Source organism: Akebia trifoliata, chromosome 8 (assembly GCF_017979445.1).
Source record: "Akebia trifoliata isolate Shusen 1 chromosome 8, ASM1797944v1, whole genome shotgun sequence".
Taxonomy (NCBI): domain Eukaryota; kingdom Viridiplantae; phylum Streptophyta; class Magnoliopsida; order Ranunculales; family Lardizabalaceae; genus Akebia; species Akebia trifoliata.
This window is the reverse complement of record NC_141382.1, coordinates 31698307-31765129: the sequence shown is the minus strand read 5'-3', so window position 1 is coordinate 31765129 and position 66823 is coordinate 31698307. Positions and strand designations below refer to the sequence as shown.

At 34.9% G+C, this 66823-nt stretch overlaps 2 protein-coding genes across 3 annotated transcripts; one reads left to right on the top strand and one right to left on the bottom strand.

The window, feature by feature from the left end:
* The first annotated feature begins 16558 nt into the window (after positions 1-16558).
* LOC147396522 (TPR repeat-containing protein ZIP4-like) lies at positions 16559-23672 on the top strand. Of its 2 annotated transcripts, XM_086451235.1 has the most exons (5): positions 16559-17902; positions 21181-21370; positions 21862-21894; positions 22155-22775; positions 22877-23668. In XM_086451235.1, exons 1-5 carry the CDS (start codon positions 16593-16595, stop codon positions 23531-23533), a joined length of 2811 nt encoding a protein of 936 aa, XP_086307361.1. In that variant the 5' UTR covers positions 16559-16592; the 3' UTR covers positions 23534-23668. The 2 variants fall into 2 exon arrangements, with proteins under 2 accessions (XP_086307361.1, XP_086307362.1); XM_086451236.1 differs by lacking the exon at positions 21862-21894 and having other exon boundaries at positions 22877-23672.
* Positions 23673-23893: 221 nt separating this feature from the next.
* Positions 23894-35060, bottom strand: LOC147396521 (FRIGIDA-like protein 3). Its single transcript, XM_086451237.1, has 4 exons — positions 34927-35060; positions 25061-26123; positions 24667-24839; positions 23894-24502 (listed from the first exon to the last, which is right to left on the bottom strand). The coding sequence occupies exons 2-4, from the start codon at positions 26109-26111 to the stop codon at positions 24089-24091; spliced, it is 1638 nt and encodes a 545-aa protein (XP_086307363.1). The 5' UTR covers positions 26112-26123; positions 34927-35060; the 3' UTR covers positions 23894-24088.
* Positions 35061-66823: the final 31763 nt, after the last annotated feature.

Below are 66823 nucleotides of genomic sequence, written 5' to 3'. Positions count from 1 at the left end.
TTTGAGCCTGGGCTAGAATATCTCAACCCGATTTCAATTCGGGTTGAGGGTACAAGCAATCCGAAACTGATGCTATTTATATATATACATATAAGGGTGGCGTTTGGAGGCCCTAAAGAGAGCCAAACGCTGTACCAAACATTTTTTCAATGTATGGATTAGAAGTTTCAAGCTGGGCTCATTTTTGTGAGGATGATCTCTATGATGAGGAGATCATCCTCACCAAAAATCAGCCCATTCTAAAACTTCTAACCCTATCAAAAGTGACTTACAAAAATCGGACGATTCATAATTCTTCAACTTGTAAAGTAGGGTTAGAAGTTTCTGAATAAGCTGATTTTTGGTGAGGATGATCTCTTCGTCATAGAGATCACACTCACAAAAAACCAGCCCATTCCAAAACTTCTAACCTATGTTTTGAAAAATGTTTAGCACAATGGTTAGCTCTCTTTAGGGCTTCCGAATGCTTCCCTATACATAAATATTTTTATATTAATTATAGATTTTTTATTTAACTTTTTATTCTATCTTATTTTTATGACTTGTGGACAGTTGGTTATTATTAATGTGAACTTTGGTTAAGTATGGTTTGTCTAAATATTCTCTTAATGATGGATTTGAAGGTTAAATTTGATTTTATTTACTAGTAATTTTATTTTTAATATTGTATATCTTTTTTAAAAATATAAAATTTATCTGTTAATCAAAATGAAATTAGGACTATTCAACAAGCCCAACCAAATCATACCACCCAAAATTAGCTTACTCGGGCTAACCCAAACTCAACCCAATTTTAAAAGATCAAGTTCAGGTTGAGCTTGGGTTAGTGATCTTAGGTCCGATGGACAGGTTGAATTGAGCTTGGGTTGGGGATTCTACTACTTGGGTTGAGCTTAGGTTTACCCTCCAACCCACCCAAGTTGCAGTCCTACTTGAAAATATAACGTGAGAACAACAGTACACGTCATAGCAACTTAACTAACTCTACACTTCAATCCAACCTCTCTAGATTGATGTCATCATGGTACAAAGATGAATGGACAAAATCATTTTAATAATTTTAATATTTATTATCTGATTAAAAGATGATGATCTTGTGACATACCATCTTCTACTCCAAACATTATTTCATATAGAAATTGTCATTATTTGAATCAAAATATATATTTAACTAATAAACCTAAATAAATTATCTAAATCGAGTTAAACAAGTTACGTCATCCTAGACGAGACACCTCAAAAAAGTCAACATGGTATGTTGTAAAAAATTTACGATCAAAGAAGTAGGGGCTTCTTCATCATTTTCAGAAAGAGTCACTGCACTTGTATCCACCATTTATACTCTATGCATCCAATCTCTACACACTAACTTCTTTTTAGTTAATTTTTCAGCACCACCCCAAGTGAACCTCATTTGGTGGTCTTCTTATCATCTTCTTCTTCTTCTTCTCTCCTCTTTTTTTTTTCTTCTTTCCTTCTATGAAGATCTCATGATACAAGAAGCAACATCTTAAAACTTGCAATGTAGGTTACAAATAACCATTGAAACCTCAGCTCTTGGTCTACAGGTTGCTAGAAAATCTCAACAAGCAGAAAAAAAAAAAATGAAGCTTCGTTCAACATGTCCATGTTGAAATTTCCAATAGAGGTCCAATAGGATTTTACCAAAATTACTTAAAACTGTTAGAAATAATCTAGGTTTGCTAATAATTAATTCGATTCAAGCAAAACTAAACAATAACAATTAACTAATATAGAAACTAGATAACTGACCTGGATATATAATGAATGAGTAAAACATAACCAACGCAGCAGTTATAGCAGCACGAGTAGAACACCGTAGTAGTGGAGCACAACAACAACGTTGAGTGAGATCTGTGAAGGAACAACAAAAGCAATCTAAGAAGCCCGACCCAACTCAAACCGGCTCAGCATGGCGTGGCGTGGCGTGGCGTGGTTTGTGTGTGTGAGCGCTCACGTGTGACAATATGGGGAAACCTTTGAGAGCTTATTGTTAGAATTTAGAGGGTTGAATTTGAAAACCCTTTAATATTCAATTAGTTTTAGCCATATGGTAAATCAATCTATTAACCATAGGGTATTTCAATCCCATGTTTGCTTTATGTTTTATGCTTTATGTTTTTTTACTTTATTGCTTTAAGTTTAGTTGATAGTTTTATTTTTGCCTTGAGTAATTTTAGTCCCACATCGACTATGAGAAGAATTGATTTGCAATTCTTAAATAGTTGTATTTCTAATAGTTTTAAAGTGGATATAAGTAATGGGCGGGCTCACACGCGCACATGGGGGTCCAAGAGAAAAATCCAATGTTCCAATTGGAATTTGGATCCACCGGTTCGAAAACCTTAATGTGTGTGCGTACAGGGTGGGTGCGCAAACTTTATTCTACGTTGTGAGAGAAACATCATCAAGTTCGAAGTTACATTCCAATTGGATACGTGGGTTGTTGAATCCTGCAGAACGAACGCGTACAGACTGTGGTACCGTAGCAGGGGTGAATTTCGATTTAGGACAGTGCTTTGTGCACGCCTCAACCATTTCTTTTTTAGGTAATATTTTTCTATTACATTGAATTTTAAAAATCAAGATTTGTTCTAACTTCTTCCCTCTCTGCTATAAGAAATTAGTATTCAGTAACAACACTTATAACTACGAAAGAGAACAAGATAACTTATAAGATGGTTTCCACTTCTTTTCCTAATGGATGTGGGACTGAAGAAAATACCACAACAAAGTTGCTTTCAAAAAGATAAAGCAAAAAAAAAAGGTACACCCAAAATATACTTTTTAAAAAAGCAAAAGAAGATACACTAAAAAAAAAAAAAGGACAAAAAGCACACTAAAAAAATGTGATGAGTTCAAACCTTACCATTTACATTTTTCATTCAAAAACAAAATAAAATAAAAGAATTTGTTTGTATTTTCAAATAAAAATCCTCCACATGAATGAAATATAAAAGAATTAGTTACTGGAGTACACCAGAATAGATGTGAAAAGTAACGATTTATTTTGGACTTGAACCTAGTGAACTATAGTCTTGAACTCTAAAACTTTAATGTAAACCAAGATAATGAATTACACATACACCTCTTCCTAACCATCGTAGAGTTTTTTGGTGTGCCTTTTTTCCAGCCATGAGCAATCCCAAGGTTTTTCATGTGCGTTCTAGAGAATTAACCAACAATTTCATAAGAAGTGGCCCCACTTTCACGCTCATATAGGTGTTTCTATTGAGAAGCACCTGTATCAATACACAATACATGTGTACTACTGGGTTATAAGGATGAATAATGTAGTACCACAAATTACTCAACAACTTGTTTTCCCATTGAACCTAGTTCTCGGGATATTTAATTACTTAGGTTGGGTTCCTATTGTTGGTAATTTAATTTCCACTAAGCTTTAAACTCATCTCCTTCAACGTTTTATGGATTAACTCTCTAGCAAATCCTTTAGTTAAAAGATTTGATAAATTTTCTTTTGATTTCACGTGATCAATAGCTATGATCCCATCTCTTAACAACTGTCACACAACATTATACCTACGATGAATGTGTCTAGACTTTCCATTATATGACTTATTTTGAACTCTTAATATAGTCGTTTGGTTATCATAATGAATGGAAATTGCAGTAACAAGTTTAGGCCACAATGGAATATCCATTAAGAAATGACTTTGCCATTTTGCTTCCTCTCCAACTTTATCTAAAGCTATAAACTCTGATTCCATAGTTGATTGGGTTATTTCCAAGATATTACACCTCCTCCTAGAGTAAACACATATCCACTTGTAGATTTAAATTCGTTAGAATTTGAAATCCAATTTGCATCACTATATCCTTCTAATATAGCTGGATACTTACCATAAGTAATCTCATAATATAAGGTATATTTAAGATACCACAAAATTCTAATTAGAGACCGTCCAAAGATGTTTACCCAAATTACTCCTAAACCTACTTAACCTTCCAACTACATAAGGAATGTCAAGTCTAATGCAGTTCATAATGTACATGAGACTACCTATTACTTTAGAGTAATCTAACTGAGCTAAGCTTGCACCAGTATTTTTCCTTAAATTACAATTAGGATTTAAAGGAGTCCTAATAGGTTCACAGTTGAATTGATCAAATCTTTTCAATACTTTCTCAATATAATGAGACTGGGATAAGGTTATCTTTTTTTGGGTCTCTTTTAATTCTTTTCCCTAGGATAACATCTACATTGCCCAAGTCATTCATTTAAAAAAAAAAAAACCTCTTAGTGCGTTTTATCACATCTAAATTAGTTCCAAAAAGTATCATGTCATCTACGCATAAAAAAATAATTACTTCTGATTCATTATTAAATTTGTTATAAATAAACTTATCTACTTCATTTATTTTATAACCATTTCAGGTCAACACTTTATCAAATTTATCATACCACTATTTGGGAGCTTGCTTAAGACCATAAAGGGACTTTTTAAGCATACAAACCTTTTTTTGCAAACCCTGAACTACAAAACTTTCGAGTTGATCCATATATATTTCTTCTTCAAGTTCTCTATTTAGGAAAGTAATTTTTTACATCTATTTGATATATCTCAAGATTATAAATAACAGTGATTGCTACTAGTAATCTTATAGATGTTATCCTTGTTATTGGGGAATAGGTATCAAAAAAGTCAATACCCTCTTTTTGTCTGTAACTTTTACCTATTAACCTAGCTTTGAACTTTTCTATCGTACCATCAGATTTTAGCTTTTAAAAAAAAAAATCCACTTACATCCAATGGGTTTACAACCAAGGGGTAGATTTATTAACTCCCAAGTTTCATTACTCATAGTTGATTCAACTATGCTATTAACAGCCTCTATCCAAAAATAGGCATCAGAAGAAGTCATAATCTCACTAAAAAATTAGGGATCTTCTTCTACTAAATAAGTCATGAAGTCTGGACCAAAGCTAGATGCTATCTTAGATCATTTACTTCTTTTAGGTTCAAACATTAATTCTTTTGAAGAATATGTATGCCCTTTAGGTAGAGCCTTAAGATCTTCTTTCACTACAGATTTTTCCTGAAAAGGAAAAGTGTTTTCAAATAATTCTGCATCTTTAGACTCAAGAATGTTGTTATTCTCTATCATGTTATTTTCAGATTTAATAACTAAAAATTGATACGCACTGCTATTAAGAGCGTAGCTTATGAAAACACAATCATTGTTTTAGGTCCTAATTTAATCCTCTTAGGGTAGGAATTAACACCTTAGTTAAGCATCCCCACACTCAAGATATTTGAAAGAAGGTGTTCTCCTTTTCCACAACTCATAAGGAGTTTTATCTGAATCCTTAAAAGGGATTTTATTTAAGATAAAGAACGTTGATAATCGTGCCTCCACCCACACGCTCATGGGTAGCCCAGAACTTAATAATAGGGTGTTGACCATATTTTTTAATGTTCTAGTTTTTCCTTTCCACTATGCCATTAGATTGAGGTGAGTAGAGAGCCATTACTTGATGAATTATCCCATTCTCTTGATAAAATATTTCAAAAGGTCTATAATCATATTCTCCACCCCTATCTAATCTCAGCATTTTTATTTTCTTTTCTAATTGATTTTCTACTTCTTATTTAAAAATTATAAACTTATCTAAGGCCTCATCTTTACTTTTTTTAAAGATACACTGCAAAACCTAGAGAAATCATTGATAAATGTTATATAGTATTTGTTTACTCCTCTAATTTCAAAATCTTTTAGATCACCTAAGTCACTATGAATTAATTCTAAAAGCTCAAAATTTCTTTCTATATTCTTAAAAGGTTTGTTGGCATATTTGGATTTGACACATATTTCACATTTATGATCTTTAAAGCAAGTGTCTTTGAAATTAGTCCTAAGCTCATAAGTTTACTTATTGAAAACTTACCTACGTGACCTAATCTACCATGCTAAATATTGTAAGAATTAATAAAATAAGAAAAATAAGTATAAGCTTTATTAAAATTATCAATAAGTACATTTAGCTTAAACAATCGATCATTCAGATATGCTTTCCCAACAAATGACCCCCCTTGGACAAAACAAACTTATCCGCCTCAAAAGCTAATTTGAAGTCTTTCTTACCAAGGAAATATCCTAAAGCAAGGTTTTTTTTTTATGTCCGGAATATGTAATACGTCCTTGAGCATGAGCAGATTCCCAAATGTGAACTTTAATGCCACAGACCCTTTTTTGCTACCTTAGAAGCTGACGAGTTGCCCATGTACAATTGTTCACCTTCTCATACAATCGCGTAGATAAACTATTTATGTTTACACAGATATGCTTAATAGCTCTTGTGTCTACCCACCAATCTCTCATGTCATTGATAACATTTATCTCAGTCTCAACAACAGAAAAAATTTCGTCTTCATCCACCTAAGCTTGAGCTTGAGGCAGTTTTTTCTTTGTTTATTGTCTTGTCCTTTTCTCTTCCAATAAAAACGAGCTAAATGTCCAAGTTTTCCACAGACAAAACAATTACCTTTTGACTTCTTAGAAAAAGCCTTGGTTTTCTTGAATTTAACTAAAGATTTCTTATTGAAATCATTTTTGGGTTTCTGGAATTTTCAGTTTTACCTTCGATGAAATTTGCCTTTGATTATATTAAGAGGTTTTATCCTTCAACTCGTTGATCTTGTTGTCTTCTTCAATACAAAGTTTGACAACTAGATCCTCTAGTATCATTTCTTTCTTCTTGTGTTTCAGGCTAGGTTTAAAAACTTTTCAAGAAGGAAATAATTTTCAATTATTGAAGCAACTTGGAAACCGTCACAAATTTTGTAACCTTCCACTAGGATTTCATGGTTAATCAATTGTATTTCCTCACCTCAAGACAATTGATTTCCCACCTTTCATTTTGAAGTCTAAAAATCTCCCTACAACAAATTTCTTCGATCTAACATCCTCGATTATATATTTTCTCAAGCATTTCTCATAACTCCTTAGCAGTTTTACAGTGAACATACACATCATAGAGAGAGGGAATTAAACTATTCAGAATATAATTTATGCACAAATAATTACTATGCTTCCATCTACCAATTAATTCTGACCTAGCAAATTCTTTCTCATTTTCAAGGACAAGGATATTCTCAGATTGTAGTAGATCGACAAGTTGTTAAGTAGTGAGGTAGAAAAACATCTTAGATTGCCATTTCTTTATTTTTGTACCATCAAAGAATTCAAGTTTCTCTGGTGGTTAATTGTGGGCATTGTTGATTAAATCGAATTAATAGTTACTAGAATAAATTTCTTTAGATTATTAGAAATAACCCAGGTTTGATAATAATTAGTTCGATTCAAATAGTACTAAGCAATAACAATTAATCAATTTAGAAATTAAATAATTAACTCAAATATATAATGAATGAGCAAAATAAAATTAGTGTAGCAATTGCAACAGCACGAGTAGAGCACAACAACAACGTTAAGTGAGATTTGTGAAAGAACAACAAAAATAATTCAAGAAGCCCAAGGCACTTGCAGTGCATGTTGTCCTAAAGGAATTTACCATCTGAAAATGTGTTTTAGGTGGAATGCGATATTTCTCTCAAGATTCAACGGGATAACCTCTTTTACAAGCACAATAAAAGAGAATTCAGAATTCTCAGATATTCTTATGACAAAAAAAGAAGTTTTTAAAAAATAATAGTAAAATGATTCTTTCATCTGTATAAAACACTTCATTGTCCCTATTTAAATAGAGTACTTGATTATAGAACTACTACTAATGATCAAGGCTTAGAAAGTCATTTCTAAGGTCCTACTTACAGAGACTTTAAGGCTTAATCACATAGTAAATCTCCTAAATAGACATAATAAATTAATAGTACATGTTTATTATCGTCTTCAAATAAATTATGACTTTTTGGCCTAATTTCGATTATTTATTTGTATGGGTTAAAGTCACAAAATCCAAAAGGATGAACCAAGATGATCAAATAAGTACGTTGCAATCCAATACCCAAGACAAGACTACGGACCACTATCCAAACCCATTGGGCCCACACTAATTACGGTGTTGAGATCCTCTAGGACGGCATTGTAATGTCGACAAGTATTACCTCAGGATTTGTACAACTTTATGATAGCTTGATTTATAACTTAATGAATTAAGATTTATATTTTTTGTAAAACATGAAAGTGTTCTAAATCTTAGAAATCATAATCTGGTCTCTATATATAAAAGACCAGACTAGAGCCATATCTTATCTCTTCTGAGGTCATCCTCTCATATCTTCTTCTTCTACCTCTTTTGTTTTATTTTTTAGTTTTTAGATGTTTAGATTTTTACTTTCAATTCAAAAATTTTAATTGGGAGGAGATAATATAAATTTCAGATTACGATCAATAAAAGAAGATTATTTCTCCCTATTCTCATCTCTAATAACTTATTTTCTTTTATTTTTGATTTTATGTTTCTTCCAATAATTTGTGGTTAAACCTCTATTAAAGAGGTCAATGAAATCATGAGCAAGTTCATCATAATCAAGTTATTAATTTATATATATATATATATATATATATATAATATATATATATATATATATATATATATTGGATGGCGTTATTACGACTCATATTGCGACACACCGTTTGTCTTATATGGGAAAAAATGTTAGGAATGGTCTGATTTTTTGTAAGGATGATTTCTGTGATGAGGGGATCATCCTGGCAAAAAATCATCCCATTCCAAAGCTTTTAACCCCATCAAAATTGATTTACAAAAATTAGACGGTCTAAAATTTTTCAACTTGTAAACATGGGGCTAGAAGTTTCATAATGAGTTGATTTTTGGCAAGGATGATCTCCTCACCATAGAGATCATCCTCACAAAAAATCAGCCCATTCCAAACATTTTTTCCCATATAAGACAAAATGGTGTGTCGCAATGTGAGTCATAATAGGGGTATATGGAACCCGACCCATATATATATATATGTTTCAATGTTTATATGTGATAATGATTTATTAAGTAGGGATCATCAGATTTGATTTGTTATTCATGATTTGATGGTTTAAACTTAGATAAATTCAAGATAAATCATGTTAATTAGAATATCATATTAATCTTTTGATTTTATTTTATTAACTTTGTTGGTTGGATTGAGAAAAAAATAAACATTGGTAAATTGATGAGATTATTTGCTTGTGGCGGATTTGACGGATCTAATCATTATATTGTGATATTATTTCATCTTCTTTTATTATTTTTTGTTTAGTTTGAAATTCACTTTAAATCAATTTTAAATTGGTTACCTTATTTTTGATCGTTTTAAGTTAGAAGTTGTAGATCAACGTTGTCTCTGTAAATCGACCCTTGCTTGCCAATATTTTTAGTATTTTATTTTCTTTTATTTTGCATGATAATATGCGATGAACAAATTGGCACTATTGACAAGGTTTTCGACGAATTTGAGTTTTATAATTCAAAAAAATTTAAATATTTATTATTTTAATTCTTAATATGTTAGGAGAAATAAAAAAAATTGAATCTCACAAAATTTTACCATGGCGCCTTGATTTCTTTGGGTAGCGTGATAAAACCTCTAGATTCCTACTTATTTACTATTTAGAAAACTCCCACAATGATTAAGAATCGAATAAAATATTTCATTTTAAATATTATGACTTTGGATTTGTTTCTTGTTTTCAAGATAAGGACTTGACATAGAACAATGCTATTAAAAATTATTTGATCATTTAGATCCAATTCTTCAAGAAAAATAACACTATTCTTTTTCTTTTCGTTTTCTTTTATTTTGTTTTCTATTCTTAGAATGGACTTGTAGTAGGTTTTTATTTTAATTATAAACAAATTTTAAAATTTTGAACTTATTCGAGAAGGCTCGTAATGTAATATTTTTAGAAAATGATGATAGTGAGATGTAACTGTCTCGGCCCATTGGGTTCATACACCGAGATTGGTGTCGGTGGCTTGAGTCGACTCAACTAATACATCCCCCATCTAGAATGGGAGGTAAGACTCGTTACCCCATAAAACTTCTGCTAGTGAATTTTTGTACTATTTTTGTTTGATTATTCCTATACACTTTGATTTGTACTTGGTAAGGATGACACTTTTACAAGGATGATATTATAAGATAAGAATTGAATTTCATCACTGATCTCTTGCCTTGTTATTGAATTCACATAGCAATACAAAATAATTTAAAATCTACTAGACTTGACTTTAGGTCTCATCGAGCTCAATAAGCAAAGCTAGTCTATATTGCACCAATTGCATGTCTTGATTAAGGTCGGTGCCTAAGCAAACTCTTACCCCACTGTACTTTGTTATACGAGGGGAATAAATTACATATATTCAAGATGAGAAGGTGATTCAAGAGTTTCCTGGTGCTCAGCATTGTACATTACTTCTCATATGAGGATTAAACTGACTGACTTTGATTTCAAAAAACTGGGTTATGCTGTCATGGAGTTTAGGAGAGAAACATGGATCGCGTGCACCTTGTGTGATAATTATGGCCATTCTCCTGAGTGTTGTTCAAGTCTACCCATGTTGAGTGCTACGCAAACCAATCTGCCTTCTTATTAGATACTAACACCTAGTTCGTTTGATCAATCGTACCATAGAGATATTTGATTTCCCTCAGATACCATACTTAGATATAACAAGTTCACTCAGGATAGTCACTTTGGTAACCATGAGAATTTATATATGCACGATACCTCGATGATAAATCAAATCATAATTCCCCAACAACTCTATGATTCTCAACAATTCGTTGAATACAAAGTGGTAGAGCCATAGTTAGTCACTCATATTTGTCCTATTATTCATCTTCATCACTAGAGTCCTTGATGACTATATTGTTAAATCAACAACAACAACAAGACATTGGTCAAGCCTTAGTCAACATGGAGATTCAATTGAATCACCTAACAATATCTTTAGAAGAAAAAAATTTTGATCAATTCAAAAATGAGGGTATTACAATCCTAAAAAATCCATAATTCTTTCAAAAATAATCTTAGCGACTAAAACCACTTTTGTAAGGAACTTGATGATTGTTTATCAATGACTGATAACCCTTTATAGATTGAAGTTCAAATCAATGATGTTACAAGTCCAACTATAGCAATGATGGAAGCCTAACTAAGTCAGCTAACTTTGCCTTTATAAGATAGAAAGAAGGATCAATTTGCAAATGAGATAACTCTCGAGAGCCAACCTATGTTTCAAACTCCCAATAAGCAAGATAATTGTGTATGTATGACTAAGAAAATTACTCCACCATCAAAAAAGAATGTTGTTCAAAAGGAATCAAGAAATAACTCTGATTTGTTAGTCACACCAATTCTTAAAAAATTGACCACTGTTAAGTGTGGAACTTTTTGGAGGTCGATAAGTAGATCAAACTTCGTATCCTACCCAACCAATATTTTTACAAGATTGTAAAAGCCTTGGTTATCTTACAATTTTCATTTTCTTAGAGAACACGATGGTTGAAAACTGTCTCAAAAAGGTGATAATTGAAGACATACTAAAATGTTGATCATTTCGCGAAATAATTTTCATACTTTTAACATGACACAAATCTATTTGATTAACATTTGTGGAAGAAAATCAATCAAAGTGTCAGTCAAGTTAAATGTTAGGAAAATTCCTAAGAATTACACTTTTTGATAGGTTCGGCTAAATATGTTAAACTTAGTGCTTCTGGGAGGCAACTCATTCTTTTTGTTTTATTTTTTTAGTTTAGGATGAGTAGTGTAGTTAGGATTTCTTTATTTTTTAGTAATTATAGGCTTACATGTAGGACCTTATTTTACCTTCTTTATCTCAATTTGAATTCATCAAAAAGGGGTACAAGGGTTGAAAATTTCAAGAATTTTTTTCTTAAAAAATTTTCTTGGGATTTTTTAAGGGAAATAATTTATTTTACAGAAAAAATGTTCCCTTAAAAACCCTCAAATCCTAATCTATTTCTCATTCTCTTCTTCTCCAATCCAATGCTTAACCAAACCACCAAACCCGCCATAAGATAGTTTCGGTCGAGCCCCACCTCTCACCTCAACACCGAAATCGACCAGTCTATTTGTTTGTTGTAATCGGCAATCAAAATCTGACCAACCCCACCCTACACTACGCTGTTAAACCTCACCATCTATACCCTTCTTGGCGTATCAGTAACCCCATGACCATTGACCTTCAAAAAATTTTCAACCCCTTGTTTTGCCCCACTCTCTCCAACCATGCCACCAAAACCTCAAACACTTTTCTTGAAAGAAGTACATTATGATACTTTTGAATCTAATAAAAGCATATGGTTTCACAATAAAATCCTTGCTCGAGGTTGGGGTGCATTAATTTTTTAGGGTAATAAGACTTTCACGGAGGAATTAGTTTGAGAGTTTTATGATTCTTTCGTCTCTACTAACTTCTCAATTCCTTCAATCAATATCAACTTTCGTGGCATTTTGATAATAATCAATGCACACGGCATTCAAGTGATTTTAGAAATTGAATTGGTTGATAATGGTGTCTATGAGCTAGGCATTGGTTTTGAGTATTATGTCACCCATTTGAGCCACTCAAAATAAGAAATTTGTATCAAAGACAACAGTCTCAAATTCAAAAGCCTTTACAAAATCAATACCTTTGTTGGCGGTGGATCACGAGCAATGTTTTAGGTACTCAACACCCGACTGAGATGTATACCAAACATCTCTATATCTTGCATGCAGTTCAGATATGAGATTTGAGCTTCTGTCTGGTTTGCTTGCTATTTGACACACTTACAGAAGTACTGATGAATCAGAATCGATCCTAGGCTTTGTTTCATCTTGTTTATTGTATTCTACAACAATGGATGGGTATATCTATGGCTAGTTTCATCACCCAAGGTCGACTAGAGAATTTTTTTTTTCTTTAAAGGGAAAAGGGCTTTCAAAACCTATATTTAGGGTTTGGGCTCCTAGTCTCAAATAGGAGGAACATGGTAGCTCTCATGGTTAGGATGTCTTTCTTTCTCAGATTAAGATGTTTTGATTTTTCTAGTTAGGTTATTTTTCTATTATTAGGTAGGATTTCTTTTATGCAAAACTGTTTTGGACCCTATCATTATTATAACTTTTAATAGTTTCAAATCAATTGTAATAAGATTTTGCACATTAATACCAAATCCGTTTCTAGTGTAATCTAACATTTATCTTTATTCCCTTACTGCTTGCATATTGAGGACAATATTTTGTTTAGGTTTAAGGGTATTAGGTTAGCTCATAATTGCATTATTAGTTGTCTTCAAGTTTTCAAAATGAAAAATCAAAAGAATACAACATTTTTTGAAAATATTTTCTTCAAAATTTTTGTATATAATTTTTACATATGAATTTCAAATTTTAGTCTCAAGTCCTCAATTTTTTTTTTATCATGGGTCATTTTTAGCATTCATCACTAGTAAATCACATAAAAAATTACTTTGAAAAAATTCACGTCACTTCTGATTGAATCATTTGAAAATTTAGACTTCATTGAATAATAGTTGGCCATCTTTTTTGTCTAGAGTGTTAGAAAAACCTAATCTAGTGAACTTTGACTTCTTTATCTTTTGGTTAGCTGGTTAAAATAAAAACAGAACTAAAGTTAGTATGATTTGAATAACAATCATAAGATTAGATTATGTACCTTGAAAAAGGGCTACTTCTACTTGTTTTTTATTGAAAAATAAAATGATGATGTGTGAAAAAAAGTTTACAAAGAAAAAATAATTTTTTTTGGTTGAAAAGATCAAAGAAATGTCAAAAATCTAAAAAAATGGAAAAAGAGTCTAATGAGGCTAAATACAGTATTTTCAGTAGGGTGAAAACCATCAATAGTAAAGATGTAAATAAGTTGGAATATCACAGATAAAGACCCTTATAGGTATTAAAGTAAACATCCACATGTTTCACTATCCCAGATAGGATGCTTAGTTTCGAGTTAGAACTTAGGTTGAATCGATCATTCTTATCAGTTAGGAGGTGAAACCTTATTCTGAAAAAATTGACATTTTTTATTTTTAATTAGAAAATTTGCACAAGCACTCAAGCTATCAATTTATTAAATTTTCTAAAGTGAGGAATAAAAATTTGGACTCTTCTCAAACATAAAGGACCTTTGACAAATTTATGAAATATCATTATATTTTCATTACATACGTTGATTTTAATTATGATATTTTCTAAAGTGTGTGAATTTTGTGGGTATATTCACCGCAAACCCTTACGAGTCAAACTCGTTCACTATAGATAACTTATGGTTTAAAGGTTTACTGTATTCGCTAAATGTAGTCACATAACCTACAAAAATAACATTTTTTACGTTAAACTTTCTTTGCTTTTACTTAGGACTAGCAAAATCTAGGTTTTTGGGTATAATTGAGGCCTAGAAAATCGTTTCTAAGGCCCTATCTACAAAGATTTTAAAATTTAATCATAAACTAAATCACCTAAATAGACATAATTCATTAATAATCTATGTTTATTATTGTTTTCGAATAAATTATGATTTTTTTTGCCTAATTTCAATTATTTATTTGTATAGATTAAAGTCACGAGATCCAAAAAGATGAACCAAGACGATCAAATAAGTACATTACAATCCAAAACCCAAGATAAGACTACAGATTGATTTTCAAACCCATTAGGCCAACACTAATCGTGACACCGAGATTTTCTTTGGCAGCGTGGTGATGTTGACAAGCATTGCCTCAAGATTCGTATAATGTTATGGTGGTTTGATTTGTTACTTAATGAATTAGGATTTAGACTTTTTGTAAAACATAAAAGTGTTTCGAATCTTGGAAATCCTAATTTGGTCTCTATAAATAAGAGACCAGCTAGAGTCATATCTCATCTCTTCTGAGGTCATCCTCTCCTATCTTCTTCTTCTACCTCATTTCTTCTATATTTTAATTTTTAGGATTTTAGTTTTTTTACTTTCAGTTCAAGTTTTGTAATTGGAAGAAAATATTGTCAATTTTAGATCAAGATCAATAAAAGAAGATTATTTCTCCCTCTTCTCATCTCTAATTACTTTTTTTCTCTCTCTGGTATTATGGTTCTTACATATATCTCCATTTGAGAGGTCAATAAAGCCATGCGTAAGATTAGCATAATTAATATATTAATTTATATTTGTGTTTCAATGTTTATCTATGGTAATAATTTATTAAGTAGGGATCATCAGATCTGATTTGGTATTCATGATTTTATGATTTAGACTTAGATAAGTTCAAGTTATATCATGTTAATATTTTGATTTCATCGTATTAACTTAAGTAACAATTTGCTGAATTTCTAATTGTGCTTAATAGAATCATTCTCTGATCCAACAACATTAGCTTTGTTGGTTAGATTGAGATAAAAATAAACATTGATACATTTATGAAATTATTTGCTTGTGATGGATTTGAATGATCTAATATTTATCTTACAATCTTATTTCATGTTCTTTTATTATTTTTCTGTTTAGTTTAAAATTCACTTTGAATCAGTTTTAAATCGGTTATCATTTTAAGTTAGAAATTGTAAATTAACGTTGTCTCTATGAATCGACCCTTGTTTGCCAAGGTTTTTAGTATTTTATTCTCTTTTATTTTATATGATAATATACGACGAACAACTAACAAATCTCACAAGACTTCCTCAATGTGGTTGGCTTGTTAGACATGCGTGAGAGACGTGGGATACACATTGGAACTTAGTCTCCTAATTAAAACATATTACACGAATGAGTCAAGAGAGGATAAATAGAAGTAAAAATTTGAGGGAAATTTTGAATAAAAAGATATACAAGAGAAATCCATAGCCTTGGGTTTGAAGAGGCCAACCCTACCCAACTCAGCGTGGCGTGTGTGCGCGAGTGTTGTAATATGGGGACACCTTTGAGAGCTTCTAACTAGGAAAGAGAAAAAGATAACTTATAAGGTGATTTCCAATTCTCTTCCTAATCGTTATGGGACTAAAGAAAAAATCACAAAAAAGTTGCTTTCAAAAAGATAAAGTAAAAAAGAATATACACCCAAAATATACTTTTTAAGATAAGAAAAGAAGGTAAACTCAAAAAAATAAAAAACAGACAAACACACAGTAAAAGACTTTACCATTTACATTTTTCACTCAAAAACCAAATAAAATAAAAGAAATTATTTGTATTTTCAAATAACAAAAACAATTTGGTAGGTTCTACAATGTCGGAATTGATAACTTCTTAATGAATACTTTCAAGTCCATTCGATAAGATCTTGCCGAGTCACAATGAAAAATTTCAATTACTTCCAAAAGTCTTGTGTTTTAAGTGGGTGCAAGAGTTTATTTTGTTAAGGTCAATTTGACCACGTCACAATTTTATTTTTTATTTTAATTTTTAACTTTTTTTTTTGTCAATTTAATTCTTTAAGGGGGTGCACTTAAGAGAAATGGTAGGTGAAATAAACCGTTCTTTTTCCCTCCAAGGCTCTTGTATGAAATGCCCATGCCCAACCGAGCTCCTTCTTACAAGTTTACCCGCCCAAAAAAAAAAAGTTTCCTCAGCAACAATGAGAATTTCAGAGGTGTCTCCAGAGCTTCGTCCAGGTCTCCATGAATCCCAAACTCAGTTACTCGAAGAAATCGAAGCTTTGATCAAAGAAACCGAACATCTCTCACCTCAAAAACCTTCATTAGATAAGGTCTGCTCCAATCTCCACAAGAATCTCTCTCGATTGAGCTCCTTTGTTCCATTATCGAACTCCGAAAAGCTTCAGATCTGGAAGCTAAGTTACCGTCTCTGGAACGCTTGTGTCGATCTCTCAAACGCAGATGGAATTCGATCATCTGGAGAAGAATCGAAGATTGATGAAGAACAGGCGAAGCTCCGTCAGATCTCAGCTGATCTTCTCTTTTTAGCTGGAGATGTTGCTGGAATTCCTTCTCCATCTTTCAAATCTGCTTCTTTCTTCTACAAAACCGGCTTGATCTGGCACGATTTGAAGAAATTCGATCTCGCGGCAAATTGTTTCGAGCGAGCAACCAATCTGATGTCCAAGATCGAGATAAGTGGAATCTCTGATGTTGGAGAACAAAGACTTCTATTGGATGTGAACATTGCGAGATCAAGAACTGCGTGGGAAGTTTCAGAGAGAAATATCGCGCTCACTTTACTTCATCGATCAAAAAACCTGTTATTTGGATCTTCGGAGAGCTATAGAATACTTGCGAATCAGTACTTGACGTTCGGAAAACTCGTTCTCTCACAAGACCAGTCATCCGCCATTAATGATGCTTTGAAGCTGATGAACGAAGCTTTAGATCTGAGCGAGAAGGGATTAAGAATCGTTAAGAGGACAGAAGAAACCCTAGGTTTGAAGACAGTGAGATCGAAGTCTCTTAGGTTCATGGCGGCAGCGCATTTGCAGAGCAAAGAGTTCGATAGCGTTCTTAGGTGCATTAAGGTCTTGAGAGAAGGTAGTGGGGACCAACACCCTTGCTTGCCTGTATTAGCAATGAAGGCGTGGTTGGGGATGGAGAGGTACAGTGAAGCCGAGAAAGAACTGAGGGGTATGGTTGTAAATGAGGGGATTCCCGAGGGTGTTTGGGTATCAGCAGTGGAGGCATATTTTCAAGCGGCAGGAGTGGCTGGAGCAGAGACAGCTAAAGGATTGTTTCTGGGACTGTTGGGGAGGTGCCATGTCAGCGCAGGAGCAGCTGTAAGGGTGGCCAACCGGGTGGTTGGCAGTGGTGGCGAGGGATCACGAGTGAGGGCGAAGGTGGTGGCTGAGTTGGTCTCGGACGAAAGGGTGGTGGCTCTTTTCTCGGGAGAGACTGCGGCGAAGGAGAGAACAGCAATGCATGCTGTCTTGTGGAACTGGTGAGTTTCTAGCCTACACCATTATGATTTAACCTCTGTGTTCAAAAGCGTGCACCAGCTTTTCGTGGGCTGATGATGAAGAATGATACTCAGGTTCAGTTAGTTATATTATAATTTTTCTTTCCACTTTTTTTGGAATTGTTTGGACCCAGACTTGAGAGGGATTGGGACGTTTGCCTCATTTTATAACAATCCATTGCGACTTCTTGTCTCTACTGTTGTCTTAAGATTAAGTCTTAGATGAATTATATAACTTAATTGTGAATGAAGGTGTCAACATAGCTAAGTTGGCAAGGCATGTAGAGTGTTGATCCTGTGGAGGTAAATTTTGGTTTATCCGACCTCCGCTACTGCTATCCAAGCTTGGATGTGGACTTGTGCGTCCATGCAAAGCCTCCAACGTTCAAATCAGACAAGAACTCAAGATAGAACTATACAGAGAGTATTCATGTGTTGGAATTCCGTACCTTGGATGGGTGGTCCCATGCCCTATTTATAGATTAAACCTTCCTTGATTTCTGTCTTTGGTCTTGGCCTTGATTCACGCGCCAGCTATATTTGCAACACTCCATGAGGTATCTTCTGTTTTGCTTTATGTTTTACGATTCTTGACGGATTGTTGAATTTAAATCTCTAGAATATTTGGCCTAGGATCTTGTCCCTTTTAACCCACTGACCCTCACTATCCGACCATCCTTGTGATGCCACATGTCTTCAGATTATAGGGTAGAATTCTTGCTTCCACAGATCCCACAACCTAGGTTCAAAACTTGTTGAAGCTACTTTCATGCTGGTTACTAACCCTCGCTTGCCTAACAAAAATAGAAGATCTTAGAAAAAAGAAATGAGAATAGTCACCAATTTGATAGTGTTGATTGATTGAGGGGAGGATCACTGAATCCTGGTAGGTGATCCCTGTGATCCATGAACATCAACTCTTCTAGTAATGGAAGGTGAATCTCACCTTAGGACAACGAGCCAAGCTTGTGCATCGATCCACAACTGCTAACTTGAAAGTTCACACTTATGCTTTCTATTTTTAATTTCACACATTACCTGAGTTGGTACTGCTAATTCCTACTCTTTAGTAATTATTATGCTGGAGATAAGGAAGGTACATCCATTTGTCACAATTGTTATTGTGGGAGTTGTAGAAATTCATGTGACTACACTCTAAATAAGTCAGTCAAATTGGAGCCACAACGCGTCAGGTTACCCAGAATGACAGAACCAAGATAGAAATCACTGTGCACTGTTACATTACGATGGTGCAAGCTGAGGAAATCCCAGAAAGGTGCGGCTATCTGATTAAGCAATTAAATGGTGGCAGAGGGTTTCTGTCCATCCGGGTGTTTGTGAACCTTCAATCTTCGATGATTCATAAAATCATATAGTTCACTCAGTTTAGGATAAATACCTGGTTCTCGGTCCCAAGAAAAAAGATTATCAATTATTTGATCCCATATCAAGACAAAACTCTTGAATAGTGAATTGGATGAAGAAGTATACATGACACAACTTGAAGGTTTTGGAGTCAAAGGCCAAGAACATCTTTTGTGTAGATTGAACAAATTGATAGTAAGTGCAACAAGCATCTACACTGTGGTACTTGAAATTTGATCAAATAGTCATCTCATTCGGATTTGTGCAAAATATTTTGGACCAATGTATTTATGTCAAAATCAATGAGAGCAAATTCACCATTTTAGTTCTTTATGTTAATGAGATCCTTCTAGCGAGTAGTGATCTCCATGTGCTGCATGAATCAATGAAGTTTCTTGCAAACCATTTTGACATGTAGGGTTCAGATGAAGCCCCTATTATTTGATTGGTATTGAAATCCTTTGGGATGGGTCTCGAGGTATATTGGGCTTGTCAAAAAGGGCTACATTGGTAAGATTATCAAAAGGTTTGGCATGCATAATTGTTCTTCCAGTATTGTGGCTATGATTTTAGGTGATAAGCTTAGAAAATGGCAGTGTTCTAGAAATCAAATTGAAGAGGATGCCATGGAGAATTCACCCTACGTATCGGCTGTGGGAAGTTTTATATGTTCCCAAGTTTGCACCCATTGAAATAGTGCTTTTGCCATAGTTGTACTTGGGAGAGATCATAGCAAGCTGGGACCAAAGCATTGAAAAGTGGCCAAGCCGCTGAAGGTTTTCTATGATAACTCTGTAATAGTCTCCTTCTATAGAAACAACAAGACTACAAATAATTCCAGGCATGTAGATGTTATAGATGTTGTTTTAAGGGAAAGGGTTAGGGAATATATATTATTTATCAAAGGCATCACTTCAAAACTTTTGACCTGCTAACCAAAGGGTTGATTCCCAAGTCATTTTCTGAGCATGTTGCTCATATGTATCTTGCAGGATGTACATGGTTAGTTCGAGTTGAGTCACGAGCATTTAGTTTGGCACTATTGCAGTATCATTCAGACAAGTCCACCAAAAAGTTAAATTCATTTCGGATCATGGAGAGTGATGGTACTGATGTTGTAACCAAGGACTGGTACTAGGTTGTCGGTGTAACATAGTTGCCTTGATTTGCTATTAGTAGTTTCACTTGTCTAGGTCTTGATGAGAGAATATTCAAGTCTTCTCTCAAACCAGAAATGCGTTTTTAAAAGGAGTGACCACCTGTCATGTTGTTTTAAAACTCCGTCGTCCAGAAGACTTGTTTTCCTTCAAAAGATTTTCAAAAAAAAATAGAAATAGAAAATAGACGTGTTGATTATTGTCAGACCAACTGGGAGAATGTTAAATGTGCTTCATAAAGTGATCATACCAATACCATAATCACCAAGGATTCAGTTTTCACCCCCATTTATTTGTTTTGGTTTGTAGTAGAGAGACAACTTCCTAATCCAAGGATAATATTTTGGGAAGATGCTCATTTCTCTCCTTCAGAAATGGAAACTATACCAAAGGGAAGTCCCAACTTTAGAAAGCTATGTGATAGCTGAGGGCCATGAATCTCAAAAAATACTTCGTCAATCCCAACTCTTACCTCATGCTAAAAAGCGTTCCGATCAAGCTTGGCAAAGAATAGAGTTGAAGATCGCACCGGCTAATTCATTTTTATAGGAAAAGTGATCTCCAATCCTCTTGTTCCTAACAGAATCAATGGTAGGTATGCAAATTATTCTATTGTTTATTATTGTCTTCTAAAATGACAATACAATTTGAATTGGTACGAATCCAACACTTATATTCTATCATGACTTCTAAATCTAACCAACCAAAATATTTTCTTATGCAATCTGTGATTTGCAGCGGAGCTGATCATTTTCGATTGAAAGATTATGAGACGGCTGCGGAGATGTTTGAGAAAGCAATGCTTTATGTCCCTCACGATGTGGAGAACAAGATTCTTAGATCTAAATGCTTTAGAGTTCTGTGCCTGTGCCACCTTGGCCTCTCCCAGCTTGATCGAGCTCAAGAATACATCAATGAGGCTGAAAAGGTATATTGTTTACATGTGTGTGGATCCTGTACTTCCCAAGTCGGCTTGCAAGGCAGATTGTTTTAGGCCCTCAGCAGCCCCATATGTTTGATGCACCCTTTGTAGACCTAGGAACCAAAACTCAGTCTGATCCGTAATTTTTAGTATATTATTCAGGTGTTTTCTGTCATGGGTTTTATGAATAGGTCCTTCTACCTATGATGAAAAAGATGCTCGAATCCAATTGTTTGAACTTTGAAATTATACATCACCAACCAGACTGACTTTTGGAGTGTAGGTCTACCAAGGTGTGGGCTTCAATGGGTTCTAAAGAGTGCATAAGTGCACCCGGCAGATAGGGAATCAGGGTTGCAACAGAACTTCTGGGAGTACTGGGTAGCAATATGGGGCTGGTCTCTAGATGGTGAAGATATCTTAGTGACTTGTTAACAATTGATCCAAATATCATACCACATCATGGATTCCTTATTTGATGCTTTTCCTTCCTGCAGCTTCATCCCAATATAGCTTGTGTTTTTCTTAAGGTATGTAAGTTATAATTCTCTCTAGTCTCTCTACTTAAGTATAATAAAGTCTCGAACAGTAATCAGATTTTACTCGTGGGTCTCACAGTTGCTACTTTGTTGCTGGTTGGAATTCACATTTGATTAGTTATAGATGGTAAACATGCCTTCAATAACATAAAACCAGTTCCATAGTGTACACATTAAGCTTTGCAAGTTTCTATTGGATTTCTAGTTCTAAACATATAATCAAACCTGAAAATATTTTTTGATTCATGCAGTTCAAGATCTTCCTACAAAAGAATGACGGAAATGGTGCCATTAATCAGATGCAATTGATGGCTTCTTGCTTTGATTTCACCCCAGATTTCCTCTCCCTTTCGGCTCACGAAGCCATAGCATCACAGGTTCTCCCTGTTGCCATAGCTTCTCTATCCAATCTCCTCAATTTCTACTCACCTGGAAAATCAATGCCAACACCGGAAGTTGTAGTGCTTCGCACCTTAGTCACACTACTCTCACAGGATACGGGTAATGATCCTGAAGTCCTTAAATTCACTAAACGGGCACAGACCCGTATGTTCGAGATCAGCCCTGAGCACTTCTTTGGTAAAGGGGAGGTTGGGAGACGTGAAAGAAATTGGTTTGCAGTAAATTCATGGAATATTGGGACAAGAACTGGTAGAGAGAGCAACTACGAATTATGTGCAGAATTCCTAGAATTGGCATCAGAATTTTATGGTGTCACAATCAGTGGCGAAGTAGAGGAAAATCAAAGTATGGTTTGCAAGTCATTGATCTTAAGTGTATCTGCAACGATTGCAATGGAAAAGCAAAGGAACACTGCATTGTCAGATCCCGATGTGAAACGGGCTCTTGAACTGCTTGGCAGAGCCGAGAAGGTATGGAACAATAGATTAGTATTTTTTTTTTCTTTTTTTTGCTAGTCAGATACAACTAACTTAATTATGCATACTGCAATGTAATGTATACGTACATGCAGATACTTAAGTTGGTCTCATCTGGGACACAACTCGAGGATGATACCATCGAACCCAGCTTCTTCTTCATACACACCTTCAACACTTACGACCTATGGGGAAGGCTTGCTGACCACGGACCCCAACAGCTCATCCTGATAAAGAACTTTGCATCTTCAAAGATGTGTACTCCTCAATGCCTCCTTCAGATTGGCCTCAGTGCTTCACAGGGTGCACGGTCCAACCTAGATGTTGCCAATTATGCCCTCAATAACTGCCTCTCTGCCCTCCTCACCTCCCCATCTCCTGAATACCAAACTGTTGCCCTTATTATTAGGAAACTAATTGGGCTCGCACATTTGAAGAAAGGAGATGGAGACAATGAGGTGTACAGTGTGTATAAGCAGGCATACAGGGTGATGGTAGGGTTGAAGGAAGGGGAGTATCCAGCAGAAGAGGGGAAATGGCTTGCCATCACTGCATGGAATCGTGCAGCACTGCCTGTGCGACTTGGGCAGATTGGGATTGCAAGAAAGTGGATGAGAATTGGGTTGGAGTTGGCTCAGCATGTTAGCGAGTTGGTAGACTACAAAAGGTGTATGGCGGAATTCCTTGCTGATTTTGAAAAGAAATTTGAGGGCCACAGTGATGGTGAAAGCAGCTCACAACTTGTCTTGTGATTTGTATTTCTTTGTACAGATACTTGAGAACAATGGTGATTTCACTTTTAAAGAGTGGAACATTACAAAAAGACAGCCATACCATTCAACCAATTATCTAGATCGTCAACTTGCCCATTGATTTCCTTCTATAAAAAATGATTCAACTCAAAAATTCATAATTAATTGGATGATCCAAAGCTAAGCACCCAACCCTTCAATATGAACCATCAAAATTGTTCGGACAAGTGCTATGTCAGGAGAAGAGTCTGTCATTTGACAGACCATATACATGCCCATGTCAATTCAATGGATGATCCTAAATCAATTTGGAACCCATAGTTTGACTAGATTGAAGGGGGTATGTAACAAAAAAGAAGCAGAAACTGTGCTATGTAGAATGAAACTTGGATAATATTTGCTTACCTACACACAATCAACACCACCTTTTTTTGTTTATTTTTAAATACCTCAAGTTTTGTTCATAAACTGCAACCACCCAAAAACAGCTGAGAAAGGGTTAAGACTGGAGAGTTAAAAACAGAGAATTACAATCACCTATTAACCTCTCTCTACCTAGAGAAGATAGGGAGCTTGGTACTGATAACCATTCCCAAAGTAACTGCCATGGGTGGGAGAGATACTGTAGGTCGCGGAACCCAGGAGTGGGGAAGCATGGTTGTTGGTTGGTCCAGGGTATGCGTACTGCCTGTCATACATGTATGGCGGGTACCTTTCGGGCCCTGCATTATAAAAGCTCTTGTCAGGGATGTTAGAGACGCGGGGTCCATAGCCCACGCCGTTGGCACGAGGCCTCTTGGGCTGAGGTTTTGCAGCTTCGGTCACTCTCTTCTTGTCAGCTTTGGCTTTCTCTAGCTGGAGCACCCGTTTTTGGATAGGTTCTACTGGGTACTGCTCCTCCAGCTTGTGATCTTCGATGCACTTGATCACAGCTTTAAATGCAGTCAACTCTCGTTCATTCACCTCATTCTGTGAAAAACACAAGGTTTTAGATTTAGATGATTTCAGTTACATGATGATGAGAATTAGAATTACAATTTTCTTGGTTTGACGGCAACCCTTTTAAACTATGAGAGCAAATCACTATTAAGTAATGCGTCAAAATATAATATCCTGGTAAACAAAAGGCGTACCTGTGCAGTGGGAGATGAATTTCCAGATTTGGCCGGTGAAGATGCCTTCTTTGCTTCCTTCAAGTACAATTTAAGTAAGGGTACAGGTGCAAATTGCTCCGTAAGATCAAAAGCACAAGCCAGGTTAACAGCGTCTATTTGTCTACCACTATTCACCAGTACCTCAATCACACCTGGGAAATCAAATCATTTGGTAGTCAGCAGAGGTAAAAGAACCACTGACACTGAAAACAAAAAACCATACCAATCTGTTTTTTCTTTCCTTTTGATATTTTCATATTCTACGTTGGCAAAGTGTGCATGTTGACATATGCACACTTTTTCAATTGACAGGTAACAGTTTAATAGATGAACATATGTAAAAATAAAAAATAAAGTATATAGAAAGACAAACCTGGCATTTTTCCTGATAACCCAAGTGATCGACAAAGATCGGCAGTTTGACGACGATGAGAAACAGTTGGTATTAGTTTGGATATCTCTTCTTCATCAAAGTATGAAGCAATCCCAAAAGTGGCTAGAAGCTGTAGGAAGGCATGAGCCTCCAAGGAGTTCCCAGTACTGGCATCAACATCAAGATCATCCAACTTTGGCTTCCATTCTTCAGCAATTTCCTTCGCCTGCTCCTTGATATCTTCCGAGATTACATCAGAAACAGAAGCCAGCCCCGGGTCTGCCAACAATTGGCCAAGACACTCCATCAACATGATACAGGTCCTGCGGAGACCCAAAAGGTTCGAATCCTTCTTCCCATCAAGTGATGGCATTTCCACACGGTAGAAATCTTCCAGAGAGTCCAAAACCAAGCGAGCTGGATCTGACGTGGCAGCTAATGCCGATGGAATCTCATCCCGAATGGCTGCAAGATTCTTACGATTGTCAGAGATGAATTTATGGAGCCCTTTCGAGTCCATGTCTTCACATAGTTTGGTCAACTCAGGACGAGGCTTGACCGCCATATTTCCATTTTTTTGAAGGATTTTCGTGTCTTCTGAATCAAATGAAGCAGCCTTGGTATCGGGAGGTTTCTCTTCCATAAGCTCATTGGCACCACTGTGGCCCTCAAGGTTCACAACGGAAGGCTCCATAGATGATGCCCTGCACTTCTTGAGAGCATCACCAATGGAAAACACGGCAGCATCTCTCTTCTCTTGGAGCCTCTCCAACGAGGCTTGTTCCTTGGCTATGACTGTGGCTTCCCGCTTCTCCAATATTTCTTGAGCCTTTGACACCTTGTTTACATATTCCTTTTCTTGGTCCTCCAACTCATCGAATCTTCTCTTTAAGGACCTCTCAAGTCCATGGAAATGTTCCTCAAGTTCTTTCCATTTCAGGTTAAGGGCTACCGCTCGGTGGTTCTCGAGCTCAGAAAATGCCTGCTGAAGCTGTTGTATCTTAGACGTTGCAGAGTCTATGAGAGTAGAAACTGATTGTGTATCAGCCATGGTAGTGAAGCCCTAAAAGAAAGTAAAGGTTCATCATCATTATTTCAAGCTGAACCACAATATTTAGAACAAGTCTTTACGTAACTCCATTCAAAAACCATTGACAGGAATGAGATTTATTACCAAAACATGACCCTAAAAAGCTGGTTAAAAACCAGCACAATCTGAGCTATCTTACCCAGATCAGTTAGTATACAGCTGAACATAATAAGTTGAAGAGAAAGATGAAAGAAGAGTTTGCTTTAACTAAGGTAAAAGTGGCTTATAAAGATGCCCACAAGGGCTAGTGGTCAGTAGGTCAACATAAAAACTATTCATAAAAACAAAACAAAAAAGAAAAAATATTGAATTTCCCATTTTGTTAAAATCAATCCCTAGTGTAAGAGCCGTCAAAGAGTGACTATGTGCATCCTCCCAAATCTGGGAAATTCCATTGGTTAGAAAAATATTTTTCAACTGTTCTTCCAACTCACATGTAGCCAGAGCATGTAATTGAATATTCAAATCCATATGATCCTATGGAGAAGACTTGCTTAGCCAAGCATGGGCAACTAAAAAAAGAAAAAGCTAAGACATAATTTAATCACCCATCCCATCAGGCTTGCTGCAAAAATGGATCCTCTCAAAGAGATACTTGAGAAAGTGGTAGTTTCCAGGAGGGTAGCTAGTTGGCAAATGTGACTAGAAGAGTTTGACATCATGCAAAAGGCCATCGAAGGTCAAGCTATTGCAGACTGCAAGTCATCCATTGGCATCGTATGAGCCCTTCAGGTCAGATTTCCCAGATTAAGAGATATTCTATGCAGACATTGAGTACCAACATTCGGACTCAATAATGTATTTTGATGGAGCCTTGAATGAGAAAGGGAATGGTTTTTTTTTTTTTTTTTTGTACAACACGACCCAAGAAAGCCTCGTCACTGGTATCTATGCAATTATTCATGTTGAGACCATGTCATATTTTTTCTCTCTTCTTTCAAAGCAAAGAGTGAAGAAAAAAGAAAGAAAGATTAAAAGGAAATGATAGACCACTTGTTTCTTTCATTATTGGGAGTTGTAATTCAGATCTGGAGAAGATAAGAAGAGAGAAAATAGATAAGAGATTAGGGAGAATAAGATGTGAGATTAGGGTTAATCAACCCCTTTCTCAATATTTATATATTAATTTCACATGATTACAAAATACTCCCCATACAACTAAACATTTAGTTAGAACTCCTTTAACAAAAACATAATATAAAACTCATTTATTTCTACACTCCCCCTCAAATGGGGCATAGATATCAATCTTGCCCAAGTTACTAAGAACTCCATCCAATTTCTTTTCGGAATCCCTTTGATCATCACATCTGCCAATTGATCTTCTAACTTCACATAAGGAAGACATATAGCTTAAAACTTCACTTTCTCTCTAATAAAATGTTTACCAATCTAAAGGCGCTTTGTACAGTCGTGTTGAATCAGATTAAGAGTTACATTAATAGATGTTTTGTTATCACAGTAGTCTCACAAGTTCTGCCACAACATTACCAAGTTCACCTAACAAAATTCAAAGCAAAAGTTTCTTTGCAATACCCCGAGCCCTAGCACAATATACTGCCTCAGCATTGGATAAAGAAACCATGGTTTGTTTCTTACTTTTCCAAGCAACAAAATTACCTCCAACAAAGGTGCAATGCATAGAAGTAGATCGACGATCTTCTTTAGCCCTAGCCCAATCTGCATCTGTGAATACTTCTATTCTAAGATGACCATGATTAATATACAAAATTCTCTTTCCAGGAAAAGCATTTAGATACTTGAGAAATCTTTTCGCTACTTTTAGATGAGAAATCCTTGGGACATGCATGCTATTGACTAATAGCATTAACCACGTAAGTTATGCATGGTCTAGTCAAATCCAAGTAAAGGAGACATCCTACCAATTTCTAAAATTGCCAACATTTGTTAATAGTTCTCCTTCTGTGTCATCAATCTTCTTATTGGGATCCATTGGAGTACCTGCAAGTTTGGCATCAAGATTCCCAATATCACAAAGTAAGTCCAACACATACTTATGTTGGGAAATAAATATAACTTTCTTGGATCGAGCTATTTCAATGCCCAAAAAGTATCTTAGAACTCCTAAGTCCTTAATTTTAAATTCAAGAACTAAAATTTCTTCAATCTCTATATCCATGTGGATAGTTTCTTGTAACCACAATATCATCAACATATACGATGAAAACTTTCCCTTTAACAAAAAGAGTGTGACCCACATAATTCTAAGTGTACCACACTTGCTTCACTATTTTACTGAATCTATAGATCAAGCCCAGGGAGATTGTTTCAACTCATAGATAAATTTTCAACTGACGTTTTATGTAGTCTGAAAACCTAGGAGAGGACTCATGTACACTAATTCTTTTAGTTTCCCATTTAGGAAAGCATTCTTTGCATATAACTGATGTAAAGGCCAGCTATGGATAACACCCTAGCGTTCATCTTGGCTACAGGTGCAAACATTTATGTATAATCAATATCTTGGGTCTAAGTACACTCCTTTTCTATGAGTCTTGGCTTATATTTTTCCATTACGTTAGCTTTAAAGTAAACACCTACTTGCAGCTTCATGATTTTGTCCCTTTTGGCAAAGCTACAATTTCCCAAATATTATTCTTTAATAAAGCATGAATTTTTTTTTGTATTGTTTTTTTTTTTTGTTTTCCCATTCAAGAGTTTTCAAGGCTTTTGTAACACCATAAGTATAAGGAAAAAAAGAAATAGATGACATAAAAGCACTATACATAGGAGATAACAAAGAATAGGAGATGTGATTAGAAATAGGGTTCATCGTACAAAAGCATGCTCTCTTATGTAAGGCAATAGGAATATCAAAATTAGAAGAACTAACAATAGCAACAGAGAAACTATTACTTGATGGTGGGGAATCCAATTAGTTGGTATGATTAGCAATAGTCTCTTGTTGGATTATTGATAAAAAAAAAAAACAGTTTGTTGTTGGATTGTCTTATGACGACGAGAATAAACTTGTAATTATTTTCCTTTGTCCATTGACAAAAGCACGGATGATGAAGGACTATATATATATATTAGTCGATAGAGGAGCTACAACTGACATAGAAAGTAAAGAATTATGATTTGACAATCTTCCATGCTCATCATCTCCCTTGAAGAGAGGCAGTCGAAGGAAAGAACAGAGTAGACTAAAGAATGTGACATCCCATATGACATTGTTTTCCAGTGGATGGATCTAAACACCTGTATCCTTTCTGAGTCGAGTATCCTAAGAAAACCCCTCAAATAAACTTAGAGTCTAACTTGTTATGATTTGGACCAAGAATATGGATGAAATAGAGAAAACCAAAAACACGAAGAAACAAATGAAATGGAGAATGACAGAGAACTAAAAGTTGAAGAGGTGACTGAAAAGTGATGACTTGGGATGTCATACGATTGATAAGGTACTTAGTCATAAGCAGACATCACCTCAAAACTTCTTCAAAACAAACATAATAGTTGAAAAAGAGACTGAAAAGTGATGACCTGGGATGTCATATGATTGATAAGGTACTTAATAGTAAACAAGCATCACCCCAAAACTTCTTCGAAACAAACATGGACAATTGCATCCCTCGAACAATATCCAGAAGAGGGTGGTTCTTCCTCTTTGTTATACCATTTTGTTCTGATGTGTATGCACATGAACTTTGATAAACAATCTCATGCTCTACAAGGTACTACTTCAATTCGCCTTCAAAGGACTTGTGAACTAAGTTTGAATCATTTTGTGAAATAGTTGTCTCTACCTCGAAACTTCATCTCTGGCGTGGATCAAGTAGGTCCAAGTGTATTTATTGTATTCATCCACGAAAGAAATAAAGTATTTGTATCCCCATCAACTATAACAAGAGATGGTCCTCACAAATCAATGCGTACAATTGTAAAAGTAGAGCTTTTATTACTTAGATAAAAAGTAGTCCTGTAATGCATGGCTAACTAACAAACTTTACATTGAAGACTAGAGACAAACACTGACTTAAACAATGAAAGAAATAGACCTTCTAAAGTCTGGAAAGATAAATAATCGAGGCGAACATGCCACAAAAAATTGAATGGTAAAACTGACTAGGACAACTACTTTGGCTAATTGATTGAAGAGTTGTTGAATGTGTTAAAGGAAAATCCAGAACATAGAGATCATTCTTCTACCACTACCAATCATTCTCCCTGAAGACAAGTCCTAAAAAAAATATCATCACGTAAGAACGTAACTGAACTGCTCTCAGAAAGAATGTTATTGGACATGCATGGAACACATATGATAAAGGCAAAGAACCATCAATTTTGATGTCTCCTTTGCCTGAGACATTGTTAAGAAAACTATTTGTTATTTTTACCTAGTTTTTACTAGATGATAACAGATATATAATTTCACAACCAATATATTTATTTAACCCCGAGGAGTTGGCTCAATGGCAATTTCGAACCGATAAGTGGTGAAAGTCTGTAGGTTGTGAGTTCAATACCCACAATGAGCATAATTCCCCAAGGCCACCTGCTAGGGCGCACCTTCACTTACTCGATGTGTGAGATGTGCAGGCATTGCGTGCTTCAAAACCCCTTGGACAAGACCACGGTCTATGGACTAGGCAATACGAGCTCAATCTGTTGTGCATAGGGATACCCGGTTATCAAAAAAAAAAAAGGAATTAAACAAGAAAGACATACTAGTCATGTGATCAGAGGCTCCGAAGATCAATGATCCAATATGGAGAAGAGGAAAAAAAACTATCAATGTGTGCAAAGGTATGTATACCTAACTAGGCGAATGAAGAGGAACTCATTGGTCCATCAAGCCTTGTAAGGAGGTTTCTCAGATGCTCTATTTCCTCTCAAGGTGTGGATAGCTCAGTAGAAAGATTAGAAACAGTGGAACAGGACGGCGGCTGGTCTTTGACGACAACTTGAGCATTAGGCTTGAGGTGAGGCTACTACGATATTCTCTTATTGAACTCACCAGGTTTGCAATCAAATCCCAACATGTTTCCCTGGTGTGTTGGGTTCTATCATAATGATCACAACGAAGATTATTCTTATCATTACCTCATGTTTCACTTCGTTTAGCTATTCCTGTGCACGACAGACCATTGACTTTCTTGCTCTATACAAGAGAATACACATCCTCGATAGGTGAAATGGAATTACAACCCAATATATGAACTTGAACAACTCATAAGTTTGATGCAAGCCAGCCAAAAATTGGAAAACTCTTTCTAGTCGATTACTTGAAAAAAATCCCCAACATCCTCATCATTCTTCCATTTAATCGCCTGACAATAATCCAATTCTTCCCATAAGGCTTGAAAAGTAGAGTACTATGTGGCTAAGCTTTTCTCCTCCTGTCAAAAATTAGTCACCTCCTAGTGAAGTTGATAAACATGAACTACATTTTTCTTTTCAAAATATGTTATGGTGACCTATTTCCCAAACTTGATGTGCTCTATCCAAGAACAAATAGTCCTACTGAGTTGGTGTTCCATGAAATTCAATAGCCATGACATCACCACCAAATTATCTTATTCCCAACAATCATACATAGAATTGGCCTCCTCGGATTTCGCAATACAACTAGTAAAATACCCTAATTTCCCTCATTTACCAATATACATCTTAACATACCACATTCACTTTAACAACTTGGTATCATTAAATTTTAATGTTGTAATCTGAACTCCAAGGTTATCTCCATAATGGAAAATTGGCACCAATGTGCTAGAGATGATTTTGATCAACAAAACAGAGCCAAAATATCAAAAAAATGGGAAAAACTATAATAATAGAGGGGGTTTTTGTCGTCGAAATGTCAATATTTCTCTGAATCAAGTGAAACCACTTTTAGTGTGTAGAGAAATTGAGAATGACCAAATCCATCAATAAAAATAGCTCGAAAAAGGTCCAGAAGACCAAATGGGCCAATCTTTCAAACTAAATTTTTTTGATTTTTTCTGAAACCATATAAAAACCCTTCAAATACTAAAAAAAAATTCTACAAAAACTTACTAAATCTTCTATAAATCAAGGTGACTCCATCATGCTAACGTCAGCAGTTGATGTCGTACGACTGACGTTATCAACCACAGAAAATCTCAGCCAAACATTTTTCTCCTATTGTGTTTCAAAAAATCAATGCTCTAACGCCAAGTTGTAGTTCAAATCTGGAGAGGATGAGAAAAGAAAGAGAGAAGAGACTAGGAAGAAAAATATGTGAGATTAGGTTAATCAGGCCCTCTCACTATTTATATATAAACTTTTCACCATTACAAGATACTCCCCAACAACAAAGATTTAGTTAGAGCTCCTCTAATATAAACCTAATATAAAATTTATTCAGAACTCATCCTCATACAAGTTATCGAACTCACTAAAAACAAGCTTAACCTATGGCAACAACAAAAATTTAAAGACAGGCTTACCCAGTGGCAGTACCTAAACTTTTGAAGGTGCCAACTAACTTATTTTGTAATTCAGTGGATGTTGACACCATAAATAGACCTAGGTTCAAAACCCACACTCACTTGAGTTATTGATCTCATTAAAAAAAAGGCTTACCTGATAGTAATACCAAAAAATTTTAAAAGTACCAAGTCTTAATGTGTTGATATCATAGACCTTGGTTTAAGACCCACCGTCACCAAAGTTACTGCTCTCATTAAAAAAAAGGCTCACCCGGAGGCAAAGCAAATTTTTTTGCAAATTTGAGGTCAAGGGTTCAAGTCCAACTTATCAATAAAAATTAAAAATTAAAAATTAAAAATTAAAAACTAAAAATGGAGAAAGTATAGTTCTAGGATTGGAGTAGTGAGGAAAGAATTTCCCTCACTAACATCACTTTTTGTAACTACTTGAATAGGTTGATCTTTTACCTGTTCTAATATTATTATTTTCATTAAAAAAAAAGGAAGGTTGAACAATGATGACCAAGTCAATTCAGTGACTGACTCAATTCACATTAATGACTAACGCACATGATTGAAGTCTCAAACTCAAAATCTGGAGCATCCGACCTTGAGACCATTCAAACATTATCACCCACTTCAAAGCAAGAAAAAGAGGCAAGCTGCGAGTCAAGTTTGAGTCAGGTCAAGGCAAGCTGTCGGTGAATAAGAATTCTTTGATTCAGTACAAAGAAAGCCCGGGTAAGAATGAACCAAGATGAGTCAAGTTGACAACGCCGACACTAAGTCATATAGTTTTTCTATCCCAAAACTAAATGATCACTAGTCGACTCAGGTGATCCCACTTCAGATTGTTCGATACTTGAAACCATGATGATGCATAATCCTCAAAGATCAAAAGAGAATATGTTGGAGGTATCTTGTGCTTAAAAAGACCAAAGTCCAATGGAAATAAATTGTGAAAATGGATGTACCACCAATGCATTATATATAGAGAAAATCGATGCAGGACCCACCATTAAACAAGGAACAATAATAGTAGATGCTTGCATCTAACATAAAACTAACAGAAATACAATTGGCTAAAACCTCAAGGAGGTCTGTTACACAATTAAAAAAATTTCCATCACAATTAAATCCCTTTTCATGTCATAGATATTTTTTGATCAAAATAATTGAGAATAACATAAAAAATGCACCCATAATATTTATTTATTTTTGTTTGATAAGAAAAAGATTTTATTAAAGAGTCAAACAGGAAGCAAGGTGATCGAGAAGGCCAACCCAAATACAAAGGAAGGAACAACAGCCCACACAAAGAAAACTACAATACTACAACTTACAAATCCTATCCCATCTTAAAAAGAAAATTTTCAAAGAAGACCCCCAAAACACCTTAAAAGCTTTACCCCAAAAGAAACAGAAAAACAATAACTGAAAGAATTATATCTTGGATAGGAAGCCCTTTCCCTTCAAAGATGCGCCTATTTCCTCTCCTTCCAAATGCCCCAGCAAATTGTACCCAAAATATTTAATGGAGTATGAGTTGGAAGTCAAGAAAACAAAAAAAAGGTAAAAGACAGACATGAGTGAAGTGATCATTTTCTAATATCGGTTGTTTGCAATCCCAGATTACTAAATGGTAAATGACAACAGATTAACCCAATCCCAACCTCAGCGCATCCATACAACTTGGGCCGTTAGCAACCTAAACTTGAAGTGATCATTTTCTAATATCGGTTGTTTGCAATCCCAGATTACTAAATGGTAAATGACAACAGATTAACCCAATCCCAACCTCAGAGCATCCATGCAACTTGGGCCGTTAGCAACCCAAACTAGAATAAAATTGTATATATGTGACATCTATTTGACAAAATCAGATCTCACTCTTATCAATTACCTAAACAAGGAAACCAAAAGCAAAATAACAAATCCCATCACACCCACAAAACCTTTAGGCCTACAAACTTCAAAATCTGCTAAAAAACTATCTAAAATTATCAAACCTAAAAACCTAATAAAATCAAGATATATATTACCAATTTGTTCAATTACAGGGTACTCAAATGCTATCCATGATCTATTAACAGATAAATCAAACAAATCAACAAAACCCATCACCCTGAAAGTTCAGAATCTCTAAATAATCGATCTTACAGAAATCAAATCCAACAAAAGGTAGGACAACCCGAAAACCCCATTTTACTCAGACCTACTTTTGATGCCCTAGACCTTGTCTGTAACTCAAATTCATTTGAAAGATTAAAAAAACTAGAATTAAAAGGTAGTCAGAGAAATTAAGAAAGCAAAAGAAAATTGAAGAAGGATACAGAGAGAGAGGGAGAGAGACTTACAGTATATTAAGGAGTCGGGGGATGGCGGCAAGTCGAGCAAAAACAATGGCTGCAAAGAGAGGGAGTGTCTCAACCACCCGACAACAACATCAAAGCTGAAAAGAAGGGAAAATAGATTGGGGATCAGACTTTATACGTAGTTCTCCTTCTCGAGTCCATTGTTTTAAATCAGTCTCGTCTCGTTTCGTACTCGCAGTGCGAGTCAACTCGGTTAACTATTACTTCAAATAATTATAATTTTCTTTTATAGAATAAGAATAAGAATATAATAATAAGATGCTCAATCTCAAGATCATATTTCTATTTAAATAATAAATGTATAAATTATTATAAAAATAAATTAATTTTATTAAAAAATAGAAAACTGGGTTGATTCAGTGAGTTTTATTAACTTGATCGATTTTAAAATATCGGACGAGTCAATGTGAAGATGTTTCACATAATCACATGGAATATATCACTCATTCAAGAACATTAACCAATTTTAAAATTGTTAAAACAATGTGAAGATGTTTCTCACTCGTTAAAGAATGATACCAAAATGACTTGCGAGCGGTATTGGTTTTAGATGCTTTCAAAGGAGAACTTGTATTGCCACACCAATTTTTACTAAGAGCAACTGAAGATTTGTACTAAATTCTTCTCTAATATCAAATGAATTGAGATGTTTCTAGTAAAAGTTGGTGTGGAAATAGAACATCTCTACCATGCTTGAGTGTTGACATTTAACATTAGGTTAATGAATTGGGATTGAGAATCTTTACAACATCTTAGTTAGATTATTTAAATACAATTATTTTAATATGTTCATTTGATTATTTCGTATTTGATATTATTCGAAATAAAACCTACATATTTTTACATTGCTTTGGGGTGATTAATCTAGATACTTAAGACTACTATTTATAAATGTAAAAAAAAACAAAAAAAATTGTTGGGTAATTCAATTTACTCATACTAGTATGATTTATAGATACCGACATTTGGGAAATTTTGAGAGCGTCTGCTTTAAGATGAGCAGATTAATGAGGAGGTAAAGCTTCCAAAAAAAAGAATTGACTACTATTTTACATTGGGTGATTAGAGATGGTTAGATTTAATAACTTTTTGAGATATTTGTCTTTGTTTATATTTTCACATAGTATATATATGGTCATGTTCGACACCCAACTATTTACCCTACGTGTTTTGTCCTACATGGGTTAGAAGTTTTGAAATGCAATGATTGTTTGTGATGATGATCTCCATAGTGAGGAGATCGTTCCTCACTAAAAATCAGCCCATTCTGAAACTTCTAACCCCATCAAAAGTGATTTTCAAAAAACTGGACAATTCACGATTCTTCAACTTGTAAACATAGAACAAGAAGTTTTTGAATGGGCTAATTTTTTATGAGGATGATCTCTCACCATAGAGATCATCATCACCAAAAATAAGCTCATTCCAAAACTTCTAACTCATGTAGGACAAAACATGTAAGGAAAATAGCAGGGTACCACGGAAATACCCTAGATTTTTACACGTATCTCAAGAAAATTCATAAGTTAATCAAATGAAATTTTTTCTTGAAGCTGGAATTTGACAAAATCGATTACACCATTAGATCCACAATGAAAAATTAACTAAAATAGACTGTAAGTTTGCGAAAGTCGGAGCATAGGACATTTAAGTTCTTAATATAAACTGTCAAATGACCGTTACGTCCTTATAACGCTATAAATATTAAAACCTAGGAAATTTATAGACTTTTATTCACATGCACTTTGATTCTCTACAAATTAAAAACCCTAGCCTCCTTCCACTTTCCAACTTGATTTGCGATCGTTTAGAGAATTCATTAGGGTTTGTCATAGGAAAAGAGATCATTTGTCTCGTCAAGAACTTTGAGGAGAATCGTGAAGTTAAGTTTTATGATCACTCCGAAGAGGAAGATCTTAGGACTCAACTCAGAATTTATGCACCCTTCACGGATTCTTAGTGTCAAAACAAGTAAGAAATTTCTAAACCTCTAACAATTTTAGATTTCATGCATCATATCAATCCAAACCTTAACTATGTTGTTAAAAACTAAAAAAAATCCATTACTTTTGAAAAACTCATAATCGATCTTGTTGTGCGATAATTTCGGGACAAAAATCAAATTTTAAAGATTTAACTTTTTCTACTTTATCAATGAAAAATCGAATTTCAAGTCCAAGATCGCAACTCCAATAAACCTATGTTCTACAGAAGTTTTTGTTAGTGCCACCAATAGAAGAAAAAAAATTACAAAAAAATATTTTTGAATTTCGACCAAATTTTGTCATTTTCTTCCAAATGACTCTATAAGATGATCCCCAATGCTTAAAATTGTTTAAAGCCTCATTTTCAACTTGTTCAAGACTTTTTTAAAAATGATTTAAAACTTCGAAAAACTTCAAAAATGAACTTATAAACGATTTAAATTCGAAGGGATGGCACTGTAGGTGTGATACTCTATGAAAGAGTATAAACTCTCATTATGTGTGTGTGTGTGTGTGTGTGTGTGTGTGTGTGTTGGCGAGTGGGTATACAGGGTTAATGTTTATTTTTGTTATTGTGAGGTGATGTTGCATGTTTATTTACGATTCTGTTACCATAAGGTGATGAGTATTGTTTGTTATTTTACGGGTTGGGTCGATGCATGGCAGGAATTGGATATTCCTTCCGCACACTTTGTGATGTTAATTTATATTCTATTTTCAAAAAGAAAAGGACATTATACTTAGTTATTTTGAGATCCGTTAAAGAGCCTGTGAGCGCCTGAAAAGATAGTTTGTCATGTAATTTTTGGAGTTACATATTATCCTAGGATGAGCAGTTACGATTGTAGCTACGTGGTTTTCGTCATTATGACGACCACAACTATTAAATATTGGAGTCGCCACCATTCAAGTTGGAAGTGGGTGTAAATGGTCACCCGTTGTAGACACCCCATTATTGCATCTGCCTAATTCGACAATTCGTCACCCGATTTTGGTGGATTCCTAATGATGAATATAAAAGAACTCGAAGGCTTGTGAGTACTGCTTGGTTCCTTCTGTTTCTAGTTTCTTTTCATCTTCCCTACTCGTCACGACTTGACCTAGAAATTTACGCACGCTTAGGATCGCTACATCTTACACCCGACTTAACAAGCACGTACGCATAGGTTCGCTACACATTTCGATAATTTAGAGACCTCGCTACGCTAGAAAAATATAACTTTAGAACTTAGAAATACTCACACAGTGACTGAAAGAAAACTCACGCTGAAATTCCTAAAAATCTGTAAAATTCATAAAAATGACGAAAATACCCCTCATAAATTTTGGATGGCCGAAACGTCTCAAAAGTACCTCCATTGCGCTCAGAATGTGATTTCGAGTCTAACGGGACCCAAATCGATGAAAACAGAGAAATTCAAGAAAAATCATCAAAAATCGTAAAAATGACCAAAACGCCCCTTAACATCTAACTCTAACATAGAGACCTTGATCCCTAGGAAAATAAAATTCAAATAAAAAAAAATTAAACCAAAATAAAATTCAAATTGAAAATTAAACTAAAATCCAAAATTTAAAATTAATTTAAAATCGTAAAATCAAATTAAATTTCAATACAAAATAAAAATTAAATTTTAAGAAACCAATTAAAATACAAAATCAAAATCAAAATCAAATGGAAAATCAAGTTAAAAATCACTCAACCAATTAAAATGCAAAATTGAATTAAAATTTTAAATCAATCAACCGAATCGACCAACCAAAAATGTAATTAACAAATTAAAATCCGTTCGATCACATTTAAATCGAAATCCAATCAACCGACCAATTAAAAATCGAAATAAATTTAAATTTCAAATTAAAATGCAAATTAATCAACCCGTTCCAAAATACAAATTAAAAAATTAAAATCAAATTAAATAATTAAAAATCAAATATAATCAATAAATCAAATTAAAATTAAATCAAACCAAGAAATCGATCTTAAAACCCACAACCGATTCCAACTCGATTCAATTCATCCTCACTCATTTGCAACTAACTCACGTCCCAATACATGCTCTAACACAACCATCACCCTAACCTAACTCAACTCAAACAATCTCTCTTTCTACACGTGGCCCACCATTGTCATTTCCTGTACTCATCCTACGTTACAAATTTCTCAACCATCCTTCAATTTTCCCATCTCACCTTCCCACCATTTTCTCTTACAAATTACCCTCTTTATCACCCACATACTTTAAATAAACCCCTCAACTCCCCCACTAACGTGCTGCACCATCCATGTCTCCTTCAAATCAGCCCCATTCACAACTTCTCTTCAGGAGCAACTCTCTCCTCTCCTCTCCAACGACTGGCTCGACCCCACATCTCTCTCTCTCTCTCTCTCTCTCTCTCTCTCTTTTCTCTCTCTCTCTCCCTCCCCCATGTTCACGTTGGGCAGCAACTACCCCCACGTTCTTCCCCACTTCTTCTTCAATTCTTCCACCATCATCTCCATTAAAAACCAGCAACAAGAGTGAATCCGACGGACGTTCTCTTGGCGAGCCCATCTCCAATATCATTGTTTCCCAGCCTCTCACCTCCCTCTCTTCCAGCTGCGTTTATACAGTCCAACAGCAAGGTCCCAACCTTGCTGCACCTCATCTCTTTGCCCCTTCCCTTTCTTCTTCTTCTCTAAAAAAAATAAAAATAAAAATAACAGCAGCTCTTAAACTCCATCTCCATCACGACCTTGCGGTCCAAAACGACTCTTCTCACTGCCTGTAACGCCCCAGCCTACTGAAACACCCCTTTTCATAACCCTCTCTCCCTCAGATAGCCACTCTCTATCCTTTCTCCATTCCCTTTAGTCTAAAGTAACCTGTTGCTGCCCATTGTCCTCTCTACCATTAGGACGTACCACACAGTAACTTCTTCCAGCCTCAATCTTGCTACTACATATCATCCTTTCTTCTCCATTATTCCAGCAACTATAGAACGTCTTAACCTTCATTTTGGATCAACATCTCTTTCAGCCATCGTTTCCTCCATACACAGTACGGTCGACTCTCTGCTTGAACATTTCAAGCAGCCACTATAGCCTCATCACATCTTGTATCAAAGCGTCTATCTCGCTGCCTTCATCTTCCTTAGCAGATAGTCACAAGCCCTTGGGATCGCACCTGAAGGAATCGACCCCTATCATTTTCCTATAGGTAAGATCACTATTATTTTATTTGGTTTTTTTCTTTTTGTTTTCTCATTTTCCACGACTTACTGTTTATATATCGATAGGATTAGAGAAATATTTGCTTGCGCAATTTTTGTTTATTTTTATTCATTCTTGCATATTAAATAGGATGATTAGAAGAGTGTTTTTAGTTTTTTTATTTTTTATTTGTTATTTTTTTATTTTTTTTATGCTTTTTTTATTTTTTATTATTCTCAATTTTTTTTCATTTATTTATTTTTATTATAAATTTGAAATAATTCATTGATTTTTGGGTATACATGGCATTAATGACAATGTGCGAGATTCCGAAATATTAGTGTATCAATTCACCCATATTTTGATTAATAGATCGATTGAATCAATTCACGTATACCAAGTTGATGGACCGGCTCATTGGATGTTAATATTTATCGGGTTGATTTGTCATTTTTTATGTTGTTGGGTCAACTCATTAATGTTGATTTTAATCGACTCAATAAAAATTAATGGTGTACACTAAACATAAAAAATGAAAAATCAATTTTCACAATAAAAATTGTGAGTCAACTCTGATTTTGGGAGACATCGAAAATTTGAATTGAATTTATTTTCAAAATTAAGCACGTGGGTTAAATCACCGATTTAATACACGTGGCAATTAAAAAAAAATTAGGATTCTTTTGATTAACAAATTGCAAGTTGACTCGCTGATTTTTTGGGACATTGAAAATTTGAATCGATTTTATTTTAAAATTAAGCACGTGGTTAATTCACCGATTTGATACACGTGGCAAGTCAAAATTTTTGAGTTAACCCACTGAATTTAATGCACGTAATGGTTCAAAAATCGAATTTCTTTGATAAAATATTGTCAATGAGCCAATTCATTAATCTTATATACGCGACACTGAAAATCAATTTCGTATTGTTTAAAATATGATCTAATTGATCCATTAATTTTTGGTGTCATGTATGCCTCATTAAATCATGTAATTATTTAACCGTAGGATTTGTTTAGTAAATCCGATGCAATTTGATGATGATTGGACCTTAGTTTGACTTTTAGTCTTTGAATGTTGACCGTAGGATTATTTTTGGATCGCAGTAGAGACTGATCATCTTGATCAGGCGGGTTCGGTGCCTAACACCTTCCGAAATCCGTAACCTGACCCCTTACCTATCTCTCTGATCCACGGACCGACCCGTATCCATTTGGAGTTAATTTTGGTTCCTAGATCTAAACTAGGTGGCGACTCCATAATCTTTTAAAAATCCCCGAGATACGTAGATCGGACCCCTAATCCGCTATTTAGCGGACGGCCGCGGGGGTCGAGGCGATTTCACCCGTGAGGCATTTTTCAAGAAATGACATTTCGGCATCTTTAGTGACTCACGATGGATAAAAGGGAAGGTGTTAGGCACCCTTTCTCCCCGCCACGTGGCGGTAACCTCTACACAACTCGGCTACTTTGATTTTTAAAAGAAAGTGAAAATTGTACCACGTGGGTACATTTGTTCTCTGAGTAGGGATTTAATTTTGGCTGATCATAGGATCATCTCATCAATGGAGATGATCCTTGTAGATCCAAGCCTTGGGGTCCATTCATGCTCAACTCATTTAAAATAAAATGAAAAGAGGGGGATGATAGAAGAGGGAAGAGGAGAGGGTAGAGAGAGGAAAAGGGGGGGAGATGTTGATTGCTCCCACCTTGTACTCTTGGACTTCTTCTTCTTCTTCTTCTTTGAATTCTCTTTAGTCCTTGGTGAGTTGAGAGTGAAGTTATTTTTTCTTAGAGTGTGTTATGAGAGAGTAGTGAGGAGGAGTAGATAGAGTAGATTTTTTTCTTATGGAGACTTGGTGTCACCATTTTTGGGATGAGAGGAGAGGTATTTATAGGTGTTTGGAGGGGATTTGGGGGTATAATGGGGTTAAAATGTGAGAGAAGGGGTAATGACATAGGATTGAGGAGTGAAAGGTGTGAAATTTAAGGTGAAATAGAGGGTAAATGTGTAATGAATGAAAATGGGTGAGGTTTAGACCCAAATGGGTTGGATCCTACCCGAACCCATTTGGGTAGAGTGTGGGGGTTTAAGAGAGTGGTTTAGAGAATAAATGTTAGGTTGGTTGATGAGGTGAGGTGTGTAGATTTAGGGGAATGGGTTGTGTAAGAGGATGTTAAGTTAGTTTTTGGGAGGAGAAAGGAGATGATGCCATGTGGCAATCATGATGAGAGGGTGAGGTGATGAGATTGGTTGATGGGGGTTGTTTGATTAGAGAGAGAGAAATGGGTTAGTTGATTGATGATGAAAGAAGTATGGGTTGAGTTGATTTTATTGGAGTGTTTTAAGGAAGATGATGGGTAGAGGTATGGGTGATGATGTTAGATAATGGTGATGGGTTAGGGTATGGGTGAAGGTGTGGTTGGTTGTTGATGTTAGAGGATGGGGATAGGTTAGGTTAGGGTAGGGTATGGGTTGAGGTGATTTTGGAGAGAGGTGAGATGGGTTAGATGAGTTGTTAGAGCATGATGATGGGAGTGGGTGATTGGATAAGGGAGGTGAAGGATGGTGATGACAAGTGTCATCTTTTGATGTTGAGGGGTTGATTGGTTGATGTGGGTAATGGTTGATGGGTATGGGTCGGATAGTGAATTGGGTATGGATAGTGGTTTATGGGCTTTTAATGTGTTGGGCTTGGGCTTAGAAGGGTTGTGGGTTGTTTTGGATTGGATATCGGATTTGGAGATGGGACGGTGAAGGTTGGATGAAAGGGTAGGCATCCCAAGTCTCGCATTTTATTATTTTGAATTTTTTTTGTTTGAAATCATTGATTTAATCACAAATGCCATGTGTTGGCAAATCGGGCTTTTGGGCCCGTTGGGGAATTTATCGATTTTCGTATGTAAGCGCGGGGCGATGATGTTGAACAGCTGTAGGATGGGCCACGACCCTTTTTTTCGGGTCCTCGAGACCACGGGGTGGTCTTAGGGGTGTTGATTTAACCGTAGTTTCCACTTTTGATGTTTTGGGCCTTAGTGGCCCGTTGGCCCCCTTTTGTTGGGAAATCGGTATTTCGCATGGAGCGGGGTAGATGGGAGTGTGCCGAACCCTTTTGGTGGGCCTACTAACCCATTAAGAGGTGTTAGGGCTTGGGTTTCGGTGACAATATCATTTTTCGATGATTCGGGCCATTGAGGCCCGTGGGTCGAATTTATCGAAACATTATTGTTTTTGGGCCCCTTCGAGTGAGGGCCCGTTCAAATTGAGGTGTCTACAACGATGATAGACTCTTATGTAGTTTGAGATGCATAGGAAAGTAACATCACAACTAAGATCTAAGAGATTCCGTTCTATTTTTATCGATAAACTATATGATGTAACGGTAACATGTAGAAAGTGTAAAGAAGTCTTAGAAAACCATATGTTTTGCCTGATAGGCTTAGATGAAAATGACTAGTTAATGATCATCAACAGTGTACAGTAGTCAAACATATTGACACTTCGTGAAATGACCTGTACTTTATGGTCACGGTCAATGGCCAATCTAAGCTGGATAAATAGTCACTCTAATGTGGTAAGCGCAGCGATGGACTACAAAATCAAGAACTATGATGGGGTTCCACATCGTTGAAGTCTGGAATAATTTGGATCCTGATTGGGAAGTATCCAGTCATGGTTCTCAACACTCTTAACAAATATACTACCACTACTTGCATCTAGACTTGTTTAATATGTTTATCTATTTATGTTGGAAATTGTTTTGAAATTATTTATGTTTACTTCAATTTTAAGCATGCTTATATTCTTTTTATTGTATCTCTATATGGAAAATTGGCATATATTTTTAAACGTATTAGAATGTCTTTTTCCCATATTAGAGACTTTTTGTTTAAAATAGTGTTTTCCTGCTAGGTAACTCCCCCGTTACTCACCCCATAACTTTTAGTTGCAGATCTTTCATCTATTGAGGTGCATTTAGAAGAGCTTATAGAGGAGTTTTCAACCTTCTAGTGGTTGCATTAACGATCAGAGTCCACTTCTAGGCGAGCATTGGGGTTACAACTATTAGCTCAACTTGTAGTTTAGGTATTAGGATTTCCTGTTTTCGCCATGAAGGATATATATATATATGTCAAATTCAATAGCCAATAGCATAACGAATAACATAACCAACATGTTTTGTTCTTTGTGGGTTAGAAGTTTTAGAATGGGTTGAGTTTTTGTGAGGATGATCTATATGGCAAGGAGATCATCATCACAAAATATCAACTCATTCCAAATCCTCTAGCTCCATCAAAAGTGGTTTATAAATTAATAGTAAAAAATTGACACTCCATGATTTTTCAACTTGTAAATTAATGTTAGAACTTTCAAAATATGTTATTTTTTGTGAGGATTATCTCTTCACCATAGAGATCATCTTTACAAAAAATTAGCCCATTCTGAAACATCTAACTCATATAGGACAAAACATGTTGGCTAAGTTATTGGCTCTTGAACCCCACATTCATTTTTCAATAATACCGATAATCATTTGGTTTTTTAGTGAAAAAGGTAATGGTATGTTGGCCTTTTACATTATTAATATTAAATGCATTTTAATTTTTAGATTTAAATAGCATGTTTGTGAATGTTGTTCTCGCAATCAATGCAAACATTATAAACTCATTTATTAAAGGCATAATAATTGCATTTATTAGGTTAAAAAACTAATATATCCTTGCCTTTTTCACAAAAAGATTAAATAAGTAGGGGTATTATTGAAAAGTAAATGTGATGGATAATAATAACATCCTCGTGAGATTTTGGACAATAGTACCCATATATATTTATATATATGGGGGAAGTTCATGGGACAACAATTATGACAACATCTATGTCAATAATTTTTGTCTTATATAGGTTAGAAACGTCAGAATAGACTAATTTTTTGTGAGGATAATATCCTCACCATAGAGATCATCCTTACCAAAAATCAGCTCATTCTGAAACTTCTAACCCCATCAAAAGTGCTTTACAAAAAAATTGACGGTCCACGATTCTTCAACTTGTAAATTGGAATTATAAGTTTTAGAATTGGTCACCAAAAATCAGCCCATTTCGGAATTGATCTCTTATTCTCTCTCTCTCTTGATCAATCAGTCCCTCTAATCTGTCAAGTCTGGGTATTGTTGATAACTCAGTCCCATATTTGTGATGTTTTGTTTGTTTGATTAAGGTTCATCTCTCTTTTTAATGCCAGGTGTACGCTATTGGGTCATCAGTTAAAGAGGCATAGAGAATAGATTGCACCTAAGATGTGTTGTTGGATTGTTGTATATGAGAAGAGATGAAAGGTAGAGTAGTTTGTTGGATTATTGTAATATGAGAAGAGAGGAAAGGTAGAAGAGTTATGCATATTTTTTTTCATTGTCAACTTTTTGTAAGAAACATTTCTTCTTTGATTTGTTAAATGAATCACACATTGGGTAGTCTAGTACCAGTACTCCTTTACATACTCCAATGATAATGTAGATTTTATATTAAAATCCAACTTAGTCCCCAAAGTAATGTGAACTGTAATAATATAGCTAAGCTTATCATTCTCATTAGTTTTGATTGTCAAAGCACAAGAGTTCCCTGAAGTTGTTAATTCAAAATAAATTTCTTGATGTCAAAAGTAAGCAATACGTGTACGTGTTTCCATTGATCAATTTATCCTGCAAATAGATATTGGTACTTGTATTTCAATTGATCAATTTAGTGACCTAAACCCTGTTCTGCCCAAACCAGTTCTTGAATTGCTTGTTAATATTACCCATTTCTCCTTTCCTTGATTAAACCAATTCTAGGAATTTCAATTTATTACAACCAAATCTACTTGTTTTCCAATTAGCCAGATGTTAATTTTTTTAAATTGTAATCTGTTATTAGAACGTCAAATCGGACATATAGTATTTTTTCAAAATACCTAAATCCTTTTAGTTCATAACACTTGAAAGTTCAAATGGTTAATCATATCGTTCATAGGTATTGCCCGAAAGAAGAAAGATAAACATGTTTTAGCCATCATCCCTGGAAACTCTAGTTATATCAAAACTAAAGATTGCAATCCCACATGTTTCTAATCAGATCTAAAAAAATTATTTTTTTTCACACCCATCCACATGCATTCAAATGTACTTGCAACAACCTTCTTTTGAAACTAGATTCACAGTTTCAATAAAATTACTTAATCAAACAACCAAAAATCACAAATATGGGATTAAAGTATGAGATACTCATGAAATGAAATTACTTAATCAAAGAGAGCTCGTGAACAACAGATCTGATAGAGGTCGGAAGATTTATTTGTAGGGATTTATGATTTCTTCATCTGAAAAATCGAGAGAGGCAGAAAGCTTTGTCTTCTTCTAAGTGTGAGAGAGAAAGAAAGAGAGAAGCTGTTGCCTATGAGTAGAAAAGATAATGAAAGAACAGTTAGGGTTGTATTTAATATTATAGAATAGAAGATAGGAAAGTAATTAGAAATTTCCTTTCATTTGGGTCATTGAAGATGAAGTTATCTCTTGAGCTAAATCTTGTCATAAAAACGAAAAATGGAGTCTAAATCTTAACTTTATTGTGGCACCCTGCCAAACGCTAACACAAATCCCCATGTTAGATCTCGAGGTACTAGGTGGTACCTCAAAATTTCGGCATGGTCTCCTCTGTTTATGTTAGCATTCCAAGGCGTTTAACCTGTGTAGACACCCCAATTTGAATGGGCCCAAAAACAGTAATTTTTCAATAAGTTTAACCAACGGGCCTCGATGGCCCGAATCATCGAAATGTGACATTTTTGCCAAAATTCAAGCCTCTAACATCTCTCAATGGGTTAGTAGGTCCACCAAAAGGATTCGGCACACTCCCATCTGCCCCGGTCCATTTGAAATATCGATTTTCCAACAAAATAGGCCAACGGGCCTCAAAGGCCTAAAACGCTACAAAGTAGCAACTTGATTGAATCGAGGCCCCTAAGACCTTCCGGTGGTCTAAGGGATCCACAAGAAGGGTTGTGACCCATCCTACATGTGTTCAACATCACCACTCCACGCTTATATTTAAAAATCGACAACATCCTTCAAACGGGCCTAAAAAACCCGATTCGCCAACACGTGGCATTTTGATCAAATCAATGATTTCAAAAATTTCAAAAAAATCAAAAAAATAAAAATGTGAGACTTGGGATACCTACCCCTCATCTACCCCCCACCGTTCTACCTCGAGATCCCCAAACACCCAAAACCCCTTCGAGGTCCACAAACCTTTATTCCCTTCCTAAAAGTAATTTCTAACCATACCCTCAACCCCAAAACAATTCCACACCACCTAAACCCTATAGTGAACCCACCCCTGAAAATCCAACCCACAAACAAACCTTATCCAAATCCAAAATAACCCATAACCCTTCTAAACCCAAACCCAATACACTAAAGGCCCACCAACTATTACCCATATCCAACTCATTACCTAACCCATAACCTTAACCCATTACCCATTACCCACATCAACCAATCAACCCATCAACATCAAAAGATGACACATGTCATCACTACCAATCACCTCCCTCATCACCCCCATCACCATTCTCTAAACAACTCATCTAACTCATATCACCTCACCTCAACCCATACCCTACCCTAACCTACCCTATCCCCATTCTCTACCATCATCAACCACCCACACCTCAACCCATACCCTAACCCATCACCATTCCCTAACATCATCAACCACCCACATCACCACCCATATCCCTTACATATCAACCCATCATCTTCCTTAAAACACTCCAATAAAATCATCTCAACTCATACTCCCCTCATCATCAACCAACTAACACACCTCATTCTTTCTAATCAAACAACCACCATCAACCAATCAACCAATCTCATTACTTCATTCTCTCATCACATATGCCACATGGCATCATCCCTTCTCTCCTTCCAAAAACCAATTTAACAACTTCTTACACAACCCATCCTCCTAAATCTAAACACCTTATCTCTTCCATCAACCCAACACTCAATCAAACACCTAACACCTTACATCCCCATTCTCCCATCAACCATCACTCATCTTACCCTACCAAACACTGTACCCAAATAAATTTGGGTAAAATCCAAACCATTTGGATTAAAACACAACCCACTTTCATCCTTTACACAAATACCCTCACTTGTATTCCAAATTTCAAACCTTCCACCTCTAAAACCCATGTCATTATCATCCCTTTCAAAATTTAACCCCATCATTACCCCAAATCTCCTCCCTCTTCCAAAAAGGGTTACCAATTGTTACCAAGTTTCACCAAGTCTTACACAAAAGAAAACTAAAATCTCTCCTCAAATCTCATACTAATCTTCTACAAAAACAAAAAGGTACATTCTCCCATATGCCATTAAGGACCTAAGAAGCATAGAAGAAGAAGAAGAAAAAAGGAAAAGAAGAGTGATCTTGAAGACTCAAGGTGGGTTCAAAGCACCCCCTCTCTCTCTATCCTCTCTTCCACCTTTTTCTAAAATCCCTTCCTTCATTTTTTTTAATTCTAAATGAATGGCCCTTAAGACTTAGATCTACAAGGATCATCTCCATCAATGAGATGATCCTATGATAGAGCCAAAAATGAACTCCATCTAGGGTACAAATGCACCCACGTAGCACCCTTTTTTTTATTACTTATCTTAAATCAAAAGGACTGAGTTACGTAGAGGTTACCGCCACTTGGTGGAAAGAAAGGGGTACTTAACACCTTCCCTTTTCTCCAACCGAATCGCTTACCCGAATCTCTAGGTTCGATCAACCCTTATCCATTGTGAGTCACTAACGCCAAAATTTTCACTTTTTGTAAAATGTATATCGGGTGACCATTCACACCCACTTACAACTTGAATGGTGGAGACTCCAAATTTTCGTAGATGTAGCTGTCGTAATGACGATAACCACGGGTCTACAACCTGCACCTGATAAACGACATACAATCCTGTATACATATACAAAATATAATATTAGCGGAAGCCTATACACTTCTAATAACGTTACGAAAGATCAGAGTGCAGAAGAATAACCAGAATACAGGATTATACAAAATTTCTCATACTAACAGAAATCCTAACACTCAAGATAGAATCCATAAGACTACATGGGAGAACTGACACCACTAGGGGGTATAGCCCTACTTACCAGGTGACGGACTTTGATTTCTATCTGACCAACCAGATGATCCTCATTCGTGCTCTATACCCGCTTCACCAAGCTCTGAATCTGAAACTAAAAAAATAGAGAAGGAAATTGTGAGTAATAATGGTTACCCAATAGGGAAACAAAAAATTTCTATTAATAACCCCTCTTAACATGAACGAATAAACATACTGGATTATTTTAAAATATACAAAATTTTACAGAAGAAAACTATGATTAACCGGTACATATAACCAGGGATGAGCAACTAAACATTTTAAAACTCACATTACATTAATCAACAGTACTCATTATAACATTATCTTTTTATACAAATCTAATTGATCAAATGAAAAATATTAACCATGCATTTCATTTTATATATCAAAATAAGACAACAAATACATAATACACAATGGTGGAGTATTAGAATTAGAAAGTTGGGATTCACGACTGGATCGTTCCAAGTCGGGACATGATGTTACAATTCTTCTCTAACTTTTAGTTCTTGATTTTGTGGTCGGTCGCTGTACTTACCATGCTTGGTTGACTATTTATCTGGCTCAGGTTGGCCGTTTGACGTGACCGTAAGCAATGGGTCTCTTTTCGATGTGTCAAAACGTTCGACTACTATACATTGTTAGTGATCACTGACTAATCATCTTCGTCTATGCCTGTCAGGCGTGCATGTGATTCCCAAATATACAAACCATTTGTATACGACTACCTTAATATTACGAGTTCATTAGTAAAAATAGAGAGAAATATCCCAGATTCTAGTTGTGACTCCACTCTCATACGCATCCCATACCACGTATGAGCTTGGTGGTCCCTATCGTACATCCCATGATAGTACACCACTACAGATGATATGACGTACTATCCCTTCAAGTATTCACAGACTCTTTAACAGCTCACAAAATAGTTATATAGATATATATTACTTTCATTTAAAAATAAAAGAGAAATTAATAATACAAGGTTGAGAATGAATATCCAGTTTCTTACCATGCAAGAGTGGCCACCCGACCTAAAATAAATAACATAACAGAAAAGTAAACAGCGCATCACGCTAACAAAAATTTAAATAAACATGCAACCAGCAATATTATCCCTGGATATCTGTTCACCAACCTACACACAACACAACAATGTAAAATGCAGACATCACCCCTCGAGTGTGACTCTGACATTTTACCGTTTCATACCCTTTTTCCTTTTTTTTCGATTTTTAAAATTTTCAATCTCTTCAATAAAATATCCATTTTCTGATATTCATCAACTCAATAGGAATTCATTGAATATTAAATCACATTTTTCAACTATAAAATTTATTTTTATCAATAATATTGAAAAAGAATACAAATTTTATATCAAAACGGGAACCGAGCAGTGTACAAGACCCAATTGATGGAAATAACCCGTTAAAATACCCTACTCACATATAATTTATTACTAAATACAATTAAACATATCAAACATGTAATTTCTGGCATGAGTTTTTAAATAACAAAAGAATTCTATATTTTTGAAATAAATCAAAATTTTTCTGATAAAATTCTAAATACAATTTTCACAATTTACGATTATTAATAGAAATTGAAAGTCCCTTACAATCTTTATGCGAAGGAATTGAAACACGTGCACGAAAATCGAGGCGAATGGCATGAAAATCAAGGTAACTCGTACTTCAAGATGACTGATTTTTGAAATCGGCCCATTGGTTTTGAAGATCTCGATGTGGTCGTCCTTTCTCCCTTCTGCTGTGGATGACGGTTTGACCCCAAAACGGATGAAATCCGAGGTCGAAGTTACGAAATCTCCGTATAAAAATACAGTTGATTTTTGACGATATGAGGTGAAAGAGAAGATGAAATGAGTGGATCTTGGGTGGGTTTTATAGATGTCGAAGTTGCGAATATTTTTTCCTTCTACGGCGGTCATCGACGGTGAACCGTTTGTTGTAGATCTACAATGGAAGTCTAAAGAAAATACAATTAAAAAAAAACGTTGGCTATGTTTGGGTGGGTTGGAGAAGATGAAGTTATAAAAAAAAATTTAATTTAATTTACATAAAATTTGGGACGAATTCGGTATTTTGTCAATTATTTTGATTGATGATAACTTGACCGTCCGGACTCCAAAAATGATAAATGAATACTCTATTTTGCCTAATTTTTCGTTTTAGATCTAATGGTATAATAAATTTCTACAAATTCTGTCTCTAACAATAATTTACATTTTTAGCCCAATGTGACCTCAAAATTGATGTCGTTTTCATTTTTGATGATAATTCAACTTTCTGATCTCCAAAAATGATAAATAAATAGTCCATGTTCAATAAATTTTCATTACGAATCCAATGGTGTAATCTAATCTTAATAATTCTTGCTCTAGCAAAAATTCACTATTTTAGTCTGGTCCGACTCGATAATCAAGGATTTTGCAACTTTTATATTCAGATTCGCATTTGAGCATGCTTACAAGCTAACGTATGTTTTCCAATCATTTTGAATCCAATGGTGAGGTCAGATTCCATTAAAAATTATCAGAACAAGGTCCTATAATTTTATCCTAAGTCCCACTTTCAGGATTTTCTTAAATTTCACTATTTTTTCCTCGAGATACGAATTGAATACTCGAGGTTTTACATTCTTCCCTCCCTTAATAAAAATTTTGTCCTCAAAATTGAAATCATAACTTATTAAACTTTATCATCACCATACTAACACAACATGTATAATGAACAATACATATTTTCGATTATCATTTATTCTTGGTCCCAAGTCAATCTCATTTATAATTCATAACCTTATGTCTCCCATATTCCGTCAACCCAATACATTCATTAATTAATCACTCTAATTCAAACTCATACTCCAACTAATCCATTATTTGTATAACCCTAAGATGACAATCAATTCACATTATATCACTTCCCCACCAATATTTATCAACAATAATCTTTTCACATCTTCTCTATTTATTATCTTTAATTCTCTCACCCATTACATCGTCTATTATGTTTTATCCATACTGGCATGAATATTACTACTCAATGCATAGTTTTACCGTATAACCAAGGGTCTTTTGTGACTTGCCTATGAAAAACCAATATTTAACTGGACCACGCGTATGTGTTTTTTTTTTCCGTCTAAAAATTGATCGTATAAACAAATGGACCTTACCTTATAAGAAGGGTATGTCTTGATTGCAGACCTTCTCTCTTTAGAATGGATGTGGGCACAGGTAGGTGGTAGCCGTTGCTTCTACAGAGTCATAATCTTTACTTATAGCATTTTTCGTTTTGATGAGTGAAAAGGAGCCATGATTGAAGTCTCAAAGTGACGCTTGTCTATAAAAGGCATTGATCACATAACGAGAATGAGAATAATGAATTCCTCTACTGGAAGGCAATTGTGAAAGGAAAAGGTAAAAAAAAAGTTAGAGTCGACACTGAGGATAAAAAGATAAAAGGAAAATGATGATCTATCTTTTTAAAGGAGGAGAATCGATTCAAGAAGTCGTAAAGCAAAGGCTGTTTCATCTAATAGTTTAGTCGTTAGGCCTCCCAAAGTTAAGCCATCTTCAATCGAAAGGAAATATACACAACTGCCTACGTTGATATTCAAGAAAGTAGTTCTCGACATGAAGGATATACAAGAAACATATGCTTATCTACTAGTGTAATATACAGAGTAATTGACTAGACTACTGATATAAAGACTAGCGTACCAATTGAACAGCACTTGACGAAACTACAACTAGAAATCAGTCGAAGTTAACTAGTTGAAACGAAACTGACAAAATAGAATGATACTTGTAAACACCCCATTTTTGCATCCGCCTGATTAATCAAGTCGCCTAATTAATCAAGTCGTCAACCCGATCGCAAAGGTTTCCAATAATGGATGTCTATTCCAATGCTTTATTTTGTTACCAGATATGTTTCAGAAATCCGGATAAGGTATCTCGAACTGACAAAACTTAGAAACCACGCTATACTAGGAAAATACGACCCCAGAAACATAGAAATCATCATCTTGCAAACCAAAAAGAAGCTTCACGATGAAAATCACTAAAAATGACCAAATTACCAAAATACCCCTAGCATCAAAATAACCCTAGAGCCTGCATTACGCTTAGGAAACCCACTCAAACACATAAAACAACAAATCGAAATCAAGTAAACCACTTCGTCAATTTTCACAAAATTTGACAAAATTACGAAAATACCCCTCATAAAGTTCACGATCATTTCATACAAAAAACTTCATAAATGACAAAAACCAACATTCCCATTGAATTCCTTACGAAAAACTGATTCCAAAACATCCTGGAACATGGAAAAATGACTTAAAACGTAAAAAATCCTCTCCGAGGGTAAAATGGTAATTTCATAATTTTAATAATTAAAATTTTCAAAATTAATAAATAAATCATTAAATAATGTAAAGTGAAATATTAATAAAATTAATTTTAAAATGTGAACAAAAAAACTTCGATCAATCAGGCTTTCAGGCAAAATTGTTGATGGTTCGCAAGATATTTCTTTAAGGACCCCTCCATTTGGGGGTCCAAAGAATTAAAGATATAATATAGAGAGGGGTTCTCCAAAGATTTAAAGTCAATCAAGCAAGACTAAAGTCAATATATTAAAGTCAATCAAATAAGACTAAAGTCAAAATTAAAATCAATTAAGTAAGACTAAAGTCGAGTATTAAAGTCAATCTCATAAGACTAAAGTCAAAACCCTAAATCAAAACCCTAATCTAAATTAATCAAGCTAATCTCATAAGACTAAATTCAATACCCTAAATCAAAACCCTAATCTAAACTAATCAAGTCAATCTCATAAGACTAAAGTCAAAACCCTAAGTCAAAGTCCTAAAGACTAAGTCCATCTCATGAGACCAAAGTCTAAACCCTAATTGAAATCCTAAAAAGAAACCCTAATCAAACCCTAATTCTCCTAAAAAACTTTATAAATAGGAGCCCCCACACCCTATTTTCGTATCAAAGAAAAAACCCTAAAAAAAGTAGGTGAAGAAGCCTCCACAACACCCCCAAAACCCTAATTTTGAAGCATCAACTCCTTACCTAACACCCTTGCTTTGATTTTAGCCTAAAAAATACCCAAAAACCTTTCAAAAACATCTCAAAAATCCACAACAAATTCAAAGCACCCAGATCCAAGAAGGAGATACCTTGTCTCGGAGATCAGAAATCAGATCCGGAGATAGAACGAAGTAAGGAGTACGGTACAAGGAGTATTTTCACCAGATCTGAGGGAATAGAACCTTTGCAGATCGAAGGTAAGATTTTTATTATTATTTTTATCTAGGTTTTGTCATTAGGGATGTAGTTATATTTGAGATAAGTAGAGACCGGCATTTACCGGGCGGGGTTGGTGCCTAACACCTTCCAACCCCGTAACATGATCCCCAGATTCAGATTTTCTGTAGTAGATTAGTTTTTTTATCCGTTTTAGAGTTAGTTTGGTTCCTAGACCATAATAACTATGTGGCGACTCCCAAACCTCGAGGGTCAAAAGCGGATCCGCACACCCCGCGGATCGAGGACGCTTTCAATACTACATTTCTTGTTTAAACACATCCAATAAATTGTCTTGCAAATTAACTACGTGTGAAGGATCTAGCAAATACTTTTTCAGCATGGACACATGGAACACCTTGAAGGCTTACTCAAGTTGTGGTGGTAGAATTATACTGCAAGACACACACTTTCTTACTCTACCCCCAAAATTACAACTTCTACTAGATACTACTTAAATATCATTGTAATGTCGATAAAACCTTATTCATTTAACTTTATCTTGTCCACATCACACATTTTTTCACTTGCTACATAATCATATCACTAGTCTTACAAATCGCATTCGTCTTCTCACACTTTACAACTATTCTAACACTTATGTTTTGCAAGTTCTTAAATGATCTTCCAAAAATCTCATTCTTTCTTCGCAAGGCCTCCCAATGGTATAGATAATTTCATTACTCGATTCGTGTCAGTAGTTTCTAGCTCTAGCAAGTGTGCAAACTCTCAGCGGAATTATATGATTTAGAGGAATTAGTGTTGAATATAACTCCACTTTTTAATATTATAATTAAAAATCGTTACTTCCAAAATTTCGTCGGAGATATGTACTTTCTCCTAGGTCATAGCTCTTGCTCGTGCTTATGATAGAGGACATTCTTTCTTGATATGTCCCACCTGATCACATGCGTAACAGTATCAACGATCTTGTCTTCGTAGATCTCTGTGGAGTAAGCAGTTGGTAGACTAGGGTTTGTAGGCTCTGAACGTGCCTTGTTGATTCCTTTGGCCATGTTGGCATCATTGGAGCTTCAACTGCTCTCTAACTCAGTGATGGGAAACTCTACAACTCAGTAGTGGAGGAATTCTATATTATGGATACCCTGATTTAGAGGAGATTGGCCTTAAATACATCGACCTCTTGGTCATATTTGATTTGGGAGGAAAAGAAGTCTAAGATCGACTAATTTGCCCCCTAGAGGTCTATAACTCCATCTCCCCTTGCTCTACCCTTTAAGCTCGACTCATCGTATCTCTATAATTGGTAATCTTAATCATCGATCTCCTGACCTTTACGTAGAGTTATAATTCTCTAAAGAATCTACGGGCCTTTTATAAATCTGTCAGGATGAGCTTGGGCACATATCGTGATAACCTAGTAAACATCATGTCATAGTCTATAATTGATAGATTATCTTGCACTAATCTCAAAAACTTTTAGTACTTGACTTCTCAAGCAGTCTCGGATATAAATCTATCAACAATTATCCTCTCGAAGTTTACCCACTCAAACGATCCATCTCCCAATACATTCATTTTAAAATGTTACTAATGACTGGCATCCCCATCCAACTAGAACATAGTCACCGCCAACCACTGATCTCTCGGGAAGTACATGGCACTCAAAATCTTTCAAGTCTTCGAAATCCACTCATTGAACTCAATTGGATCGAAAAAGTCCCCAAATCTCGGTGAACTTAATTGTTAGAAATTCTACAACCATATCCTTAGATTTACCTGTCCTTTGGGCTGGGGGATTCTCTCATTCTTCAAAGGCACGACCTGTGGTAGTGGTCCCAGAGGTAAAATAATATTTGTATCTTCTGAAGAAATCCAGCGCTCCTTCATTTCTTGAATTTAGTGGTGCACCTTACAATTGTGGTAAGACTTGTACCATTTCTCGCTTCTGATAGCTAGTCTTGTTTGTTCGAGATGTCACGAATACGTTATCAACTTCATTAAGATATGGTGGTCTTATTGTCTCCTAGATTGGTTTGTCTAGCATCTTTCAAAGTCACACATCCTTAATCAACTAATGTTGATCCGAATATTGCTCTCATTTATGTCCCGCTTTACCACACTCATAACATACCACAACTTTTTCTTTTGATGGATTTAGTAGTATATGTTATTGTTTCTTATGAAATTCTTCCATCCATTGAGTTTGTATGTCATAATATCACTCCCTACTTATTGTTATTTGTCAGATGAATTTGCTAGCTAATTTTAGAATTGTTTGTCTCTTATTAGATACTAATTGATTTCCTTCCTTTGGTTTCGAGGTGGTGGTGGTTGTATTATTCATATTTCTTCTCTGAACTTGACATGAGACTCATCCACCTATCTCATGAATGACATTAGTTGTCCTATTAGGTCAATGGTCTAATCTAGAACCTGTCTCGTCTCTGTTGTGTTTCGACATTTACCTCATCCATTCCTCTCACTTGTGTTTATCCGTAATAAGGCACTTATCAAAATAAGGCCAAAATCGCTCTTACATAACTATGAATTACTATCATAGCTTAGAACTTAGTAATGGGCTCCATTTCCATTACTAAAGAAAAAACTTAGAATCCTATCTTAGGTTTACAAGGCTGTATAAACTTCTAGACACGGAAGAACTCGTAATTCCAATACGGAACTACTAATGAGCTCAGATACCCAATTCCTAATGACACTCTATTATTACTGATATAATATTTGTGGTATCAACCGACTCTCCAAGACATAGCAGATTAATATCCCATACGGATATAATATTATGCTCTGATACCATCTGTGGCGTCCCACCAAACGCTAACAAAAATCCCCATGTCAGATTTCGAGGTACTAGGTGGCACCTCAAAATTTTGGCATGGTCTCCTCTGTTTATGTTAGTATTCCAAGGCGTTTAACCTGCACCTGATAAATGACATACAATCATGTATACATATACAAAATATAATACTAGCGGAAGCCTATATACTTCAAATAACGTACGAAAGATCAGAGTACAGAAGAATAACCAGAATACAGGATTATACAAAATTCCTCACTCTAACAGAAATCCTAACACTCAAGAAAGAATCCATAAGACTACATGGGGGAACTGACACTACTAGGGGTATAGCCCTAATACTTACCAGATGATGGACTTTGGTTGTCTATCTGACCAACCAGATGATCCTCATTCGTGCTCTATACTCGCTTCGCTAAGCTCTGAATCTGAAACTAAAAAAATAAAGAAGGAAAGTGTGAGTAACAATGGTTACCCAATAGGGAAACAAACAATTTCTGTTAATAACCCCTCCTAACATGAACGAATAAACATACTGAATTATTTTAAAATATACAAAATTTTACAGAAGAAACTACGATTAATTGGTACATATAGCTAGGGATGAGCAACTAAACATTTTAAAACTCACATTACATCAATCAACAGTACTCACTATAACATTCTCTTTTTATACAAATCTAATTAATCAAATGGAAAACATTAACCATGCATTTCATTTTATATATCAAAATAAGACAATAAATACATAATACACAATGGTGGAGTATTGGAATTAGAAAGTTGGGATTCACAACTGAATCGTTTCTAGTCGGGACATGATGTTATAATTCTTCTCTGGCTTTCAGTTCCTGATTTTGTGGTCGGTCGATGTACTTACCATGCTTGATTGATCATTTATCCGGTTCAGGCTGACCGTTTGACGTGACCGTAAGCAATAGGTCTCTTTTCGATTTGTCAGAACGTTCGACTACTATATATTGTTAGTGATCATTGACTAATCATCTTCGTCTATGTTTATTAGGCGTGCATGTGATTCCCAAATATACAAACCATTCGTATATGACCACCTTTACATTACAAGTTCACTGATAAAAATAGAGAGGAATATCCCGGATTCTAGTTGTGACTCCACTCTCATACGCGTCGCATACCACGTATGAGCTTGGTGGTCCCTATCGTACATCCCAGGATAGTACACCACTCCGGATGATATGACGCACTATCCCTTCAGGTATTCATAGATTCTTTAACAGCTCACAAAATAGTTATATATATATATATTATTTTCATTTTAAAATAAAAGAGAAATTAACAATACAAGGTTGAGAATGAATATTCAGTTTCTTACCATGCAAGTGTGGCCACCCGACCTAAAATAAATAATATAACAAAAAAGTAAACAGCGCATCGCACTAACATAAATTTAAATAAACATGCAACCAGCAATATTATCCATGGATATCTGTTTACCGACCTACACACAACACAACAACGTAAAATGTAGACATCACCTCTCGGGTGTGACTCTGACATTTTACCGTTTCATACCCTTTTTCCCTTTTTTCGATTTTTACAATTTTCAATCTCTTCAATAAAATATCCATTTTCTGATATTCATCAACTCTATATGAGTTCATTGAATATTAAATCACATTTTCCAACTATAAAATTTATTTTTATCAATAATATTGAAAAAGAATACAAATTTTATATCAAAACGGGATCCGAGCGTTGCACAAGACCCAATTGATAGAAATAACCCGTTAAAATATCCTACTCACGTATAATTTGTTAAAAAATATAATTAAACATATCAAACATGCAATTTCTTGCGTGAATTTTTAAATAACAAAAGAATTCAATATTTTGAAAATATATCAAAAAATTTTCTGATAAAATCTTAAATGCAATTTTCACAATTTACGATTATTAATAGAAATTGAAAGTCCCTAACAATCTCAATGCGAATGAATTGAAACACGTGCGAGGAAATTGAGGCGAATGGTGTAGAAATCGAGGTAACTCATACTTTGAGGCGGCTGATTTTCGAAATCGACCCTGTGGTTTGGAAGATCTCGATGTTGTCGTCCTTTCTCCCTTCTGCGACGGAGGACGGTTTGACCCCGAAACGGATGAAATCCGAGGTCGAAGTTACGAAATCTCTATATAAAAATATGACTAATTTTTGACGATATGGGATGAAAGAGAGATGAAATGAATGGATCTTGGGTGGGTTTTATAGATGTCGAAGTTGTGGATTTTTTTCCCTTCTGCGGTGGTCGTCGACGGTGAGCCGTTTGTCGTAGATCTGGGATGGAAGTTTAAAGAAAAAATAATTTAAAAAAAAAACGTTGGCTGTATTTGGGTGGGTTGGAGAAGATGAAGTTATAAAAAAAATTAAAAAATTTATTTATATAAAATTTGGGACGAATTCGATATTTTGTCAATTGTTTTGATCGACGATAATTTGATCGTTCGGACTCCAAAAATGACAAATGAATACTCTATTTCGTCTAATTTTTTGTTCCAGATCTAATGGTGTAGTCAATTTCTACAAATTCTTTCTCTAACAAAAATTTACATTTTTAGCCCGAGGTAATCCCTAAAATTGATGTCAGTTTTATTTTTAACGATAATTCGACTTTCTGGTCTTCAAAAATGACAAATAAGTAGTCCATGTTCAATAATTTTTCGTTACGAATCCAATAGTGTAATCTAATCTTAATAATTCTTGCTCTAGTAAAAGTTTACTATTTTAGCCTAGTCCGACTCGGTAATCGAGGATTTTATAACTTTTATATTCGAACTCGCATTTAAGCATGCTTACAGGCTAACAAATATTTTTTGATCATTTTGAATCCAATGGTGAAGTCAGATTCCATTAAAGATGATCAGAACAAGGTCCTATAATTTTATCCTAAGTCCCACTTTTAGGATTTTCTTAAATTTCATTATTTTGTGCCTCGAGATACGAATTGAAAACTCGGGATTTTACATTTATTGAATTTGTTTTTATATATAGTGTGATAGATTTCAACAATCTAAGATGGTATTTTCCATACTTGATAATTTATTGAGTTATTGATCTTTTTTGGACTCTTGGTTGGTGTATCCTGTTGTAGTCCATAACATTCAATTTTGTGCAAGAGATAATATTGCCCTATTTGTACTTTTACTAATGCCACCTTATTCATATGTAAATCAACAGAGAATTAGTACACAATGCTATTATTTTATTTTATATCTATTGTATCGGTCTGGTTTTAGTAGGTTGAGGAGCTATTGATGTGTTTTTTCCCCAACCAACCTATCTACGGGTTAACAATAAAATTTGTGTATGGGGTTGAAAGCACCCTCGATTCACGTGGGTGGATCCGCTTTTTAGTGTTTTAGAATTACCGCTTAGTTTTACGTCTATGAATTGAATCATAACTCTAATAGGTAAACAATATTGATCTATTAAAACAAAAACTATGGGTCTGGGGATCAGGTTATGGGATTGGAAGGTGTTAGGCACCAATCCCACCCGGCAAATGTCGGTCTCTACTTTTTTCAAAAATTACATTGGTAAAAATGACCTAGAAAATATATAATAAAAAAATACCTAATTTACCTGGGTGATTGCGTCGGTCGATTCCCTTAGAACTAGCGGAAAACATTCCTCGTGTGAGTCTTCTTGCTTTTGTCTCCATCACTAAATCTACTTCCAATCTCTGAGATGAAGTATTCTCCTCCTAGATCTGAATATTTCTTAGATGTTCTAGGTGTTTTTTAGGATTTTTGGGTGTTTTTTGAGTAAAAAGTGGGGTTTGGGTGCTAGGTAGAGACTTAAGTCTTTAGATTTAGGGTTTTGGGAAGGTTGGAAAAGTTTCTAACCTCTTTTACCTAATATTTTTCTTGACCTGCGAGTTTAAGTTGTGGAAACTCATTTTTATAGAATTTTTTGGGAGTTTTTCAGTTTGACTAAGGTTCTTCAAGATAAGATTAAGTTGTTTAATTTGGGTTTTGAATTAGGATTTTAATTTTTACGTACCATGAAAATTTTTAAATTGTTCTTTTAAAGAACCCCTTGATTATATTTTCAATTCTTTGGGACCCCAGATGGAGGGGTCTTTTATAAATATCATGTGGGCCCCACTTAAATAAATGGGCCATCACTTAAAATTTGATTCGTGGGCTTAATTAATTGGATTTCTTTGTTCAAAATTTTAATTTAATTTATTAAGATTTTACTTTACGTTAATTAATGTTTTAATTACTAATTTCAAAATCTTAAATTTTTATTATTAGAAAATTATCGTTTTACCCTTGAAGATGATTTTTGTGTTAAGAGGTTGTTTTTCAATATTTTGGGATGTTTTAAAATCATTTTTTCATAAGGAATTCAATGGGAGTATCGGTTTGTGTCACTTATGGGTTTTTGACTTGAAATGATCATGGACCTTATGAGGAGCATTTTCGTAATTTTGTCAAATTTGGTAAAAATTTGCAAAACAGTTTATTTGATTTTAATTTATTATTTTATGTGTTCGAAAGAATTTTTCTAAGCGTAATGTAAGCTCTAGGGATGTTTTGATGTTAGGGGTATTTTGATAATTTGATCATTTTTAATGATTTTTCTCGTAAAGCTTCTTTTTGTCTGAAGATTGATGATTTTTACATTTCGAGTCATATTTTCCTTGTGTAGCATGATTTCTAAAGTTTTATTTGCTTGAGATATCTCATCTAAATTTCTAAAACATATCTAGCAACAAATAAAAAACATTGGAATATTCATCCATCATTGGGAACCGTCACAATTGGGTTGACGAGTTGAGTAATCGAACGATTGCGAAAATGGGGTGTCTACAAAGGTTATGATATTTCTGGACTTTGTCCATGGCTATCTGAAACAATACTCCAAAACTTCAATGTTCCATTCACATTCCAAGTAAAACAAATGAGAAATAGAAATTCCACAAGATCTTCAAAACTAAGAGAAATAATAGTTCTAAAGATCAAAATAACAAAAAAAAAAAAAACTATTAAGTTTAAGAAAAAATTTGCACCTTTCATCTAAGTCGATGAAGTTCGTAATTCATAGAGGGGCTAGCTACGATTTGAAAGGGTTATGGTTAGGGGAATAAGATGATGAAAATAGAGGGAGGGAGTAGCTGCGTTGTTGTCGCCGCCTAAACCTTGTAAATGAAGTCGAGTGGGGATAATGAAATCATAGGGTTTTTGTGAAGAAGACAATGAATAGGGTTTGGGATTTTGATTTGCTCATAGGAAAGTAATTGTAATTTTAAAGAGGTAGTTGTAATTTTATAAACTTTTAAGTGAAATGAAGTGCACATTAGTGATTTGTGAAATGGATTGGATCTGTGTCGTTGATCTAAATCTGATTAAATGGTTCTAACAATTTGTGTAAATCTCGATTTGAGAGATGTTCTAGTGACATTGGGGATATGTGGATGATGTATATACTCTGATAATAAGATATTTCGACATATGTTTTTATTCAATGATAGTTCTATTGTAGTATTATGTTAAACTTATCCAAATTGTGTCTCTATATTGATTATTGTTATACGGGGGACTATATCATGTCTTAGGAACTAGCATTGAAGCATGGGGATTCATGTTAGATTTTGGAGATATTACAAATCATCTTGATTTTATGATTTTTTCAATTATAGATGATCAACTTTCAGATTGTTGTAATTTTGGGATCAGTAGGTTTGTGTGTTCTAAGTGTCGATAGATAGAGAGTGGATTGATTTGTGTTAAGAGAGTAGGTTACAATATATTTAGTAATATATGCCAAAATTTCTTTCTATTGTACATAGAAATAAAGAGCTGTGAGATTAGAACTATTGTTTTTGTTTGTATATCGTATTTAGTTATGTTTCCGCTATTGTAGACACCCCATTTTTACATCTGTCTAATTCGACAATTTGTCACCTAGTTGTTGTGGATTCCTAATGATGAGCATAAAAGAACTCGAAGGCTTATGAGTACTGCTTCTATTTCTATTTTCTTTTCATCCCCCTACTCGTCACGACTCGATATAGAAGTTTACGCACGCTTAGGATCGCTACATCTTACACCCGGCTTAGCAAGCACGTACGCTTAGGTTCAATATACAGTTCGATAACTTAGATATCATGTTACGCTAGGAAAATACAACATCAGATCTTAGAAATAATCACACAGGGACTAAAAGAAATCTCACGCTAAAATTTGTAAAAATTACCAAAATGACGAAAATACCACTCATAAATTTTAGACCCCCGAAAAATCTCGAAAGTACCTCCATTATACTCAAAATGTGATTTCGAGTCTAACGGGACCCAAATCGATGAAAACAGAGAAATTCGAGAAAAAATATGTAAAAAAATCTTTAAAATAATGAAAATACCCCTCATAAATTTCGGACCCCCGAAAAATCTCGAAAATACCTCCATTGCATTCAAAATGTGATTTTGAGTCTAACGAGACCTATGTCAATGAAAACAGAGAAATTCAGAAAAATTCATAAAAATGACAAAAATACCCCTCAATATCCTAACTCTAACATAGAGATCCTGATCTCTAGGAAAATAAAATTCAAATCGAAAATCAAACTAAAATTCAACTAAGAAACCAATTTAAAATTCAAATCAAATTTAAAACCAAAAATCAAAATAAAATTCAAATTGAAAATTAAACTAAAATTAAACCAAGATCAAATTAAAATTTCAAAATTTAACATCAATTTAAGATCGAAAATCAAATTAAAATTTCAATTAAAGTACAAAATAAAAATTAAGTTTAAATTAAAAATCAAGAAAACAATTAAAATACAAAATTAAAATCAAGTTAAAAATCATTTAATCAATTAAAAAGTAAAATTAAATCGAATCGATCAACTCAAATAAAATCAAATTGACCAACAACCAATAAAATCAAAATTCAAATCAAACAATCGAAATTTGAAATTTAAAATCAAATTGAAATTAATTAAACAATCAAAATTTAAAACCAAATGCAAATTCAAATTAAAACATCAAATTTAAATTTAAATCAAAATGTCGACAAATCCAAAATTCAAATTCAAATAGAAAAATCAACCAATTAGAATTCAGCGATAGTAGGCTACCATAATACGAGTAACGTGTGATCTAAACCCCTCATTCTCCAAAAAAAAAAAAAAAGGAAAAATGTGGGCAGACTTCTTCTTCTCCAAACGTCTCAAACGCACTCCTCTAAGCCCACACGTTCTCCACCATCTCTCTTATCTCCCTCATCTCTTCATAACTACTCCCATCTCTCCCATCTCCCCTCTCTCCCTCTCTCACGTTCTATTGTGGAACCACCATAAAAAAGGAGAACAACGTTTTTCTTTTGGGGGCTACCATTATAAAAACAACAATTTCTTCTCCCTTCTCCAACTGTTCTCAATCTCAACAACATCTCTGCAACTCCCTACTGCATTTCAGCCCTCTCTTCTCCATTAAGCCTACAACATACTCACTCCAAAACGTCCACTTCTTCTTCCTCACTGCACCTCACATCCAAGGTTCTCTCTCTGTTAAAAGCACCCAGGTATTTCTTCTTCGGTTATCTGATTTTCCTCTCCATCCTCTTCAACTGCGACAGCCCTCTAATAACTCTCTCGTCACGTCTTCTTCTCCCTCTGTCTAGTCCCATCTCCCTCATCTCCCATCTCTTCTTCTTTCACATTTTTTTTTGGTGAACCACCATAAAAACAGCAAGAAGAATCACCATTGGAGGATGTTTTTTGCTTGGCTACCCAAATGTTTCACACATTAAACTCTCCTCTAATAGCCAATGTTTTAGCTATTAAACTCCTCTCTAATAGCCCACAACAACCATTAACACTTCCAAAATCCCACACCAACCTTGTTGCCCATAGCAGCTTATACTTGAGCCATTTAAAAAAAAACAGTGACCTCACATCGTTCTCTGTCATCCTCAAGTCTACCTGCAACTCTCCATTCTTCTCCATTAAAAACCAGTCCATTTCTCTGCCTTTACCTTCTTTTCCATTAGAAACTAGCCCACTTCTCGGCCATTACCCTTTTTTTCCATGAAAAACCAGCCAACTTCTCTACCATTGAACCCATCTCCATTACATCATACACACAACCACACTCCCTCTTCTCTAACGTCTCTTTCATTTTCTCTGATCCTGGATGCCTCTCTTTCATTCTTTCTATTCTCCTCACTTTGTACCAAGTCCCAGCAGTCATAATAACGGCCATAGCTATAGTCACGTGGCCCATTTTTTTTCTGTTATAACTCGCAACCACAGCGACTCGTATGGCACTACTCACTTACCATTTCAAGTTTTTTTAAGGAACCCAAGCAATCATTCGATGAAGGTAAATTTAATTTATTTACTTCTTGATTTCCTACTTTTTTATGCATCTGAATGGATTCACCAATTTCTTTTGGGTATACGTGGCACTAATAACAATCTCTACAATTCTAAAATATTAGTGGATCGATTCGCCCATTTCTTTTGTTGATAAATTGATTGGTTAACTCGCTAATATTAAGTTGGTGGACCGGTTCATTGGCTGTTGATATTTATCGGGTTGATTTGTTGATTTTTGATGTTATTGGGCTAACTCATGAATGTTGATATTAATCTACTCATAAGCTTTTTGGTGTACACGAAAAATAAAAATAAAAATTGATTTTCTCAACGAAAATCAACGAGTTGACTCACTGAGTTTTGTATGCATTGGAAATTCCAAATCGAAATTTTCTATGAAATTAAACATGTGAGTCGACTCACTGATTTTGTGTACATTGAAAATTTTAAAACAAAATTTTCTATGAAATTAGGCATGTGAGTTAACTCGCTAATTTTAATATACGTGAAAATTAAAAAAATCAAGATTTTTTTGATTAATAATTTGTGAGTTAACTCACTGATTTTAGTACACGTGACAATTCAAAAATCGAATTTCTTTGGTTAAAAATGTGTGAGTCGACTCATTGATTTTAATGCACGTGGCATTTCATAAAATCAAGATTTCTTTGATAACAAATGTGTAGGTCAACTCACTAATTTAGTGCATGTGGCGATTCAAAAATCAAATTTTCTTTGGTAAAATGTCGTCAATGAGCCAATTCATTAATTTTGTATACATGGCATTAAAAATTGATTTCACATTCTTCCAAATGTGACTGAATCGATTCACTAAATTTTTGGTGCTACATAAACCCTATTAAATCATAGGATTCCATTATAGGATATTTAAGAAACCATGTAATTCTTTTAGCCGTAGGATTTGTTTAGTAAATCCGATACGATTTGATGATGATTGGACCTTAGTAGTTTGACCTTTAGTTTTTAAAATGTTGACCGTATGATATTTTTGAATCGCAGTA

Excerpts from the sequence above, each read along its gene's own strand:
- LOC147396522 (XM_086451235.1), top strand. The coding sequence starts at position 16,593 with ATGAGAATTTCAGAGGTGTCTCCAGAGCTTCGTCCAGGTCTCCATGAA. Across the intron at positions 21,371-21,861 it reads ACATCAATGAGGCTGAAAAG|CTTCATCCCAATATAGCTTG; the intron begins GTATATTGTTTA and ends TCCTTCCTGCAG. Across the intron at positions 22,776-22,876 it reads TGCTTGGCAGAGCCGAGAAG|ATACTTAAGTTGGTCTCATC; the intron begins GTATGGAACAAT and ends ACGTACATGCAG.
- LOC147396521 (XM_086451237.1), bottom strand. The coding sequence starts at position 26,111 with ATGGCTGATACACAATCAGTTTCTACTCTCATAGACTCTGCAACGTCT. Across the intron at positions 24,840-25,060 it reads GTTATCAGGAAAAATGCCAG|GTGTGATTGAGGTACTGGTG; the intron begins GTTTGTCTTTCT and ends TTGATTTCCCAG. Across the intron at positions 24,503-24,666 it reads ATTCATCTCCCACTGCACAG|AATGAGGTGAATGAACGAGA; the intron begins GTACGCCTTTTG and ends TGTTTTTCACAG.